This window comes from Medicago truncatula, chromosome 8 (assembly GCF_003473485.1).
Source record: "Medicago truncatula cultivar Jemalong A17 chromosome 8, MtrunA17r5.0-ANR, whole genome shotgun sequence".
NCBI classification, from domain to species: domain Eukaryota; kingdom Viridiplantae; phylum Streptophyta; class Magnoliopsida; order Fabales; family Fabaceae; genus Medicago; species Medicago truncatula.
The window spans coordinates 44450185-44522273 of record NC_053049.1 but is presented as its reverse complement, the minus strand read 5'-3'; the positions used below and the strand labels follow the sequence as shown (position 1 = coordinate 44522273).

The 72089-nt window shown below is 31.9% G+C and overlaps 7 protein-coding genes across 9 annotated transcripts; 3 read left to right on the top strand and 4 right to left on the bottom strand.

Moving 5' to 3' along the window:
- Positions 1 to 6613: 6613 nt before the first annotated feature.
- Positions 6614 to 9058, bottom strand: LOC25501984 (bidirectional sugar transporter N3-like). The gene is made up of 6 exons (XM_013591501.3): positions 8888 to 9058; positions 8505 to 8541; positions 8181 to 8391; positions 7936 to 8100; positions 7725 to 7844; positions 6614 to 7121 (listed from the first exon to the last, which is right to left on the bottom strand). Exons 1-6 carry the CDS (start codon positions 8931 to 8933, stop codon positions 6864 to 6866), a joined length of 837 nt encoding a protein of 278 aa, XP_013446955.1. The 5' UTR covers positions 8934 to 9058; the 3' UTR covers positions 6614 to 6863.
- Positions 9059 to 27198: 18140 nt separating this feature from the next.
- On the top strand, positions 27199 to 28644 carry LOC11435779 (NAC domain-containing protein 83). The gene is made up of 3 exons (XM_003630504.4): positions 27199 to 27504; positions 27802 to 28070; positions 28205 to 28644. Exons 1-3 carry the CDS (start codon positions 27324 to 27326, stop codon positions 28436 to 28438), a joined length of 684 nt encoding a protein of 227 aa, XP_003630552.1. The 5' UTR covers positions 27199 to 27323; the 3' UTR covers positions 28439 to 28644.
- A 2055-nt stretch (positions 28645 to 30699) lies between these two features.
- LOC11442682 (uncharacterized protein DDB_G0283697) lies at positions 30700 to 31776 on the top strand. The gene is made up of 2 exons (XM_003630505.4): positions 30700 to 31476; positions 31609 to 31776. Exons 1-2 carry the CDS (start codon positions 30700 to 30702, stop codon positions 31774 to 31776), a joined length of 945 nt encoding a protein of 314 aa, XP_003630553.1.
- Positions 31777 to 32709: 933 nt separating this feature from the next.
- On the top strand, positions 32710 to 36432 carry LOC11438621 (probable serine/threonine-protein kinase At1g54610). Its single transcript, XM_003630506.4, has 7 exons — positions 32710 to 33126; positions 33389 to 33673; positions 34334 to 34651; positions 35152 to 35379; positions 35457 to 35557; positions 35643 to 35763; positions 35906 to 36432. Exons 1-7 carry the CDS (start codon positions 32842 to 32844, stop codon positions 36230 to 36232), a joined length of 1665 nt encoding a protein of 554 aa, XP_003630554.1. The 5' UTR covers positions 32710 to 32841; the 3' UTR covers positions 36233 to 36432.
- Positions 36433 to 37578: 1146 nt separating this feature from the next.
- On the bottom strand, positions 37579 to 41778 carry LOC11439421 (protein BASIC PENTACYSTEINE4). Of its 2 annotated transcripts, none has more exons than XM_003630507.4 (3): positions 41640 to 41778; positions 38871 to 39034; positions 37579 to 38775 (listed from the first exon to the last, which is right to left on the bottom strand). In XM_003630507.4, exons 2-3 carry the CDS (start codon positions 38937 to 38939, stop codon positions 37906 to 37908), a joined length of 939 nt encoding a protein of 312 aa, XP_003630555.2. In that variant the 5' UTR covers positions 38940 to 39034; positions 41640 to 41778; the 3' UTR covers positions 37579 to 37905. The 2 variants fall into 2 exon arrangements, with proteins under 2 accessions (XP_003630555.2, XP_024627517.1); XM_024771749.2 differs by lacking the exon at positions 41640 to 41778 and adding an exon at positions 41520 to 41618.
- Positions 41779 to 50241: 8463 nt separating this feature from the next.
- LOC11435920 (protein bicaudal C homolog 1) lies at positions 50242 to 51904 on the bottom strand. The gene is made up of 2 exons (XM_024773896.2): positions 51731 to 51904; positions 50242 to 51646 (listed from the first exon to the last, which is right to left on the bottom strand). Exon 2 carries the CDS (start codon positions 51632 to 51634, stop codon positions 50783 to 50785), a length of 852 nt encoding a protein of 283 aa, XP_024629664.1. The 5' UTR covers positions 51635 to 51646; positions 51731 to 51904; the 3' UTR covers positions 50242 to 50782.
- Positions 51905 to 56606: 4702 nt separating this feature from the next.
- On the bottom strand, positions 56607 to 61381 carry LOC11435922 (sialyltransferase-like protein 2). 2 transcript variants are annotated; one of them, XM_039829410.1, is made up of 12 exons: positions 61062 to 61381; positions 60913 to 60986; positions 60636 to 60725; positions 60328 to 60405; positions 60089 to 60189; positions 59060 to 59252; positions 58879 to 58969; positions 58726 to 58790; positions 58469 to 58623; positions 58290 to 58371; positions 57823 to 57932; positions 56607 to 57197 (listed from the first exon to the last, which is right to left on the bottom strand). In XM_039829410.1, exons 1-12 carry the CDS (start codon positions 61069 to 61071, stop codon positions 56999 to 57001), a joined length of 1248 nt encoding a protein of 415 aa, XP_039685344.1. In that variant the 5' UTR covers positions 61072 to 61381; the 3' UTR covers positions 56607 to 56998. The 2 variants fall into 2 exon arrangements, with proteins under 2 accessions (XP_039685344.1, XP_003630561.2); XM_003630513.4 differs by having other exon boundaries at positions 61070 to 61381.
- Between the last annotated feature and the right edge of the window lie 10708 nt (positions 61382 to 72089).

Sequence of the window (72089 nt, the reverse complement as noted above, 5' to 3'; positions counted from 1 at the left end):
GTGCGAACGGGGTGATTAGTAAAATTGGGTTGAAATGAGGTGTAGTTAGTGAGATGAGTAATACTTTAATGATTTAAGTAGAGGGGAGTGTGAATAACAAGACGGTGTAGTTACAAAAATAATAGTAACAAATTCGAGAGGTGCAAATAGTAATTTAAAAAGATAAGTAACAAAACTAGAGGACATATAGTAATATAAAAAGATTGGTAACAAACTCAATTAGAGCTTATAAATAGATTAGAGAATTAGAGAAGAATGGTTACGAGAAAGAGAGAAACAAAGCGGCAAAAGAAAAATTAGGGTTATGGAGAGAAGAGACAAAGATGAATAGCGAGAAGAACCTAAAGAGAGATTTCAACTTAGAAAACCATCAATTTCGCAAAACTAGAGGTAAGGGGGAGTTTTATTCATCGTAAGGGTTATATAAACATATGAGTAGTGAAGGGTTTGTGTTTTTCTTCTTTGTTTTCTTAATCTTTTAATGAATTGAGATGTTAAATTTGTGCTCTACTTTGTTGGTGTGATTATTTCTTAATTGATGATGCTGATGTGTTAAATTTGTGGTTATGTTGTGTTCCTTGCGGCTGTTTGTGTTCTTGATAACTTTGATAAAATAAAATAAAAACTAATTATGTGCTCGTGTGAGCTTTATTAATGACACAATTTACTATTAGATGCATCGGCTTGACTTTTAGCAATTAATAATCTTGTTGTTTTTTTTTTTTTTTTTTTGGTACAAAAGAGGGCAAAGCCCAAACAATTAATAATCTTGTTAATGTTAAAAAAAGGCTCTCAATGTCAGTAGAAACTTAATTTGTATTTGATTTGAATAGGATTTGAATTGTAGAATTGGATTTGGTGATAAGAAGCTAAGTAGTGGCCGATTAATGGAAAACCAGGAAAGAGAAATTATGTTGAAGATGATCTACCTTTAAGTTATAATGAGAATTAGACAAATTAGTGTTAGTGAAATTGAAGAGAAGTAGTATAAATAGGATTTATAGAAACACAATTACAGCTAATAGAAATTTAGGTTAAATATGCAATTCGTCCCTGTAATTTTATTTTTTGTTTTAAAAAGGTCTCTGACCCCACTTTTTTGCTGACATGAGATGGTTCGTGCCACTTGGCACCGACGTGGTAGTCCACGTCATTTAAAAAATATTTTTTAAAATGAAAAAACTGAAAATAAAAATTAAAAAATCATGAACAAATTTTTTTTTTTAAGATGAAGAAAAACTGGAAATTAGTTTTTTAAAAGAAAAAAAAAAGGAATTTTAATATTTTTTTTAAAATCTGGAAATTAGTTTTTCAAAAATTTAATGTGAGAAAAAAGGGAATTTTCTGGAAATTAGTTTTTCAAAAAATTAATTTTCACTTTTTTTTTTTCCGAATTTTTTTATTATTTTCATATTTTTTTAATATAAATAGATATTAATTTATTAATACAAACTTTTTAAACATAAAATAATTGACATATCTCTCACTTAACACACTTCATACAATCCAAGACGCTCACAATAATTAGACATAAAATATTGACATGTCTTTCACTTAACCTATCAAACACGCTCACAATAAAATAGATATATAAATAAGACATAAAGATATTATAGTTTCATACCTTTATCTAAAACATTTCATTGTGATTCCAAATGCACAATTAATCTCTTTAGCGCTTTTCGTTTCAGAACCCTTAAATGAAGTTTGTTACATATATACTTCACCAAAGTTTATTTCAAATCATGTATACTTACCTCTTCAACTTTCTCCTAATCCTTGTGTTTCCTTTTCTCTATTTTATGCTTGTTCTCAAGTTCATACATCAGTGCACATAAAACAAAAGTTAACGGTGTTGAAGATTATTTTAGATCGTAGTAGGAAATAGAAAATGCTTTTGAGCACTTTCTTCTTGATTAAGAGAAATCAGTTATGTAGAGAAATAGATTTTGTGCATTATAATGGTAAAACTTTGATGCACTATGTTTTTCTTCGATCATGGTAGAACTGATTTAATATTTATGTCTTCTACTACTTCACAAACTTCCTCGACATGACTACAATTGATATGAAGGATGACCCAATAAAATATTTATTGCTCCATGTGATTCCAATATCTTGACCTCATCAAGAATGGTGTGTCTGCTACCATGGACATAATAGCCATATAAGAATAGATAAAAAAATGTAACCCGGACAAAAAGACTTATATCTTATTGAGAGAAGAGCAGTATCTACCTTTTCTGAAGAGAAGAAAGAACATGAAAGTTTTCTTAGTAACCGCATCTACCGTACCGCGCCATCAACATAGCATGACCACCGCCATCTTCTAGTTAAAAACTTAGCCCCACGCACCGACTGCTTTGTGATTTCTTCACTGCCACCAAAATGTCCCCATTTCCATATCGCAAAACTGGCAGTTGAAAAACATGGCATTGATACCCTACTCGTTTCCTATTTCTTTATATTTTCTTTGCCTCTTCAAGATCAAGTGTAATAACGATCACTTGCTAAGAATAGAATTGGAATGATAAAAATCCAGATTAAGGGTATGTTTGATTTGCTAGAAAATGAAGGACATGACAGAACAACTCCAGTTGTCCAGTGTTTGATTTGTAAAACTGTTTCAGGTACAGGACAAACTGGAGGCAAAGGACAGGACAAAAACTGATATTTTTATCTCTCACCAAACCACAGCACAACTTTTTGTCCCACATACAAGTTGTTTTAAATGCCAAAATAGCATTTCGTCCCCCAAAAATCGTATAAAATAAAAAATTATTCAATGCCATAAAATTTTTTCCTGTGTTGTTCTGCCTTGTGTTGTGCTGTTATGTCTTGTACTCTTATGTCCAGTACTTACCATTTTGCAAACCAAACGCACCCTAAAGGTCCCTGTCCTTTATATAGATGTTTTAGATTATAAAAAAAGATATAGATTATAGAAGACTAAATATGAAAAATTAATTCCTGTAAAACACACTTACGGTGAAGGGAACCATAAATATCCATCGAAAAATATGTTAACCATTCTCTAAAAAATTCAGAGACTAATAAGCAAAAATGCAAGATAGCAAACATAAATAAATACCAAGATAACAAAAATGGGATCAGAATAAAACGAAAGAAATGGAGTACTAACCGTTCCGTGTGGAAAAGAATGATCATGGTGAAGGGTTGTCATATTGTTGCGCTTTTAGGTTCCCCAATAGGAAACATAGTCTACACTTATGAAGCACATACATATACACAGATACGAGACACAATAATGACACAAATAAATTTATTGAACATAATCAAATGTGTAGGTGTCAGACATCAACATACATCCGATATGTTACACGCCATTCATTAAAAATATATTCTGTGCAATAAACATTATTCACAAATTTTAAACGATAATAAACTTTTCATACATACTTGACAATGTCTTCCTTTCCTCTTCTGCAAGTGATTTTGTCTTTTTCAATCAACCTTTGTTTCCATTAGATGACTTTTGTCGCTTTGTATTGCTATTAGTAATTGGCAAATATAAACTACCATCAATCATGAAAGTTCAAGTTCTTCAATAAAAAGTAGGGAAAAAAAGGGAAGTATGTTAGTGGTGTAGTTGGTTTTAAGGAGTTATTATGAATATCAGTAACTGTGAAAGGATGTCACTTAAATTCAAACTCAAACTGTCAAGGTATTTTAGGAAGTAAAAATAAGCTACACCTAAACTAAGTATTGCCTTTATTAATAGTTATAGATACAATATATATATATATATATTCCTTAATAGTCTATTGAAAAATAAAAAGTGTTTGGAATTGATTAGTATTAATATATGTATAAAATATTTGACGATGTGTATTTGATGAGTTATTTAATGAAGTGTAAATGATGTGTTAATTGACTGAGTGTAATCTGTGAATTATTATTTTTTTGATGTGTATATAAAGATGTGTTATTTGAAGATGTGTGATTTAAAGATGAGTTATATAAAGATGTGCTATTTGAAGATGTGTGATTTTAAAGATGTGTCATATAAAGATATGTAATTGTTGTTTCATATAAAGATGTGCATTGTCGAGTCATTACTTGGTGTGTTCATGCATTCATGGTAAGTCCGATTTAAAGATGTGATTTAAAGATGGGGATAAATCAGTAACATAACTCTAATATCCAAAACTGGTACCACATGCATATAGAGTCGAGTTAGAAACATTGCATACATAACTGTAGGTCTATTTGAAGATGTGTAATTAAAAGATCTGATAATTTAAGATGTGTAACTATTTAAAGATGTGATATTCAATGACGTGCATCTATATGATTATTTGGGAATGATTTGTATTTTATTAATATCTAATTGATATTCTTAAATGTTGTTGATGTTTATATGTTATTATAAGATGTTGATTGATGCCTATTTGATTTTTATTAAATAAAATTTTATATTTAAATGTGAATATTGTCTGACTGTGATACATATATGTATAAATGTAATTGTTGTGTTCTTTTATTTGAATTTATACATGTGTTTATGCATCTCTTATGTTGAATATATTCTCACCCTCTAGTGGTGGGTTGGGCGCCTGCGCACCCTTGTGGTGTAGATTTGCAGGAAGAAAATCTTTGTAGCAGTGGGTCTCGGAGGATGGCGTTGGGGCCTTCTCCTTTTTGTCTATCGCTTTTTGGGAGTTTTATTGAGTCGAAGCTCTGATCGGTAACACTAGGGACCGGGGATTCTTTTTATTTTAGACTCTATTTTAGAATTCTTTTGAATTTAGTTTTTGGTGTTGAAATTGTAATGCGACATGTACTTTAAAGTTTTTGAAAACTATTCCATTGCAATGTTTTTAATTTGAATGAAGTACTTTTGAATTTTTTAGAAGATGTGTGACACCCTTGTGTGTTTCTTTATTTTAAATGCATTTTTATTATAAAATGGACATTAGGGTATTACGGCCAACCACCACCAAAAAAACTCTCCTATTTTGTTTTTTTAACGAAATAACTCTTTTGAAAGTATACTTCCAAACGAGTTTTGTATGGAATTAAGTTGGTTAATTGAACGTTTGACCCTTTTAATTAATTTATGAGTTTTATGTTGATCCCTTAATTAATAAAAATTTTGTCTGTGTCCTTTGATTCCATATTTGTTTGTCAATTTGATCATATTCTATTATTTTAATCGCATGAGACCAAACTGTCAAACGAAGATAGATTTAAGGAACCAAAACGGTGTTTTTATTAATTAAGGGGACCAACTTAAAACACATAAATTAATTAGGGACTAAATATCCAACTTAATCAATTAAGTTATATCTCGGTACACCCAATTTAGTTTTTATTTTTTTGGTTTTCACACATTATTTTTTTAGCACAATCATTCATGTTGTAATTTATATTGTCCACTTATCCATTACATGATGTGAGTTTCATCTTTGGGTTTTGTTTCTCTCCTTGCTATCTTTTGGTATTTTTACTTTTTAATTTCTTGCTTTGTTTTTCTTGTTTTGATTTTTCTTTGCTTGAGAAGGTTTTGTTTTATGTCCTCCTTCTCCTTTTGTTCTTTATCTTTTTTGTTTAAAAATAAAATAAAATTCTATAACACAAAATAAACAATGGGAAAGAAATTAGACGGATCGTACCAACTAATGAAACATCACCATGAGTCTAAGTCTGTTTTCAACAGATCCATAACAACAAAACCTAAACATCCCAAATTTATAGCTTTTACTAGGAAAAATTGAAGATTGGATTTATTCTCGATTGAGAAAAAAATGATCCGATCTATTTCTTTCGGTTATCGGTTCATTCAATCATTTTTTTTTGGGTTATAAACGGGAGTGCGAAGCACATAAAAAAAAGAAAATTACGTCTCAATTAAATACGTCATTTTCAATGATACACTATATTAACTAACGTATCAACACATCTATTGGCTTCACGAAACGAGTGTTGAACCTCTACCTCCCACTTCATTGAAGGAGTTGCCGAATTCTTTGTACAAGGCTCCTCCTACCACTCACATCGCTCTACTGCCCCCTTGTCATAGTATTCACCACCACCAAAAAGTCACATGTAATTCCATTCAATCAATTTGGTTTTAACATCAAACTTGATCCCATTTTTATTAGTTTGTATTTGATTATTGTATACACTATTTTTTATTTTATATATTATCTTTTAGGAGAATATATATTATTCTTTATGACAATTTTTGACCAAAAATAAAGTTACGTATGACATATTCAAAATATCAAACCCTAAATAAAATTTAGAGATGTGTTATTTGAACATCAATTAGTTTGACAACCAAATAGACGAAAAATATGTACTAGCACGAAAACCAAAACAATAAAAAAAGAAAGTAAAAATATGATGTGAGTATGAGAGAAAGTTATCACAAATTTTTTTATAAAATTGTTGCACAAATATCATTCTCTAAAATTTAATAGAATCATCCAATATCAAATTTGATCTTTGTTTTTTTTAAGGTATCTCCTTCGCACACAATTGTAAAGATTAATTACTTACATAATTAGTGCACATATAAATATTGTCTCTCCTAAATGATGATTTTTCATACATGCATTTATGTAAGGGATACAAGCTCAATTATTGTAGCTACATTGTATAAACTTTTTGTATTTCGATGCTTAAATGACATAACAAAACAGAGATTACATATGAAAAAACATAAAACTAACTATGCTATAATACATAGATATATTTGTGTATCAAATTGGCATCTCTATCCCATATTTTACGATTTTTAATGAACTAAATAAACAACACACATGGGATCAGAGTGAGACATTTTAGAAAGAAAGACATCACACGTGCACAAGTATCCCTTCAATTCATCAAACTTCTCAACCTTCCTTTTGTTGTTGTACTTGATTTCCTTCACTTGGTTTTGTTTCTTCCTGTTTCTTCTCTTCTTTATTCTCCATTGTAGTTTCGATATCAACAACATTTTGAAGAGGGATCACTACTACTTGCAGCTGATTCTCATTCATATCATCTTTGTGTTCTGGTAGCTTTTGATCATTTACAGGTTTGTTTTTTCTGTATATTGCATACAACACCATCTGAATTGTTCCAAATGTGATACCCACAAAGTTCGGAAGCTGTCCCACAAAAAACATTAATAATGTGCATATTAGTTAATAGTATCAATCCATTAGGACATACATAATAAAAGCCAACCAAAATACCATATAAACTAAAAAAAAATGTTGAATTAATTACTAAGAGAATTGGAGATTGGTAAAATAAATTTGGTCATAAGCTTATAACTATTTTTGAGATGCTACTAGTATTTTTTTTGAAAACAAGATGCTATTAGTATCTGAACTTATAGTCTATAGTATATCATCTTTTCGCTCATTTTTAACCTTAATATATAAATTTAAAAAAATTAAATTTCTTTTTTGTCATTTCATATCTATCAGTTAGTTCAACCGCATGCTAATTTTATTAGCTACCTTATCATCTATAATTTCTATTTATCTATTATGTATTTGTTATAATTAATTCATATGTTATAAGCAATAAACTAGCTTTTTCATCATATACTTTTTGCCCATCTGAACCACAGTAACACTTGTAAAGATGAATTTTCTATTTTCAGTTTCTAATTATTCTATTGTTTTGCTAATTCAACAATTTATAGTAGCATAAATATCCCGGAATAAAATAATTGCTTGTCATGGATAAATTGGAGTACTTACCGTAACAAATATATCTTTGAGGAGAATACCATAGCACAGCCATATAATTGCACTTGTTGTGAGGAGGAGTGAAAGAGTGAAAGGCATAAACTCAACACTTTTGGTGCGAATAACCACTCTCTGAAATTGAACAAAGATTATTCATGCATAAGCACATGGTAGTTATAAAGAATAAAGAAGAATTAAGCAAATTTTGTTATATAATATGTACCATAACGCTTAAAGGTGCTGCAAAAACACTAGTTGAGAGGACAACACAAATCCATCCAAGAAGTTCGATACGTTCTGTTCGTTCTTTTGCTAGAACATGTGTTAGAATAATCACCAAGCAAATTCCTCCCAAATTAAACAACCCAATCAGCTTCAATGTGAAGATCTGCAAATCCAATAACATATTCAATACCATAATTTGTTTAGTAGTATGGTATATTATATACACACATATATATTACATACCCTAGCTTTCTTGGAGCAGTAAGTGGTATAGATGACTAGGTAAATTGTTTCTATCACACAACCAAATGCATTGATGGTGATGATAAGCATTTCACCCGTTTTTATGTAAGCATAAAATATCCAAAGCATTGCACTGAAGAGTGCAGCCACATATGGAGCAGATTGGAAACCTCCTGTTGTTTTCTTCTTACAAACTTGATAAAATATTGACCTGCAAAGCATACATATATGTGTTTATTTGAATATTAATCATTGTTATGTACAAAAAAACATATATAATATATGTTAATCAACGTATGGGTTTAAATATTTTAAAATACTTACACGGGGGCTATAAAGCAGAAGAAGGAGGCAATGTTACCTACAACATTAAACAACATAAAAGTTATTAGGATATGACATGCATACTACACAAAATAAGAGTTTACCATCAAGTTTAGAGAGGAAAAAAAAATAAAATTTCCAACTAGTTTTTTTAAATTGGATTATCTACCACTTATCGACTTATGATTTAGTCGACCATAATCGTTAGATCAAGAGTGATAAAAGTTGTTTCTCTTTATACGATGATCTACGACCAGTAGCACCATAAAGTCAGTTAGTAGCGACATTGAAGACGAAGTTTTTCTCTATTTGTTTCTAGCGCAATTTTTTTTTGTATCAAGAAGAAAAAAAGATGCAGAGTTGTGGTTTTTTTGTATAGATACCTAGAATACCAACTACAAAAATCGCAGTATTGTCTCTGTGAACCATGGTATCAGAATATATATTCCTTTTGTATGTTGAATATAGGAGAGAAGACAAGGAAGGTTTTGAAGGGAAGCTAACTAGCCTCTAGCTTAAATGTTCACCTCCGCCACAAAGAAAATATGATATGAAGGTCCCTTATATATAGGGTAGGGATTTTCACGGGACGTTATTGCATTAACATTATGGAACTACATAAGTCAAATATTATTAATGTCCAAAGCGTTGCAATCTTGGGTACACAAAATCTATTACTCAAATTATGAGTGTGCCAACTCAGGAAATTATTGTATCTATAGTTGGTTGATGTGGTTCTTCATTTATTACTTGGGCCGTCCCTTCACTTATTTTACATTATGAAAATGGCTAATCGGTTCTCTTCTCACGTGACTCTTCTCCATTATTTGCTACCTTTCAATTCATGGGATTGTTAGGCTGAACAAGTGTATTATGTGGTTTACGATTGATTGATTGATAACTTAAAAATCATTCAGAATGTCATTGCTAATATACCTTTTAAGTAAAATATTCAGGGCCTATATTCAAAAGATTAGGGTCGACATCTACATTGTTACCATTAAGACCGTGAACCAATAGAAAACAATAGACATTTTCTTTTCAATACTCCCTTCAAATGAAACACTTAAACTTATTTTTTTATTGGATAAAATTAATGTATAATACACTACTTTAAGTGAAATTCATTTTTAAAATGTTAGATCCACTGTGATTTAAACCAATAACAAAATGAATGTTTAAAAATTGAGGAAAAAGAGTGTTGTTAGCACTGTTCGTAGTAGAAAAGGGATATATATAAGTTAAGTTTTAAGTTGAATGTTCATATTTCTTTTTAATTAGTTGCTATTATCTCATCACCTCGATTAGATATTCTGGTTTATTATTTTCTTTTGTTTTTTTTTTTTATCGGTTCACATCCTTAATCAAGGACAAATGTATGTTGTTGGATGTGTAGGCACACAAAATTGTTAAAAACCTATTTTTTTTAGTAGTATAATGTACCAATAGTTGATATTTTGATCACATAGTCTACACTTCTAGCAAATTTTTGGCCCACACATATCATCATATATCTCAAATTATTTTTTGATAATATGAATATTATCAAGAATCGCATGTGAAATCGAATGAGAGATGATCGGTTAAATGATTGTTTAGTTATTTATATAGAGAAATATATTTTTATTGATATTGAAAATGAGAAAATCTTTCAAAGTTTCTATAATATAAAAAATCGTAGAAGACAATTATTAATGCTAATACTTAAAAAATCCTCGATCCGTCGGTGTCCTTAATCGTAAACCAATGTATTCTTCACATCCCTAATTATAAGCAAAAATGAATCTGCTTAAAAAAATGAATCAAACAAAGTGGATGTATAATTTAGCATAAAATTTAAACTAAATACATCAAGTATTTTGACAAAAAATGAGTACTACTTTATTTATCAATAATTTTTTCTTTCACCATTTAAAAAAAATACATTTCATGGTATATCCTCTTCTACGTGCAATCCGCCGCCAAATAACCCTGCTGTGTCTCCTCAATTATTGCCAAAATTGGCAACCAAATTTTCATGTGTTATAGTTGAAAACAAGACAGGTGTCAAAATGAGGTGAGACCTATCACTGTTTCATTATATTTTTCACAAGTTAGAGTGCACTGCTTTTTTCATTTCAAAAATATCTAAGATTTTCATAATTTTTTTGGTTGTGTTAATTTGAGCATCAAAGTTCAGATAGTGTATTTGATATTCGAGATGTAGTAATTGTAAGCATAAAACACATTCTAAATCCAAATTTATAAAGATTATTAATTAACCTCATTCAATTTACTAATTTAATTTTATAAACAGTTACATCGTCCAAATCATACATTCTCTAATTTAATTTTACATAAAACCTTGTTTCATTAAAACTCTAATTAATGGATATTTTGAAAATAATAAGATTAAATATATTGTGAGGTTAGTTAAATTTTTTTCTTCTCTATATTCAAATCTACAAAAATATGATTTTTTTTTTCTTTGTTTGAGTCAAAATATAACACTAATTTCAAAATTAAAAAGAGTAAATGAATAATGTCAAAATATATCACTTAATAGATAATCCAAAATAAATAAAAAATAAAGGAATAATCATTTCAAAACAATACGAGTAAGTGATGTTATTTTTCAAGAGCGAGTAAGTTATAATTATTCCATGACGTATTGACGGGTCATGGTGACGATACAACTACAATTAATACATGCAGATGGAACCATAATTTTAATCTCATGCAGCTTTTGACTGCCACACGTGAACCGATGAGAACTACTAATTGGGTGTCTATGGGATGGATTAAGTCTAAATTACACATCAAATTGGAAATTGTCATCTATCATTTAAATTTGAGTAATGATATTTGAACGACTATTTGATGACGACTTTTGTTACAATCTACTTTTTTTCTATTTTAATTGGTCAAAAATAATAGAGAGAGAAAAAGAAAGAAAGAGAATAAGAACATGTGAGTATGAGAGAGAAAGTTGTACAAAAGTTGTCATAAAATAGATGTACAAATATCATTTCTCTTTAAATTTGGTTCTTGTTAACGAGTGCCTCCGAGGTACTACATGATATTAAAAGAAGAAATTATTTCATAAAAAAAAATCAAATATTTCAATTTTCGATGCATTGATTGCATAATTTTTTTAAAAAAATTATTGTTTAAATGTGTTAAAGAGTGCCCAGGAGAGACTGATTAACATTTCTTTTTAAATTTACACATTTAAGTTTCTTATATTTTTTTTTTCTTTAAGCAATATAGTGATTAGAAGAAATTCATATTTTTAAGGTAAAAAAGTAAGTTATTTGGAGTTTTAATCTCAACCTCTTCATATATTATATATTGTCTCTATCAACTGAACTAAACGTATTATTATGTGAGATTGCATTTTACTCTCATGTGTAAATTAATATGAAAGCAAAGATGGATCAAGAAGATTTGACTAGTTGGGTTAAATATTATATGAAGTTAACATATCGATACATAAACAATAAAAGAATGACAACATTATAATTAAGAAGAAAAAAAATAGTTATACGATTGAATTTGAACATTTGATTCTTCTTCAAATTCGTCGACGAAAAACTACTTTCAATTGTTGTAGTAATCATACACAAAATCAAATTTAACTTCAAAACAAAATAAATACAAATAAATTATTTAGTTTCTATCTTTATTTAAAAAATGGTTAAATTAGTGGGGACAACAACATTTGATTTTTAATAGGAAGAAGGTAAAATAATACAACTTTAATTAAATTAAAAAGGCAAATGTTAAGTAAGTGGGGGCACTACTAACCCCCGATGCACATATTTGTCCCTGGATGAAAGGATCCATATTCAATGTCTACCGGTATCAACTTATGTCTCAGCTTATATCAAATGTTCATATATTTTATCCTTTTTTTAATTTAAATTTACTTACAAGAGAAAAATATTAATTTTATAGTGAAAAAGCTAATAACAAATGCATGTAATAATTTTAATTAAAGCCTAATTAATTAATTACAGTTATAGACTATTTTGTTTTAAATATGACTTCTATTTAGGAAGGGAAGTAGTAGTATATATCTTTAAATATGATGGTGAATGTTAAATGCAATTTTTGGAATTTGGCCGTCTTTGAGACAAAAAAGAACAAAAACGATTTTTCGCATATCACGATTTGGTGGTGAATGGTGATTAATGCTTTATCACTTTAGTGGCTGTGGTTGCATAACCTGTTGTTTCATACAGGAATTTTGTTTCTTTACGCCACCTAGTAGTACATAATATAAATATAGCTCTAAAGAAACCAAAAAGGAAAAGAAAATAATCCTAGGCTCTGAATTTTCCTAAGTGGTACATACCAGATTATTTATTTTTTAAAACAATTTCTCTTCAAAGGAATTTGTTTAAGGACTCATATATTTTAAAAATTATAAGTATATGGTCTTCTTAATATCTCTGAATTATATTAAGTTTTCCCCTCAACTTTTTATTATTATTAAGTGCTTTAAAAAATATAAGTAAATTTCGAGAATAAGATTATATAGCTATTCTTGTCCAAAAAAAAAAAGATTATATAGCTATTATGTAAGAAAAGAAGAAGATTATATAGCTATAAATTTTGAATTTATATAAAATTTTGTCGTATGCTTTAATCATTAATATGATGTTAATCAATTATTGGATTTTTTTTTGTGTGAAGGAATTATTGGATTTTTAAAACTTAAGTTTTTTAGGTTGAAAAAGTCTACTAGTGAAACATACACACTTAAAATATCTCCAATGATAAACTTTTAAGGATCTTAAACTTGGCTATATAACCACTATTAAGTGGCTTTCGCCATACCACATCCATTTATGCAACTCAAACATATTTTGCTCTAATGATAAAAAAAGTTAAACAACTTTATAAAACTCACATTTTTAATAATTTTTTATTTACAACTTTTAATTTGAAAAAATAAACAAACTTTTAATTTGATGATTAGGTAACTTATTTAAGCTACTTCAACCATTTGTTTGCTACCCACACCACCATGTAATGGTTCCTCCAATATGGATAAAACAAATAGTTCATTATTCTATAAAACTCACTTGAATACATTCATTGAAGATGCTCTATAGTGTCAAGAAGTAGGGACCACAATGGACAACAAATTACTCTTCAAGAGTTTGACCTATTTGTATTTGAATTGAAATCTAAACCTTTGGTTAAACCATGAAGAAAAAGATACAAACAATTTTTTCTTAATGAATTGCAACAGAGGGTCTATATATGTGGGGCTCAAAATGTCTAGGCAGGCCATCTGGAATCAGCTGGGATTCAAACTAAGAGTTATATAATACGACGAATTGTTATAAATTAAAATGGACAATGCAATGTTTGCTACTGCTAGCTAATACTCAATCTCTGAATATTCATTCACTTTTGTGCATTGAAAGAATGCGACCTCTCGGTTCATATACCAAATTATATTTTGGGATATCGGTGTACATACGCGGAGTATTGAAGACCATATACTTTTTTTTAAGGCAAATTTATTAATAAAGATCAAATTATCTTTCTGATCGACTAAAAACCCAATAAAGTAAGGTTAATTACGCCAAAATCCAAGACAAACAAGGCAAAACAAAATGAAGGAGCACCACACAAAAGTACATCCTGACTCCATCTCCACGTCCATGTCTGCCTCTTAATATCGTGTCACACTTCGCAAGGACCATTAGCGCTCTCAACGTCTGTATAAGGGTGATTCAACATCGCCCTCAAATTATACTTCACGTTTACCACTTTCTGCACATAACCACCTCTTTCAGTCACTAACTTAACGTTGGAGTGCCAATGTATCTTCCAACTCTTTTCACATAGCCTAAAAGACAAAACAGAAAGGTGCTTACATTTGCATTTGTTGTGTGACAGTAAATACTACAATAGACAGTGTTTCTTACCCTAAAATCAAGTCTCTTGAATTTAAATTACATGCAACCAAAATTGCATGCAATCTTGAAGTCAAGATAAATTTGACCGTTTGATTAAAATAAAAAGTCCAAATTTAGAAACAATGTTTAAATAAAAGAATAAATCGACTTTAAATCTAAATTGTCTGATAGACAATCAAATCTATCCTGACTTTAAAACTGAATGTAATTCTAACCGCATATACATCTCAAACTTTGAAGTGACGAAATATTTATTAGAATGACAAATATTAGTAGTAATATTTCACTCAAACAATAATACTACCTCATGTTAATGAGACATGATTCGTTAACACCAGGTGTAAGTCTAAAGAATTACACCAAATCGTAACCATTCAATTTATTTAATCTTACGGTTTAAATTATATGAACAAAAAATAATAATTGGAACACATCACACAATTTATTGAATCTCGTGAGAAAATTTCTTCTATCTGCTGTTAGACCAAAGGGCTCGTAGAAGTGGATTTCCTTTGCCACTAAACCACCTTGAAAATCAATAATTTAGTAATTCTATGTATGTTACGGTGTTGCATATAAAAAAGGTTCCAATGGAATGATTAATTGGAATATTATAGAAAAGCAAAACTGCTGACTGCTTCGTTAATGGTGTTTTTTTGAGAGAAGATTGGAGGTAAAATTAGAAGTAATATTTTTGGGAAGGATAAGATCTTCATTAAACAAACAAGTCATTGAACTCTATCTCTATCACCTCAGCTATTAAAAGTCACAAAACATTACTTTATAATTCAAAGCCCCGTACACATTTACATTTTTTATTAACATTTTTTCAAACCCGATTGAATTTTTTTAAATATAAATGAATATTCGTTATCATTATGATCTGCTAAAAAAAAAAATCAGTATTATTAGCATGGATTTGTTTGAGGTCTATCTATGTCTCCACAATGATGGGGGGATGGACCTGTCTAACCCACTAGACACGGCTCGCATGAAGCTCGTCTAAATAAATGTCAACCATAGAAATACCTTTCATTTCATCAAATGAAATTAATTAAATAAATGCATGGCTCGTCTAAGAAAAAAGCCCCTCCATTTCAATTCATTGCACCCTTAAAATCATTGTGTTTGTGAATAATTAATGTAAGCCAACTTGTCCACAGCGATTGTGCCACATGGTGAAACATGAACGTGCATTGGTGTCAATTGTTTTGGGAAGCATAGGTGTCTTTTAGCTCTTCCAAATTTGAATAGAACAAACATTAATTCTCATTACAAGTGTTTTGTTTGAAACATTTTATTTAAAATGATGAATTTACATTAAAAATCAATATAATAATAATTGTTTTTGTAATAATGTTTTCATTTATGAAATGGTATTATTAATCTATTAATGTGATATTGTACTTTTTTAAAAACTTATTTTAATCTAAACTTATTATTTTACTAAAGTTAATTAACACAACTAATTATTTTCTTACCAAATGAGTGTTACCTTACACATATTTATAATGAAATAGTTATATTTTTTTAGGTCAAGTAGTCTATAGTGTCTATAAATTCACCTCTTAAAATAAATAAGTGAGATGTCAGAGGTTCAAATTCAAACCTTTACATATATATATAATGCAATGTTGTTACCAATTGATCCATGTTTTCCGGAACTAATGAAAAAGTTATTAACTCCATTCATCCCACAATATAAGTCATTCTAGTTAAAAAGTTATGTCACCTTTTACATATTTTCCAATATAAAAAAATATTAATTTTATTTTCCCTATTAGTCTGACTGTTTTTTACTTTCTCTTATTCTCGAACTCTCATAATTTATCTTTTCACACCTTTAAAGGTGACAATGTTGCAAATAATGAACATTTTTTATTTCTTGTATAATATTAACTATAGTTTGTATATTCTGTGCTGAAATGATTTATATTTTGAGATAGAAGAAATAATAAGAATTTTTCTTGTACATCTAAAACTCCAAGGGCCTCTGAAGAAAAAATCTAAAACTCCAATGAATTAGGTAGGAGTTTGCGTAACAATTCCAATGCCAATCATTGATTACTCTAGTTAGGGTGCATTTAGCCTGGGAATGGATACTTCTTTCCCACCATGGGAAAGTGCCATTTCCCAGGACAGGTGGCGGTGGCAATCTGTTTAGGAAAAAAAAACAAATAAAAATGAAAATAGTTTTTTATTGCTGTTTGGATTTTTCCTAGTTTACCTCCCATTTACTAATGTACGATCCAAATTACTTCCAGAATACATTATTTCTTTCCACCTTCATTCCAACTGCTGAAAGTATTCTCTCATGCTTCTAACCTTCTTCCTCACTTTCTTTCTCCTCCTCTCTCTCCATCGCGTAAACCATCAACCCCCCACCCCATCTCATAATGTTTCTTCACAATAATCTTGTGTTTATTCTCTTAACCCTTTTTTTTACTTATTTGTTTCCTTCAAATCTGCTATGGGTCTTGTTGTGCTACTGCAAGGGGTTATTTATGGATTGTCGCTGACTAAGCAATGAGAGAAATCTAGGAATTAACCATTTGGATCTAGATCTAGAAATTGTGGGATGAAGAAGGAATTTAAGGTTGAGTAATAACTGAGTTTTTGAGGAGCTGAAGTATTTCATCTTCTTCATCTTTGAGAGATAACTTTTAATGCTATTAATTGTGTTGTGATTCCTAAATGGTAACATTTGATTTAGGGGCATCTGATATTTTTTTTTGGGTTAAATATATTTTTGATCCCTATAAATATATCAACTTTTCGTTTTAGTCCCTTTAAAATTTTCCTTCGATTTTTAGTCCCAATAAAATTTTCAATCTTCACTTTTGGTTCCTCTTTTAAAGTAAACTCATATGTAGAATTCATATTATTTAATAAAATTTTCTAGAAAAATTCAAAATATTATAAGAATCACTCCAAAAAAAAATTCAGAATTTTTTAACAAAACATGAATTTAATATGAATTTTTATATTTTTTGTGGTTAAAAATTCATATTTAATTTGTGTTTTGTTTAAAAATTCTAATTTTTTAAAGGAATTTTTTTTACAATATTTTACACATTTCTGCATAATTTCATTAAAAAATACAAAAATTAAATTAAAAATAGGGACCAAAAATAGTAATTGAAAATTTTAAAGGGACTAAATGTTGAAGGAAAATTTTAGAGGGACTAAAACGAAAAGTTATGTCATTCTAGTTAAGTCATTCTAGTTAAAAAGTTATGTCACCTTTTACATATTTTCCAATATAAGAAAATATTAATTTTATTTTCCCTATTAGTCTGACTGTTTTTTACTTTCTCTTATTCTCGAACTCTCATAATTTATCTTTTCACACCTTTAAAGGTGACAATGTTGCAAATAATGAACATTTTTTATTTTTTGTATAATATTAACTATAGTTTGTATATTCTGTGCTGAAATGATTTATATTTTGAGATAGAAGAAATAATAAGAATTTTCCTTATACATCTAAAACTCCAAGGGCCTCTGAAGAAAAAAATCTAAAACTCCAATAAATTAGGTAAGAGTTTGCGTAACAATTCCAATGCCAATCATTGATTACTCTAGTTATCCTCTACATGAGTACTTTACTATATGCAAAACTAAAAAGAGCTAGGTGGTGGATAGCCACCAAATTAAAACAACGAATGATTTGAGGAATGGATCCTCTTGTATATGATATATGTTCATCATTAAAATCTTCACCATCCATTAAAAAATAAAATGAGTTTTAATGAGGGAGAAACACAAGGGGAAGCAGAGAGAATCTATTATCTAGGTTTTACCGTTGCAAAACGAGTTAATCCACCTGGGATGACCTAGTGGTATTGGTTTGGGACTTGGGAATGTACTCCTCTTTAAGCTGATTCAATTCTCTCTGATACCATTTTAGGTAGACTAAATTAACTTCTAAAAAAAACTAGCTTAACAGTTTTTTTAGGTAGTTAATAAACTTGAAGTTTCCTTCAAAAAGTAAACTTGAAGTTGTTAGAGCTTGTTTATTGGATTAATGATACATGTGAAACAATTAAGCTATTTTGACGGATACGATTGAAACCGTGAAACAAACGGTTTTCACCGGTTCCACCGATTTCAAGTCGGTTATGTTGGTTCGTATCTAATTTTCAAAATTTTGGTTAGTGCAATTATCTATTTGTGTTAATTTTTCTAATACGAGGTAATTAAAACATGACGATTAAGCTCATCATTTTAAGCGATTAAGTGGTTTCTATATATACATATATTTTATAAAATTTTAATGTTAACACCTAATAAGGATTCAACCTCTCTAACCCAACAATTTGAAAAAATAAATAAATAAGCCCAACCAATAACTCTATCATATTGAAGAGGTTTTGGGGAATTGATTCTCTCATGTCATATGTTGAACTATTGAAATCTCCACCATCCATTCAAGAAATTGAAAAAGCATATGGGAAAAATGAAAAAATCCATTCTCTAGGTTTTGCCATGGCCATTATAATTCATCAAACTTATTTATTTTAATACAATTTATTAAGTTGGATATGAAAAAAGTGAAGAGAGGAAGTGCTTCTATAGCCACCTATCTTTATCCTAATCCAATTTGTCATACTACAATGAAAAATACAAATTTAATTTGATACTAAATAGGAGAACTATCCACATCATAGATGTTAATGTTACACTAATAGGAGAAATATCTACATCATAGGGAAGAATAGCAATGCTAAATAGACTCTAAAGAAAACAAAATCTAATAGAGGAATTTGCTTACACGGCATACGAAAAGAAGATAAATCCTACGAAGGTTTGGAAATAGTGCATATGGTATATTTATAGTGAACAATTTAAAAATTGTTCAAATCTTCGACGACTTTTTGAAGCATTACTATCTTTTTCTTGATCATCTATGTCCTTATGACAAGGACAGCGACTTCATCATCATCAACAATGATTCAACAAATAAAGTTTTGAAGCACTACTATATACTTCCATCGGTCTCAAATGTAAGAAATTTTTCACTTTTTAGGTTCATTCAATAAATTATGTATGTGGTTTATAATATAGACTATATGCATCATTTATTAAATGAACCTAAAAAGTGAAAAGTTGCTTACATTTGAGACGGAAAGATTATTTTTCTTGATTTTTACCACCAATATCGATTGAGTCACTATTTCATTTGTGAATGATGAGTAATACCATAAACTTCTACTTACAAGAAGCGACACAAATTGTTCTTGGAGTTTTAAACAATTTTTAAGCATAAATCCAACGTAAATTATAACACAACTCTTCACCCTAAAAGCCATCACTAGACGATAAAGAAAACTAAAATTTGTAAAAAATGACTATATATTCCAATTCTCACATAGTGCTTTTTTTATTTTATTTTGAATTTCTTCTGTTATATTGTTTGAGAAATTTCGTAGCTGTGAACCCTTTTTGGTCTGTTTATTTTATTTTAGAAATATCTATGAAGTACTTATATATAAACTATAATAACTAATAAGTATTCCTTAGGAACTAGATATTTTGCAATTGTAAATAAGTTCATGTCTTTGAACTTCAGTTTAGATTTTGATCATAGCAGATGGTGAAATACTCATTAATAAGTTTCAGAGTTTTGATTTGATTAAAAAATGTAACTCGATGGTTGAGCAATTGAAGTAAATGTGCTCACTATCAATAATCTTAGTTCTTTCAAAAAACAAAAAATTAATAATCTTACTTGGATACAATATTTCTTTATGTTTAGACCTGCAGACCTAACAAAAACCTCATTTTACGTTTAGCTTCTTATAAATATTTTGATTTAGTTCTCTTCTGATGTTTCATTCTCATCTCGTTTTTTTATTTTTGGAACATCATTTAAGTTTTGTGAGTTGTCTAAAATATTTAAAGAAAAAATTTAAATGATTGGATTGAAGTGGTTAATAAGCTTTACCATAAGACTAATCGTTTGAAAGAACCCGGCTTCAATTATTGGATAGAACAATTTTTTAGCAGACTATACTTTCCTGCAGAAAAAAATTGCGAAGATGGTAAAACCATGTGTGAATAACTTGAGATCTTGAAGTGTGTTTCTCCTCAAAGTCTAAGGTTTGATTATCTCCAATGTTAATTTTAATAATTTAGCTTCTTCATAAAAGAAATATACTAAACTTACCTCCAAGTTGATGAGAAAACAAGTTTTATTTTTAAGTGTTAAACATGTTATATGGCTAAATTGGGCTTTTTAATTCCATAGAAAAATATACTAAACTTGTCGAAAGTTTCTCTTTAAACTCTCCAATATCTGTAAGGTCCCTAAAATACACAACCGGATGTATGTTTGAAAAAACAGTAGATAACTATCATATGTGTATTGATGACATAAAGAGAAACACCCAAACTTGCCTCCAAGTTGATGAGAAGCTTAAACAATGAGCCTCAATAACTCTAAAAACTTAACACACGCCTCATTTATGAAGAATCTTATTTTGAAATTTTTAGCTTAAATTATTACAAATGTTAGGTAATTTATTTGAGACCTTCAATATTCAGATAAAATTAGATTCCAAATAAAATTTATTTTAGGATCAAATAAAAAATTGATTATAACACGGAAAAATCATGTAATTTTAGTTTTAAAACTATGCATTAAATATGAAAATAAGAAATCATTCTTAAGAAGTTCACAAAATTATTAAATCTCGGTTTTATTAAAATAAGAACTCATTCTTAAGATAAAATATGAAAATAAGAACACGTACATAACCTTCACAATTTCAGAGATGTCAAATAGAAAATTAAGTATTTGCGATGATTAAAAATGAACTCTAAAAAATATAGTATAATAACTCTTCTGAATTAATTCTAATTTTTCATTTAAATTTCCTAATAACTGCCAATACATAATTCTGGAAACTTAACTGAAATAAAAATTAATTCTAACTTAACTGTCAGTTATTCAACAGTTAAGTTGGAAAATAACTTATGCAGTATAAATATTCAGTATTTTGGAAGAGAATAGTTTCTACTCTCTAAGACATCAAGTGTGTGGGGTTGTTATTTTGGTCGTAGGCAAAATCCAGGGAATGATGTGTTTTGTATGATTTGGTGTGATAATCCTAAATTTCTTTTGTTCAAATTAGTGTTCTATCAGATATTATTCAGTCTTATTTCCTTATATTTAAATTGCCATTATGTCATATACATAGAAAGAAATTAGTGTCTACTCATAAGTAGTACAACGCATCAACTTAAGCCTCCAAGCACTAATAATTGAGTTTGGCATAACAATCAAATGATGGAACCTAGCCATCAACTCATCGTTCCATCACACTATGCTCAAAAATAGTATAAGAAAAAGCTATAATGGATGTTACAAACTTAAACCATCTGATTAACGCCCTAAAATAATTTTCTTTGCCATTTGGTCTAATCTATTGAGATATAACTCAAATTAGAGGTTAAAAATGTTGGTTAGAAGCTGAATTAGTTATAAACTCGGATTGTTAGTTAGGTTTGGTTAAATTACTTGTAATGCAAGTAACTAATCAACTAAGTTAGTTAAGATGCTCGGAGCACAAGCAACTTGACTAATTAATGTAGTTAGATAGTATTGGACCTAGTGAGATGATTGTAAGCCCATTTACAAAGTTGTATAAGTATGCATGCATTGAAGGTATGAATGAAAATAAGTTGTTGCATAATCAATTTCATACTTTCCCTCTCCCTTCTCTCTTCGTATGCAAATCCCAACATAATCACCCATTCCATTAATATTACATGGGTGGGGACTCGTTTGATGAAAGTTTTTATTTCAGGGACCAACATATATATTGATATCTTTGTAAGGACAAATTTGAGTTTCACTACGTCTATAGAGGAGCATGTGATACACTTTCACTACATAGTTTATAGCAACAACAAAATCCACCCTCACTGTCCTAAACACTTACTCAATAAAGTTTGAACACTCAGATATAAAGCTAAAATAAGTGTTTGAACTGAGTTTGATAATCCAGAAATGGTTCAGAATTTCACAAAAAGAGAACTGCATTCCATATAGCTACCATTTACCATCCTAAAATACTATTCAAACAAAACAAACTTGTTCTACATTACCCATGTACTATTCTAGTTTAAAGTTTACTAAATTTAAGAATTTTGTACTAAGCATTTGGCAGAAGCTACATACATTGTGAAAACAGCAAAAAAAAAAAAAACATAGCTCAACCAAAGTCAAGATATGTATGTTATGTGTTTGCTACAACGTAATCAAATTATGACCTTTCATTCTTAAAGATAGAGAATCCTTCTATTCTATGTCAAGAACACATTTGAATGTTGATTCTCCCAAGAGATAAATTTTATGAGATTCGGACGCTTGATTGATCACATGTTTAGATAACTCATAACACCAATTTGATAAATTAAGAGGAAAATCATATGGTCTAGTTTTTAAATTTCTTATCTATTTAAAGTTTTGAAAAATTTACAATAATATTTGTAAGTTTAGTGGATCTAATTTTGTTTGGACTGGATTGATTTTTTGTGTTGGTATTACACATTTTTTTTATTTTTATTTTTAAATATAATTTTAGCCCTTGTAATCCGGCCTATGTTTAGCTTTGTGCAATAAACATAAAATTTCGTCCAATCTCTATGACATGAATCGAACACACAATAGTGTGAAGGCCAGGTCGCTGCCTCGAAGTAACATGATGGTGTAGTGTCAAATGAGCAAGAGTCGTTGCATTGCCGTCTGAATGCAGTGAAAAATAAGCACGGGTTCCCACATTTTCGTGAACGTATTTGGATAAAGAAATAAGTTCATGAGTGTTTACTTGAATTTAAAAGAGTTTAACATATAGAGAGTTTATAGACGGATAAGTCGTTTTTGTGATCTAGAATCATAAACTCTTTAATTGTTGGTGTATTTAAAAGTTAAATTCAGAGTTTCAGCTAAGAGATCAATTCCACCAAACCTCGTTAAAAATTATATTCCAACCACCTAATTAGTACTCATTGATACATAAATATAGTTGCAATTAAGTAAATTATAAAAAATTAAACTATTATGTACCCTAGGGCTAGGGATATGAATTAACTTCAAGTGACCCCCCGTTTAATTAAAAAAAACTACAAGTGAAAAAAAAAAAAAAAACCAGTGACAAGTTTCTTATGCGTTAAGTATAGCAAGCCCTTTTCTGCTGCTTTTGTTGGTAAACAAAAAGCACAACCCACTTTGGCATAGAATTTATGAACATCAAAATAACTAATCCAAGAAAAAAAATAAGGATTGTTTATAGTAGAGGATCAAAGGCTCCACAAAAGAGGAGGGAAAACACTACATTATAAAAAAAAAAAAAAAACAATAGAAAGAGAGGTGAGACCCATGTGTAGTACTACGAATTAGACAAAAGATATAAAGGAACCTTTTGTTACTGTAGTGTTAAGCAAAGGGATTGAAACAATAAATTCTTCCTTTTAGTTTGCTAGGACCATTCAAAATCTAATTTACTTTGACAAATTAAAGTAAGCTCTTTAAATCAACATCTTCTTCATGAAGGAAAGTACCAAAACTTTTTTAATAATGGGGTACAAGAAAATGCATGCTGCAGTAGTATATCTTAGCTGACTATATGTCCATGTTAGATTGTGATTTTGCTTTCATGTAAACTTTACAAAACAATATCACCATAAAAAAACCCAAAATTAAAAGTAGCATAGCCGAACTAAGTGCATTTTTTATTTTGCAGTAATGAAAATAAATACTTTTGAAAAAAAAATAGTTTTGGAAAAAAAATGATTAAAAATAAAATTATTTAGGTTTGAATACATTAATAAATTTAATAATTGATTTTATGTCACCGTAAAAACTAGAATTCTAAGATTTTGAATAAAATTGGATTTAGAGGTGAAATCAATTTTAGGACCTAAAACCAAACATAAACATAGGCTGATCGTGGTAGATAATTAACCGATTAAAGATATAAGAGAATTAAGCTTCTGCTTTAGAAAGATTTGCAGCATGACATAAAGTGAGTCTGAGTCATCTATCCATTGATAATTCAAATTCATAATAATGAAAGGGAGGAGGACAAAAACATATATCATATTATATGATAGTCAAATTATATGGAAAAGAAAACTTTAAATACAGCAAATTAAGCAAAAGAAAATTTAAAAAGGAAAATCAAGATTTTTTTTTTTTTTTTTTAAGGTTAAACAACTTTATATTAAGAAATCAAAGCAGAATAGAACAATGGCCAGATCATAAGGTTTGAGACATTTTTATTTTTAAGGTTAGTTAGACATTAATTTAGAAACTTAATTTGCATACCCACGCAGAAAATAAAGCTCGAGTCTAAGAATCGATACAAAAGTCTCAATATCACATGAGAGACTTTTTCCAATAAAAAGTAACAAATTAATTGGGTGAAATTCTTAGTCAGAAAACTATAATTAGTTTTAAATATAACGAATTAATCAAGAATACTGATTAGTTTGATGAGTAATGTTTGTGTTCACAAATACAAATCTAGACTATTTAGGAGCATACACATAAATAGAAAGAAAAGGTAAAATTAAGAATCGAGTTTTTTTTTTTTTGTATTAATGAAATAATTATTTAATACCTCTCAGGAAAAGTATTTAATATGTATTTTTTACATGCATGTTTAAATAATTTAGATTTATGATTGTGATCATATAAAATTTCTCTAGATTTTACTATGATAATACAGTTAACAATCTTCTCCCAAGATAATACAATTATCAAACACTTGATAAGAAATCAAAGAAGCAATTTAAGGTGTTTTTCTTTGACAAAAAATAAAATTTAAGGTGTTGAGTACATGATTTTTAAAATATCTTCTTCTTTTTTTCCTTTAATTTACAAGTGTCTTGAATACACTTGTTAACATTTTCTCTGTTGATTCTATTTTATGTGGGTTTTTTTTTTTTTTTTGTGGGGGTGAGGACAGTTGAAAATATCTTGGGTTGACTGGGATAATATATGTTGCTGGAAGGAGGAGATAGGTTTGGGGGTTAGGCGGTTGAGGGAGTTTAATGTGGTTCTGTTTGGTAAATGGTGTTGGAGGATGTTGGTGGATCGAAGAAGATTGTGGTTTCAGGTGTTGGGTGTGCGCTATGGTGTGGAGGGATGCGTGTTTTGGAGGGTGGTGGGGGGAGGTCGAGTTGTTGGAAGGATATAGTGAGAATCAGTGATGGTGATGGTTTACAGGGGGAGTTGGTTTGATAGTAATGTGCACCGTAAAATATGTAATGATGTATACACTTTCTTTTGGACGGGTAGATGGATTGGGGAGATACCTCTTTGTGAGAGGTTTAGGCGGTTGTTTGATTTGTCGGAAAGGAGGGGGCATCAGTGGCTGACCGCGGTTTGATTCGGGTTGGACCCAAACATAAACAGTTCAGGTTAAATACATTTTAGATTGGTTTTTAGTCACCGAGACTCATGAACAATTCTAACCACCAAGAATACAATTCAGAAGATAAATTCAAATGCTTAGCTTTCAATCACCATTTTTTTTTTAATAATAGCAAGCAAAGGGTACCAATAACAAGTTCAAACCGAATCAAATGACTTTTTTACCTCAAAACTAATTCAAATCGAATCGCAAGTGAATATACCAATGAGTGCAAGATATTGGATGCGAGACCTGAAGAGCATTTGTGATGAATCTGCAAGCTCTTGTTGGGAATTGAACGCAACAGTACGATTGAGGTTCATGAAGCTACATGTTCTCATATCATATATTAGACTAAGGAAAACACACAAATAACTACATACATATTCATTTAAAACTTGAAGACATTTGATATAAATGTTTTCTCACTTATATCTTATTCAATATTTATTGTTCCTTCTAATGTGAGACTTCTAACTCAGTTGACACACCAAGAGCTTCCCCTGCAAGGTGGTCCCCTCTAGGCAAACGATCAAATATGATACCACACTATTAAATTATGAGAAGAGTTCGAGTATGATCACATTAAACTAAGAGAAAGCACAAAAGTAACACCACATCTTCATCCAAAATCTTAAGTTATATTGTGTAAATGGGTTCTTTAACTTTATGTTTCTCAACATCCACTTTTTCATCTAATCTAATGTGAGACTAGTAATTCACAATTAACACACCAAGAAAAATGACAGTTCATACAAACATGCTTGGATTGCTGCTGTATCATGCATACAATTGTGAGCAAGTTTGAAGTCTGATTAATTATCTATCACAAAGATTAGAACCATCGTTGAAGGGATTCCGAAAGTTCAAAGCATGCAACTTAATAAAGATTATAGAAACCTTTGTTAATGAGTGATTTGGCAACTGTTGGTTAAGAAATCAATATTGAAAAAGTTGTTTTTAATTTCAAATTTACAACATTCAACACAATGATAATTTTGAAGTTGTATATAGATAATTTCTGCTAAAGAATGAAAAGATTTTATTTTTTTGACAATTGTTTCGAAGAAGAAATTAAACCTGGCCTCTTTACCATTTTATCATATCATCATATAAAGATAAAGCTATCATTGCAAAAGGAAAATTAAAAAGACCTTTATTGATAAGTAAAGAAAAATTGTTTGTCAAACATGAAGCTTAGTATGTTAAGTATTGTCCCCTTTCCATAAAGACATTGTTAGCTTTTATTTCTCTCTCTCTCTCTCTCTCTCTCTCTCTCTCTCTCTCTCTCTCTCATTATCATCCCATATTTATAAATACCATGCAAAATTAATGCATTGTTGTGCCTATCTGTCCTCAGTCTCGCATAATTTCACTTGGTCAAGCACCAAAGTCTGGTCATTTTCTCGTATTTTTTTTTGCTTCCTTTGGTTGTTCCAATTCTGAGAAGGAGTAATTAATTAATTTCAGTGTTTAAACAAATGGATAAGCTGAATTTTATTAAAAATGGAGTGAGTAGATTGCCTCCTGGTTTTCGTTTCCAACCAACAGATGAAGAGCTTGTGTTTAATTATTTGAAATGTAAAATCTTCTCATGCCCCTTGCCTGCTTCCATCATTCCTGAGGTCAATGTTTGCAAGTATGATCCTTGGGATTTGCCAGGTCAGTAACTAACAACAAATAATTAATATTACACCCGAGTCTAACTTATTTTCACAAAACTGATTTGTAAGGTAAAAGGTGCTACTATATAAATGTGGGAGTTGAACTTTTTCTAATATATACACATTAAATAATGATATAAATAAAATAAATCATGCATTTATTTTTAATGTAAAAATTTACTAACTTAAATCTTATTAACTATAGTTTTGGTTGCTATATATGATAGGCATTAACTAATAATAATAAAAGAGAAAAATATTAAGTGATTAACATTGTTTTGTTTGATTGGTATAGGAGGTTGTGATGAACAAGAGAGGCACTTTTTTAGCTCCAAGGAAGCAAAGTATAGAAATAGTAATCGGATGAGTAGAACAACAAAATGTGGATATTGGAAGGCAACAGGGTCAGACAAAAAAATTTCATCTTCAACTTGTAATGGCATTGCAGGGCTAAGAAAAACTCTAGTTTTCTATGAAGGGAAATCCCCAAATGGGTCTAGAACTGATTGGATCTTGCATGAATATCGCCTCATCAATGTAGAAACTACTAACAACTCAGCTCAGGTAATTACTTACGCGTTGTAAGAGTTTGAAATTATAACTTTAAGCAACGGAGTTCAAATTATTTCAGAGATGATTGCAAAATAGTCGTGTAAATATATTTATTTAATATAATATAATTTTTTTTGGGTTGGCAGAACTATGGAAATGAGATAGGAGAATGGGTTCTGTGTCGGTTATCTGTAAGGAAAAGAAGTGGATTAGAATATGGAAGCACTAGTACTCCTAATTCAAGATTAATGTTTGATTTTATGATGGTAAACAACAAGACATGTTCTTCTACATCCTCTTCATGCTCAAGTTCCAGTAATAACATTGAGGTCTCTTCAAATGTACAAGATCATGAACAAGACTATGCTGATCATTTTTAACTAAGTAGTGAATATTCTTAATCAGTTAATTTCCATTTCTTTGCTACATCCATTGAACGCCAGAGGATTATCCAGTGATGTATTAGATGCTTGCATATTTCCTAGCTATGATTAAAATATTGTACTAATATGCTTATCTCGTTCGCGTTTTTAATTTAATACTAGTGATTTCATTGAGCTCGATGTGTTATAAGCTCTGGATTAAATCACAACCAAAGTGTTTTTTTTTTTTTTGTCAAGTAGTCTCGTAGTTAAATTCACACACTTGATCCCGACAAACTCTAACCCGAAAAATAATGGAAAAGTGAAAAATTTGAAGTTTAAACCTTGATCCATGCAAATAATGTCCCTGGTAGCTATCAAATAAACTGCACTTGCATGATAGAAACAAGTATTTAACTTATCTTCAAAAATATTTAACATTTAATTAAGTTTGGTCATGAAAAGATTTTGATTTTCTCTACAAACCGCAAAGCATAGTGTCTTATTCATGCTTTACTTTGTTGAGAGCAAAAGAAGATGTAAAAGGGTTGTATATACCTTATATAGTGCGCTCCATTAGTGCGCAGTATGCATGCTAAAGCAGCAACTGTTTTACGTTACAAAATTTCACTACCAAGAACCATTATATTCATTCATTCTCGAGTCTGTGTAGTATACATTATGTATATTTCGCTAATCAAGTTTAAGTAATTCTTCCTCCTTTCAAAATGAATGTCGTTTTAGGTATTTACACATATATTAAGAAATGCAATGCTTAGAAAAAAGAGAATGCTTATTTTACCAAATTATCTTTATTAACTATTGGTTAGTTTTAAAAGTAATATTTTGGACGTAGTGTGCAGAGTATTAATTGGAGGGTAAAATTGAAAAGAAAAAGTTATTATTGCATTGAAAACTGAAAGTGACATTCATTTTAAAACAATTTTTTTTTTCTAAAGCGACACTCATTTTGAAACGGATGGACTAACATTTTTTTTGAGAGAAAGTTTAAATAATGACATAAACATTTGGTCAAATAATTATTTTATATTTGAAGCATAATATATCAATAATTACTAGCTTATACTTTCTTCTATTAAGAATGACTTTCTTAGGAAGAGAGATTTGTATTTATCCCTCTTCTATTAAAAATGATTTTCTTTAAAAGCTAATTAGAATTTTTTAAAGATAAAAAACTTACACACAAACACTACCAAAACATCAAAATGTTTTTTTTTTTTTTTTGGAGAAGTGGAGTGTCCGAGGTTCGAACCCCGACCCCTGCATATAATATGCAATATCCCTACTAACTGAGCTAAGCTCACGGGAATTCAAAATGTTTTTTATAATTAATAATATTAAACAAATGGGCTCAATATCTACTTTGAACCTATTATACTTTACTCCATTAATATTCAAAAGATAGTATATAGTAGGTCAATGGAATATTTTTATGATCATGTTGATTAAAAAATATATTATCAAACTTCTTTTTTATTTTGATTTTTGACTTTCTTTGACCAAATTCAATTTTAGCAAACGCCTTATATATGAGAACAAAGTGGTACAAAATAATTATCATGATAACAATTATTATGATGAATTTGATGTCAAATTTGGAAGTTTGAGTCTCATAGCTGATTTTAATGTGACTTTTTCTTCTTACATGGAAGGTTGAGTCTCATCCAATTGGCCAAAACTAGCATAAGAGAATTTGTTAAAACTCTCTACCAACCAATAAAAGATTAAAATCCACAAACACACTATTTTAATTTTGTGCTAAAGAAGTGAATACATACATAGCCTCATTTTGAAAACACAAGTAGCTGGCACAACGTAGTTTAAGGCTAGTCTTCATGCTACCAACATAGCCATATATGAGTATTTCCTAAATTAACATTTTCCAAATTTCCAACATAGAAAAAGTAGTTACAACAAAAACCCTTAAGAGCATGTTAGTTAAATTAGTTTTTTAAATAGCAAATCCAAACCTCCCACTTTCTTTGTGAATTCCAATTCAATTCAATATTTTCTATTCTTAACAAACTAATGCCTGTAAAAACAATATGTACAGATGCTGTCATGTTTTTTCAACTGCCAAATTAAATCCCTTAATAAGAACAACTCCTTCATCACATTATCCTCATTTCAATCTTCTTCTTTTTCTTCTTCTTCTTCTTCTTCTGCTTTAATTTCCACATGGTCTCGTTGCAGACAAATAATTAAATAATTATTTAATTGTCAAATAATTAAATAATTATTTAATTTAATTGTCTGCAATGGGAAGTGGAAATTCAAGGTTAAATTCGGCCGAAGGAGAATCTGTATCAAACAAAATCCGATCTACACTTATCAGCCGATTTGAAGAATTTAGAAAACGTAGGAATGCCGGAGCTACCCTCTCAAAGAAAGAACTATTGAAAGATTCAGAACAAGGGGATGGTGGTAGTATTATTTCTCAAACTTCTTTTCGTGAAATTAATGAAACCGAAGTTCGTAAGAATTCGGTTTCAACGAAGGAAGAACCAACGGTGCCACTAGCAACCAAAGAAAAAATTTCTAGAGTTGTTCCGATGGAAAACTCCGAATGCAAAACTACGGAGGAGGAGGAGAAGAAGAAGGAGAAGATGAACATTAACAAAGACATTGATCTAAGAGAAGAGAAAGTGGTTGATTCAAATGAGAAAGTTGAGGCAGAGACCAAAACAGAGGAGGGAAATATTGAAGGGACAGTGGAAGAGGTAAAGGAAGAAAAAATGGTAGAGGTAAAGGAAGAAAAAAATGAACAAGAAGTAAGTGAAAAAACTGGAGAGAATGATGATAATGATAATGATGATGATGATGATGACGACGACGACGACGACGATGAAGTTGGAAGATTTTTATACCAAGGATCTCCGAGTTTCAGAATTTATTGCACCGAAGCTGATACAAGGAAGGAAGAGGAAGAAGAAGAATGTAAGAGTTCAAACATTGTTGTCATGCACCAAAAATCACGTAGTGCTGACAGTGTTGTTCAAAGTGTTGCAGCAAGGAAAACAAAAATCTCAAACGAGGTAATCAATTAACTTTCTCTTAAAATATTGTTTTAAATTGCAATCCACAACCGCAATTATTGCAGTCACAATAAATATTCGATAAAACCAAACTCCCATCTAAAGACTAACATTGTTCCTTGTTTCAAATAGGTACCTGAGATTGTTGAAAGTGAAACAATTACAAAGAGAAAAGGGAATAAGAACAAGAAATTTGGGAAAGTGAGAACTCTACTAAAGGTTAAGTCATGCTACCACCCAATATCTTCCTGTACAGGTGAACACAGAAGCCGTCTTGTTGCTGCAAAAGCAGCAAATTGATCATACTATATGATATTATTACTTGCTACGTACTAGGTATTAGAAGAATGAAGCAGCTTGTAATAATTTCATTTTTCTCCCTCTTTTTTTTTTTTCTATTACTTTTTAGCCATTTTTGGCTTGTTTAATCGATTCAATTCCTTATGAATCAGAAGAATCAGACCACAACACATGGTTGTCTTTGTTCATTATGTGAAATGCCTAGTACTACATTTTTCTCTGGTTCTAGCTAGCTATGATGTACATATCTTCATGTAAACTAGTTGTTGAGCCATTTACTACATATAGGGCATGATCCAAATCATAACAAATGTTTGTTGTCTGTTAATTAATTGTAATGTATATAGTTTGTCAGAATGAAAATCATACCACATTTCATGGTTTGTGGTTCTAGCTTTGATCCTTCAAACAACTAAATTACAGAACAGACGAACTCATTATCCTCACAGAAAATCTCTAAATCATTCATTATCCTTATCAAACTTCAGCAGCAAACCCAGAGATTAGTTAGACAACTTTATCACCAGTTGCTTTGCTTGTTGATTGCTTTCTATCTTTGGAGTTCAACTACGTGCATGTTTGTTTGGCTCATTATATGTCGACATTAACAAAATAGTAAACGACGTCAATCAATGTAGCTTCTCTTCCCACTTAATTTAAATGAATAATTAATTTGATTCAAATTTGGTTAATTTCCAACCAAAGTAAATGAGAATTCAAAAACGGCAATAATTAATTGGTTTGGTCCCAACCATGAACAGCGGATATGTCTGTCTATGACTTTGTTACAAAAAGACAGACACTTGGCTTTTATGCCAATATTGACTTTTTTATTACAAAATCTCAGTTAATTTCGGTGGCAATTTCGATATTATAATACAAAACCATGTCTTGTTTCTTGAAAGTGCACTTTGTTGCAGCTAGTAGTACTAGTAGTAGAGTGACAACCTCAAACTCCTCCCTCACCTTAAAAATAAATATAAAATCTTTGCTTATTTTCCGGCACCTCTTACTAACGGCGGCTCCATGCGTTGTCCAAACTCTTCCACCGCCAACCGTTGACGGATGGGTTGCGCGCTCGGAAAACCTGCCGGTGCCGGAGCTCGGCATCGTCGCCGTGATAACACTGCAACTGCTAACGGAGGTAATAATGCTGTTGAAGTTCAGGAGAAGCAGGAGGCTGAGGCTCCTACCGCCTGTGAACTTCCGGCACCGGTGAGCCTGCTACCTCGACTTAATTCATTGGCAGCAACTCAACAGAGTTGGCCGCCGTGGTTGATGGAAGTTGCTGGTGATGCAATCCGAGACTGGACTCCTCGGCGCGCCAACACGTTCGAGAAGCTTGCTAAGGTAAGGTTCTTTGAACATCTGTAGCATTTGAACAATCCGATACCTTCACATGCTTTCAATTTTGTCGTCATATTATTAGGTGTCAATGTGTGAGTATCGTGTTCAGTGTCATTGTTTCGTAGATTTGAACTTCAAAGTTTCTCAAAGAAATCATTAATGCATTTCAAACACATCTACTAGAAATAAATCTAAGGGATTCTATATTTAGGATAGGATGTAGTTAGTATTTTTGTTTTGAATAAGGGTGTTTTTGTTTTTACAGATTGGGAAAGGGACTTATAGCAATGTGTACAAAGCTAAAGACCTTGTTACTGGAAAGATAGTGGCATTGAAGAAAGTTAGAATTGATAATTTGGACGCTGAGAGTGTGAAGTTTATGGCAAGAGAGATTCTTGTTTTGAGGAAGCTTGATCACCCCAATGTTATAAAGCTTGAGGGTTTGGTTACTTCAAGAATATCATCAAGTCTTTACTTGGTATTTGAGTACATGGAACATGATCTTGCTGGTCTTATAGCTGGCCTTGGTGTCAAATTCTCTCTACCTCAGGTTGTTCCACTATTTTGTTAAGATGTTATTTGCACAATCTATTGTTCTGATTTAGATGTGTTTCACCCCATCATTTTGTTGCCTTAGGTATGTTTGGATTAGTTTACTTGAGCTTATTTATTGACATTAGCATTTGTGAGATGGTTATGAAAACAACTTATGACATGTCTATAACATGTTTTTAGCTTGTTTCTAAAAACTTTCCATGAAAGCATATGAAAACAGCATTTATGAAAATAATTTTACTTTATTTTATCTTTTGTTATATCAAGAGCTTATACATAAATACTTATATGATAAGCATTTATTATGCTCTAAGGGCTTAATTAAGCTGTTTATCCAAACAAGGTCTTTACTATTTTACATTGGTTTTGAGTTGATTTGAGGTTCCTGGGCCTCGTTGGATCACATTCATGCTAGATTCTATTCATATCTAGTTTTGATTTTGTATGATGATTTCATATTGTATTTTTACCTCATGCACTTACTCTTTTCCTTTGTTATATTATATCTCTTCAGAAAATAAGTTTAGTACTTAATTGTATTCCAACTAATCTATGGGTGCATTGCAAATTATTAAGGGTAAAAATTTGTCAAATTTGACACTTGGAGATTTTTACATTTGGAGTTATATGTGTCTCAGTATATTGTTTATGACAGGTCAAATGTTATATGAAACAATTATTGTCTGGCCTTGAGCATTGCCATAGCCGAGGTGTATTGCACCGTGACATCAAGGGCTCCAATTTGCTTATTGACGACGAAGGAATACTTAAAATTGCAGATTTTGGACTCGCGACTTTCTACGATTCTAAGCAAAAGCATCCGATGACTAGTAGAGTCGTGACCCTTTGGTATCGTCCCCCCGAGCTTCTTCTTGGAGCTACATTCTATAGTGTTGGGGTTGATCTTTGGAGCGCTGGCTGCATTTTGGCAGAGCTTCTTGCCGGAAGACCAATCATGCCTGGAAGAACCGAGGTATTGATCTCTGTCTTGTTCCTTGAGTGAAAGTCTTGACAATGCATCAGCTTGCTTTTGGGGTCTGTTTGGATTGATTTATTTGAGTTTATCTACAGGTATAAGCACTTCAGAGATTGTTTATGAGGGCTTATTGAAATAGCTTATGACACCATGTCCATAAGCTGTTTTCAACATATTTCCATAAACTCGACTGGATAGCTTTTGAAAACATCCTAGAGTTTATATCAAGATGATATAAAACTATATGATAGCACTCCATTTTTCTAATTCGGTAGTTTGGTTTTAGCTTTGACTTTATTTTATCTTTTATTATATAAATAGCTTATAGATAAGCACTTATATGACAAGTGTTTAATTAAGTTGTTTATTCAAACAATGTCTAGTTCATTAGTTTATATTCCTGCTCTAAAGTGTGTGTGTGTGTGTGTACACGTGTGCATGCTAATTTTCTGGATGATATGTAAGTATGTAACTAATTTTTGGAATTTTGGACCTAGGTTGAGCAACTTCACAAAATATTTAAGTTATGTGGCTCTCCATCTGAGGAATATTGGAAGAAATATAGATTGCCAAACGCTACTCTTTTTAAGCCACAGCAACCTTATAAAAGGCGCATTTCAGAAGCATTTGCTGTTTTTCCACCTTCTTCATTACCTTTAATTGGAACTCTTCTTGCAATAGATCCTGATGACCGCGGAACTACCTCTTCTGCTCTGATTAGTGAGGTGAGTGATCGCTCTATGTTCGCCACCATGCATTTGAGATGTAACATATTTACATCACAGCTGTTTTCTATGTGCAGTTCTTTACCACTGAACCCTATGCTTGTGAACCATCAAGTTTACCAAAGTATCCTCCCAGTAAAGAATTGGATGTGAAGCTGAGAGACGAAGAAGCAAGAAGGTTCTCTTATTCTGTTGTTGTTCATATTAAATTCTAGACCGTTTTTATCTTCGTCCACATTAAAGCTTTTTTTTATCATTCTCAGGCAAAGAGCTCTAAGTGGAAAATCTAATGCAGTTGATGGTGCCAGACAAAGTAGAGCACGTGAGCGCAGTTATGCCATTCCAGCCCCAGAAGCCAATGCAGAGATCCAAACAAACTTAGATGTATGTAAAAGATGTTTATCTTATGTTTGTTTACTCCCCTATACCTGCCCCGCAGTTCCTTATGTTGAGTCTATAGAAACAAATAAAATAAAAAATTAACCCTAGCAACATTACATTGATGTGTTTTCTTGCTGATTTTCAGAGGTTGAGAGTTGTGACAAATGGAAATGGAAAAAGTAAAAGTGAGAAATTTCCACCTCCTCATGAAGATGGAGCTGTAGGATATCCAGGGGATGGATCAAATAAAGGAGCTGTTTCATTTGGAACAACTGAAAAAACTTCATTTAGTTCAATATTATCTAATTCAATACATTCTAAATCTGTTGGAAGTTATGCAGGCAGCTCTTATAAAAGGAGGAAAAGTAATGAAGCAGATTCCAGGATATCATCATGGAAATTTATGCGTTCTTCTTTCAAGCCCTCAACTGTGGGTCTTTCATTTAATTTATTATTTAGAAGCAGAAGATAATCTTTCTTTTTGGATTATAGCATCCTAGAATGTGGAAAGCAATGAATGACACCTCCATAAATCATTTTTGCCGCTGTAATGAGGATTTTATTTATTCAATTTTTTTTCTTAATGTTGGTCCCATTGTTGTGTATTTCACTCTGCATAAAAGTGTTTGATGTGCATAATGTACAATGAGAATGATTACCTTTGTACATTTAGATGTTGAAGTTTGCTTGAAAAATAATAGTACATAGTAATGAATAAAAAAAGTTGTTCTCATATTTAATACGCCCTCCGATTCTATTTATAAGAGATATTTTGGTCAACAAAAGTCGACGTGTCTAGTTCAAATTTTGAACCATGTACATCAACTTTTGTTCACTTAAATGTCTCTTATAAATAGTAGGATAAGAGGGAGTATTTTTTATTTTATTTTTTGTTATAATTTTTTATAAAATTGTCCATATCTGAATTCTATTTGGACATTTTTTAGTTGATGGGTTTAATTTGGATCCTATTGTAAGATTTGAGCTTTTTCATCTTAACCCTAAGATTCTCAGACAACATGTATTAATAATTCAATCACAAGTAAAGTCTGATCAAAAATTATTTTAATTGTTTGTTTGAAGTAGAAGAAGGTAAATAGTCTAACAACATAGTCGTGGTTTTGTCAAATAAACCTTAAAGTCTAAACAGGGCTAAAATTCCCTAGTAGTAAAATTGTTAAGATGATGTAGGATGTATATTTTCTCTAGCTCCAATTAGATTAATATTTACTCATTTAAACCTAAGGCCTCCAACTCCTTAACTCTTAGCTCAAACTAGTTGAGCTACCGAAACCCCGGTGGGAATTGGTAGTTAATGCTAAGTTCATAATTCGGTTGAAATATTACTCCAGTGATCATTCAGATTTGAGTTGCTAATATATAAGGTATTATATTTCACGTATAATAAGATGACTTATTCAAAGTAAGATATATTAAGAACATGTTTAGATTAGCCGTGAATTTAGCATAATCACATTGTTCAGTTGTGATTTGGCAAAATCTACATTTTAGAATTTCAATAAAATCAGTGTCACCGTGATTTCGTCAAACTCACCATAATTCTAAATATGTAATAAAATGATTTTACTCACTTAAAACATTATACTACAAACATAAATCATTAGTCACATGACTTAGATACTTGAGTTTCGTTATGGTGTCTCTAAAGCTAGAAAGAAGTCCAAACTGAATGAAGAGCTCTAGCTCAAACGACACAAAGTTTCGCTGGATACTTTTGATCCCAAAGGGCAGTAGAAAATTTCCCCATTGAATTTTATAAATGTAGAAAAAAAAAAAAAAAAAAAAAAAAAAGGGATCTCAGAGGGGGAGAAAAGTTTTCTATGCAACGGATTAGTAATGTACAGAAAAAGAAAAGAACATGCAGGAACCAAATAAAAACCACCTAGAAAATCACATGTGCATAAATACACATACTTTACAGCCATCGCATTTAAAAGGATAAAAATGGAATCTAGTCATACCAGTAACTAGAAATAAAAAACTGGGGACAGCCTTCTACTGAAAAATCACCTGCATGCGCTAAATTCAAGCATATCGTGCTGACCAAGGCATGGTTTTGATTACAGCTGGTGATAGGCGGTCTAAAAAGGAACACGTAACTCGAAACAAATGTATGTCAGGAATCTACTTGATAGTAATGTAACGATTCGTTCCATGTCTGGCCCAGTAATCCTTAAGATCCAATGGTATAGATAAATCATGGCCTTCTGATGCAAACCTACTGAGAAGTCGTCTAAAAACATTGCCGCTCATTTTCCGCCCTCCAATGCGAGCATGGCGCTTGTTCGGAAGCTGTGGTAGTGGATGCATTGACAATGTAGTGGTACAACAAGATGATTGCCATCCACCATTCCCCCATTTGTAGCACTGTCGTGGTACTCCAGTACACGTGCAAACTGGGACAGGCATCACAGTTTCATCGAAAGCAATCGAATTCAAGCCAACATCCTGCCTATCCCATTCAGATTTGATCTTTGTCCCTTCAGAATAAGCCTTCCTATTTAAATCCTCACCCATTTTCTTTATTTTGGTAGGTGTCTGTGATGCTTTGTTCTCCTTTGTTCTCTTAGTTAAATGAGATTTGACATCTTCAGAAGTTATAACAGTAACTGGGGAGGCATCTCTTATAATTATATCCGTCGTGCTATATGCTGCTTCTGTCATGTTGGATATATGGTTTGAAGAATGGTGCATCCGCTTGGATCCACGTTGAATTCCACCATTGAATGGAAAGTTGGCAGTACTATTCCGACTTTGAAGGGCTGCAAGAGCGTTGTCCCGTTCCAGTAGAGCATTATCCCTCTGAGCAAGTGCTTCATCCCTCTGCCGAAGGGCTACGTCTCGAGCAGCCAGGGCTTCATTCTTTTCAGATATAGCAGCCTCTAGTTCAAGTTCAAGAAGAGCTGCCTGCCTTTCAGCCATAATGGACCTAATTTTTTTATTCATAACTAGGGCATTTTGTTCCTTTATTTGATGCTGGGGATCCACATTCCACTGCACATTTAAAATCCAATCCAATAAATCAACCCAATAGTGTAACTACAAGTTAAAATAACATAAATCATACTAATAATGTGCATTCTACTTACCAGGGAATGTGCTCCTCTGTAGTAGTCCATCTTATGCCTACCGTTTTCATATTGGCGGTCATCGTCCATCTTGCATCCAGAGGATTTTGCAACAGATGCGGTAAATTGGTCTCAAGAAGTCTTGAGGTTTAAAAAATCAATAATCTCTGGCTGAAAGACAAATCCTGTTAACAAATGAGAAAAGCAACAGCTTGGCATCAAGTCAATAAACCAGGGAGAGAAAAGCATGCAGAGAGAAAAAAAATTAGAAGGAACAACAGGAAACCTTGTAGAAAATCCTTTTACAACTAATAAATTAAATTTGGGTAGAACCAATCAGAATGAACAGCTTGTATCAAAAGAAGGATATCACAAATCTAAAATTTCTTATATCAAAAGAAAGACCGGTTAAGCTTGTATAGAACTGAATAAGTCAAATCCAAGCTTGAATAATTACCCTCCATTCTGGCCCAAACAAACCTTGCCACCATATTAATGACTGGTATCCAGTTGGAGTGGCCCCTTAATGCAAACATGTATGCATCCATTTTTTCATTCAACTGTAGTTTCTGTAAACAAAAAGGCTGATTTCTTTGTTATTGTAGTTTGGAAAATTTAAGAGTTCCACATTCATTGGAGATATGGCCTAAGTAGTGCTTATATGGCTTGGACAATTCTTACTTTACCAGTAGTTTTTGTGGGACTGAGTTAGACCCTAAGCTCAAATTCTAATATGGTATCATAGTCTATCTCAGACCTGTTGTTTGGCCACAATCTCTGTTATTCCACTCGCATTTTTCCACACTTCACATATATGGTCCTGCGGTGGGGGGCTTGTGTTGAGAGTCCCACTTCGACTAGAGATATATATGACCTAAGTAGAGCTTATAAGGCTTGGGTTCACAAATTGATTTTGTGGGGTTGAAATAAGTCTTGGGCCAAAATTGTGAGAGGAACATGTTGGACAAATGAAAGGTTTAGCAAAAACTGCTTAATGTTATAGACACATATATATACGGATATATCCCTGGTACTTGACACTCTTGACACTCTAGAGAAAGTCCTTCCTACATTAGTAGGCTATATAAGACAGACTGCATACAGTTTGTGAAAAAGAAAGAGGGGAGTGTGATTTAAATATTTAATATATAGCAGTCCATTGTACACATATCTTATATTTTCCAAATCTTCTAAATCATGTATACATAACATACTGGGTATGACATCCCTAGCTGTAATTGTGTCAAGTTCTAGGTTACCACTATGTTTGGATTCAATCAATATAGCATTAAAAAACATGTGTGTTCTGTAAAATTACATGCAATTCAGCCCCCCTTTTCAAATATCAGCTAGACACTAGAGGATTCTTTAATTGCTAATCTTTATAGAGAAAAAAAATTTCATTTTCTAAAAATTAAACAAATAAACAATAAATAATGCAGTCACACAGATTTAACAGACATTAGTTATCAGCGAAAAGAAGAGATATTAATATCTGTTGACTGAGTTGTATGCATATCAACTGATAGTCTTTTTGTAACAAAAAAATATACTATTTAAGGAAAGGGAAACTTGCAGTCTCTTCGCATCCTTGAAGATTGAAGATCGCAAGTTCAAAATTTTACATCAAATAACACCACAAGGGGAAAAACATTTATAGTGTGAATAACTTCTTTAGTATAGCTACATTAAGTAAGAAGTCACCTTCCTCTTTACACTACAATCAAGAAGAGAGACACAACTTATAAAGTGCAACACACACACAATAAGATAAAACAGCAATACATCTAATGAATGACCCTGTCCATCACACATAAGCAATACATCTAAGAACATTGCTATCATCATATGTCTCAATCTCTCATCAAATATGGAATTGCAAGTAGATATTGATGAAATAGGATTCCTAGAGACAACATGTTAGATGGGTGAAATATGTAATGAACACGGACTATTATTTTAAACATATACCAAAAGAATATGACTATCAATCATCTATAGATAAATAGCATGCCATAAATTTAATCCTTCAGATTTACCAATCGAAAGATATTTCAGTGTCACCAACGAATCCTTCCCAGTTCCCAGTATATCCTTAACATGAATAACTAGTATTGGAAAAAAAGCAGAGTGGCAAGCCAAAAAACTTTCAATTCAACATGGTGAAACCTTAGCTAATGGCCTATTGTAAATTCTCATAATTATGTTATACCTACGAAATATTCACTGTAATTTAACAGTCACTAATTTATCCGACAAAAGATGGATTCTCTTTGCTTAGGGTGCTCAAGAGCAGTACCAAATAAGAGGAAAAAAAATGAAATCTAATAAATAGATTTCCAATTTTTGATCACATCATTCTACTTGCCATACACTATTACACATAAAGCTCTAACAGGACAAGAAATTTCAAAAGAAGATTAATTATTTCATTCCATTTGATCAGTACATACAAATAATAAGTAAAAAATATAAAATTTCAATTTGTAAATTAAAGAACATGTACCTTCACATTTGGTGAAACAAAATAGAAAGAGAAAGCATTAAAGGGGAAAAAAGGAAAGAAAAAAAAAATTAAGTGAATATTACAGTGAAGAATGAAGAACAAAAAATGAAGTGAAGCGAGAGAATGAATAGAGTGAAAAGTTGCAGAGTAAAAGATTACATTACCTAGAAACAAAGGTTTAGAGAATAATAAAAATTGTAATTGGGAAAATACAGAGAGAGATATATATAAATGCACAATGAGAGAGAGAGAGAGAGAGAGAGAGAGAGAGAGAGAGAGCTTACAGCTACAGAAACGGAATCGAAGAGAAAAACCAGAGAGAGAGAGAGAGAGAGAGAGTTTCACTCACACGCACCTTCCTTCCTCACCCGTGTCATGTTTTCCCTTCCCATTAATCGACTGCCAAAAACTACGCCGTTTTCATTTTTCCTTTTTCCTTTTTTTTTTCTTCTTTTAAAGTAATTTTGTTTATTTTTAAATTGTTTCTCATCATATCATATTAGGTTAAGAGATTAGAGGTTCTAATACAGATTTTAAATTTCATAAATCAGTTTATTAAGATTAATCACTAAAGTGTTGTAAGAGATAGAGGACTATTATGAGTTGTCAACATAGTAAGGGTTAGAGATGTAAGAGTCAAATCAATGATTCAAAGAATCGAAGATCAGAACAAAATCAATTAAATTGTTTCGTTTTTTTTTCCTTCATGTTTGGGTCTTTGTTCATGTAAGAACAAGTGTGGTGTACCTCCTAACCATAAGGTAAGTCTTCACATTGATGATATAATTTGTCACGATTGGTCGTACGCTCTTTCTCTGAATGGGGGGTGCCATGCAAAAGATACACTGACATCCAACTAAGTATGGGTGTTAGCATGTTTCAAGGTGAGTAAAAGAAAAGTGAGGGTGAGGCCCCTATTTATTGTGAAATACTCCGGTGATATGCTACATGATGTCGTTATTTTTGCTCCTACAATTTGGTGTAGTATGTTACGAATATAATCTTGTTTGTTTAAGGTAACCAATTCCGGTTGGTAGGAAAAACTCAATAGTTGCGGGATATTTTGTTGGTGCTTTAAACGGTGGAGTAGGTTGGTACTTTATGCATTCTCGACGTGAAAAAACGAAGTGGTTCTTGAGGCAACACAAGAGACATTATCTTGTGTAGCACGTTGGACCCAAGATGTGATGTCTCCTGAGAAGATGCATGAGGTGATATCATATGTTAGAGCTAGACCATGCTTTATGACAAGGTGGTCGCCTCAGGTCGTCTTCAATTTATTCTCAACATTGGGCTTATGTACCATTATACTATTTCCATAGTTCCTTAGTTATTGTGATGAATAATGCCTTTAAAAGTATATAAGTGTAAAGATTTTGAAATTTTCGCACGTGAAAGAAATTTGAAAAAAAATATGTATGTGAAATTCCTGAGATGTGATGTTGCTTGTATCGCATACTAGGACCCAAATCGAAGGTTTAAAACTCTGAGTTAAGGCTTTAGAGTCTAAGGTGGAGAAGTTGAAGAAAGATAAAGGCTACTTAGAGGAAGAAGCCGAATCCACGAAAAGTATCGACACCAATATGGAGAAATTCGTCAATGATGTTGATGTCAAAGTTGTTGTTAAGTTTGTTTTAGGTTTTTTTGAAGCTATCAAGCAAGCTAAGGTGATAGCCCATGAAGTCCACTTTAATGAAGCGTGCCGCACCAAAGTAGTTTGTAATGAAAATATCCTCAGCAATGTAGATAAGGATGATGAGAAAGATGATGATGATGATTAAGACAAGTTGTTTGTGAGAAGGCTAATGTGGTTTATCTTCATGACATGAAGACTCTAAAAACTCTTCCCGCCTAGAGGGTGTATCCAACCATAATGTATTTCACGTCAAGTTGGAGAAAGTTAAGGAGAATCTTGAGTTCAACGTTGATAATTCCCCAAGGAAGAAACATTGTTATTGTATAAATTCATGACATATAAATCTTAATCTGTAAAGTAACGAAAAAACACATAACGATATGAATCCATGTTAGACAAAAATTTCTCCAATTGACAAAGACAAATAAGGATCCTTGCATCCTTAAAATTTCACTCGTAATATGAATAAAGGGGTATAGAGATATTGTAATCCTTGTATATTAATTTTTTTACTTGAAATAAGAATGAAGGAAAAAAAACACGACGTAATTGTTATTAATGAGATGCGCTAAGACCGATTTAGGGGAATATTGGGTTGGGCCTCCATCTTAGAATTTGTTTTCTTTCTTTTAATTTAGCTAGGGTACTCATATAAATCGTGTGTATAATAAAATATTAAATCAAATCAAAGACAAAAAGGGATAATACATGTCGTCGTCGTGTATGAAGGAAGGGTCGTCCTTGAGATTTTGAGTGTCTTATATGAAGTATGAATCAAATGCCATATTTTTTTTTAAGTCATGCACGCACGCATAAGTGTGTATGTGTGTGTTGGGGGGGAGGGAATAGTAGGGCTCAACAACTTAGCGACCTCAGAAATATGGAGCCATGTGGAATCACACACTCTAAACATACTTTGGACTGTCATTGTTCTCATCGTGTTATTTACTAAAACACTAAAAATAACGGACATAACACTTCCCTTCAAAAAAATAAAAACGAACATAACACTTATACAAAAATACCTGAAAAAATAATACAATCCTCCATTATCAACCCTCTGAATCACATCAATGATTAGAAAAACCATTCTTCTTCCAACTCTTCCACATTCTCAAACTCAAATAACCACCAAGGTTCAATTTGGTGTTCTCGGAGAGGCATCACTTGTCACCTATAAACAGCCCAAATCACTTCTCTAAACCCCTCTAGCCTCAACCTTACATGCATAATCTCACCCCCAGACACCAACTTTCCAACTCACCCAGCTCTGAATACTAGATTTAAGTCATAACTTCTTCAAACTCCTTTTCTTTTGATTCAAACTCCTTTTGTCGGCTCTCGAAATTCAATTTTTCTGATTCAAAGTCCTTCATCAGCCATTCAAATTCACCCTTTTTAGATTCAAACTCATTTACTCGACCATCAAGTATATTCTTTTCAGATTCAAGTTTCTTAACTTGGGTCTCCATATTTTCTAGCTCTTTGCAACACTTCTCAACAGCTTTCTTAATGGACCGCAATCGCCTCACTTTTACTTGTTGTCTATTGCATTCAAATTTCCTCTTAATTGGCAGTGCAAAAAAATCCATCTTCATCAAAATCCATCATTCAACTATAGAATATGAAAGAAAAAATAAAATATTTGTGTTACACTTTTGCTAATAATAAAGTAATTAATAAATTCGCAAAAGGACCAAAAAATACATTTTGGTTCAAAATATTGGTTTTGGTTCGGTTCGGTTCATAGGTAAGCAAACGGTTAATCAAATCATAACTCTGGTTCAGTTCGGTTAGTTTCAAACCTTAAACGGTTTGGTTCGGTTTTCCCTAACCATTTCAACAATTCGATTCGGTTTTCTTGAAAGACCAAACCATGCCCACCCCTAATTACATGTCATGGTAGGTGGAAGAGACGTCCTTGAAAATTTGAATGTCATTTGCGAAGTATGAATTCAATGTCCTATATTTTTTTTATAAGTTACGCTTACACGCACGCTCACACATATAAATGTATGTGGGTGTGCAAGTCTTAATCAATAGAGCTCAACAAATTGGTGCCCTTCAAAATATGGGCCGATGTGCAATCGCACACCCTATACATACTTAAGACCTCCACTTTTCTCATCATATCTATATCTATCTATCTATATATATTTTAAAGGAAAATATATGTATGCGCCCATGCTATTGCAGTCCCAAAACCCTAATCACAATTAATCCCTAATTCTCGCCCAAACTTCTTATAGTATAATTAAATCATGTGCTGAAATTAGTAACCCTAACCCCTTATTTGGAGCTGTGTTGAAAATTTGAAAAAAAAATTCCATCATTATTAATGTTTAGAAGCATGCCGCATCTTTCATTTGCTGCGCATGTGATAAACTACAACATGATTAATGTTCTTTTTATCATGTATCCAATATCCATTACATTGTTGACTTTTTTCAGGTAATGCATTTAAATGTATGCATTAAAGCTATACTTATTTTTATGGTTGATGAGAAGGTACATGTATATGGTTATATTGTTCTGATATTATACTTCACTATTGTTTATGCTTAAAGCGTTGGTTGATTTGTTTCTTAATGTTAAATATATCGTTGATTTTTTTAGCGTGGAAAAATTCATGCATACGTTAGAATGTCATCGATCTAGAAAAAGTTTGAAGAAGGCTTAACTTTTGAGGTTGAAAAATTCATGGTTGCTTTCAATGATGTCAAGTACATGCTCAAACCTCATTGATATAAGTGAACATGGTGGAATCTGCAAGCTTTATGTCATTGGAAGGTATTTTGGTTTTAGCTTCTTTTGGTATATATGTTTTATATGCTCCGATGGTACATTAACATGAAGATTCACCCATCTACAAATTTACATAGTTTTGTAGATGTCATTGGACATATAATTGAAAAGGATAACGTCAAAGACACTAAAATGGAAAAATGAGTAAACTCATGGACTTAACTTAGGAGGATCTAGAGCACCGACGGATCCATGAATTTTGACTTGTGGTGGTATGATTTTATATGATAAATATTTATACAAAATTTTGAACAATGAACAAGTGATAAAATAAGAACATTGTTATCATTGAATCCTTGAGATAAATACTTGAGATTATAAACATTATATTATTCCCCTAAAAAACTATACTATTATATATATTAAAAGAAATTAAATATTCTTTAACACATGTATGTTAAAATTGTTTTTTGCGTGTCTTTATCTTTATTTTTTTTAAAATTTATGAGAAAAACTCTTTTTATGATATATATTTTCATTTAGTAGATGCAATCTACTAAATAATTAAAATATTAGCGGGGCGTCGTCCCATGTCTACAACCTCTATCTAGAGTAAGATTATTTTAAATATTATTATTTGTTAAATTTTAATCGCTACCTATGTGTATTATAGAAACTAATCCGAGTTTTGTTTGGCTGCATTGTAGGGGAACAGGGAACTAGTAGTTCACTGCACCTTGTGAACCAATAATATGTTGGAAGAATGAAAACCTTTATTTTTCACATATAATGCATTTGAACCATTCATCGTATCTTAATACTTTAGCTATGTAAAATGAAGAAGTTTTTTGGTGAATGGATTTGCACGTGAAGATTGAAGACACATTGATAGTTGGTAATTAGTTAGAGCTCTATGCTTGCAATTTCGTAAAGTTGAAAATCTATGTGTGACCACAATTTTTAAGTCAACTGGAGTAATTGATTCTTTTTATTTATTTATGGACATTTTGTACCTCAAACTCGAAGGAATAAAGATAATTATTAACTAAAGAATAAAGATAAGGTTTAGAACCCAAACAAAATAGTGAAGTCAACTATGAAAATTGTGACTATCAATTTGAACTCAATTTAAAAAATATATATATTATTTGATAAATGATTATATTATTTTGACCGACTACTATTTGTGTTATTATGGACTTCTTAAGCATTGACACGTTATTTAGCTTCAAAACAAGGGATCACTTTTAGTTGTTAAATTTTTTTGGAATAGCATATATGAGCTCATAAAGGAAAAATGAGTGCAGAGATCACAATCACTCTCAATACGTAAGAGTCCAAATTGTTTGCCCTTGAACCAATCCATAGATGATCAACCACTCTTAAACTATCCTTACAAATGAACTTATAGTGTAAGAAGTGTCTTTTTTATTTTTATTTTTTATAAATAGACGAAATGGCAAAGTCATTATAAACTCACACACATAAGTGGAGGTACCAGGGTTCGAACCCCGTTCATGACATCCGGCTAACAATTTCGGCATTTTGACAGTTGAACTAGGACTTCTGGATAGTGTAAGAAGTGTCTTCTATCAACGTGAAAACATGTCCTCGCCACTTTTATTAAAATAAATCCCCTAATAAATGTAAATTATAGACTTTGCGTCACACACAAAATATACATATACATATATTCACTAAAAATAAAAAATGCTAATATATGCTCTTAAGACACATGTTAATGTACTAAAAAAATAAATTTACATTGAAAGTTATGTCAATTTATTTATCAAAATATTAAATAGTGGAATTGTTAACATATGTCCTTAGAATAATTAAAAAGTAAGTAAGTGATCAAATTGGTCGCTGAATTGTTTGTTTGTTGTTTATTTTTATGAATGTCTTGTTTGTTTGGTCGTAATTCGGTCGATGGATTCAATTAATAAATTATATTACACATAAAGAATACCTCCTTTTTAAATGAAGAAAGCATAAAAAATAAAATAAAAAATGAGTCAACCAAATGGAATCGGCTGGGGAAAAAGAGTGAATGTCAAAATGAAGAGAATCAAATTAACAAGTTGGTATTCTTCTGATACTAACATGTGCAAAACTCTGTAATACCTGGAGATGATTTTTCCCATTATAAATAATTGGAACATAGTTCATTAATTATGTTTTATGTTGGCGGGTCTCTTTGTATGTGTATGTCAATAAGTCAAAATAAATATGTTAATATGTCACATTATGACTTTGTTTATGATAATTGAAGTGGCTAGCTATAACTATATAAATAGGGGGTTGAACTTGAGATGAGTTGAGACAACATAACTCAACTCATACATAAATATTAATCAACTGGTCTGGTCTGGTCTGGTTGAGAGAAAGGGTCTTGTACGTGGACAAAGATTCATGTCTGGTAGCCAAGGATGACTTGCCTAGCTATCCCAACCATATTCATGGATGATTAAGGAACTAACCTTGTTTGGTTAATTTGGCGAGCTTCCCTGGCTATTTGATTGTTTCTTGTCTTACCTACTATACCTTGTCAATATGCTTATCTACTCCTTCTAAGACATGTAGCAACTCCAGGTAATGCATTCAATTCATACATAATTTGGGCATATTCATTTTGATTTTAAGAAAATCTAAAGAAAGCTGCTAGTTTATCCTTATCAATGATAAAAATTTAACGCCTTTATGTATCGAGGAAAAACAAAATGGTGATGATACTTATTATATTCTCAATTTTGTGGTCTCCATGACATGGTTAATTATACAAGAGAAGAGGGTTCTGTAACATATCCACAAATGCTGCAATATGATGTTGAGGGTGATCGATCCTTCTCTTGGACTGACATTTCATTCTTCTCTCCAACTTAATATTATTTTATTACTCATTATGTCTTTCTCTCCCCCTACTAAAGTTTTCCAATGACCAGAGCAGATCCCAACTCTAGTCACCATTAACTTATTTGAGAATAAACAAAAACTAATCGTGACATTAGTGACTTGAACTGTGATAGTGGCTGGTATATTCACCCAATCAAACACCCGCTCTAGTTGCTAAAGAATGAATATAAAATTCTAAGCGAAAATGGTATTTGAAAACTCTTGCATACAGAGAAAATCCAGTTTGGAAGAGTACTCATACTGTGTCCAATAGACTCTCCAACAACAACGTATAAACTGGAGTAGATTCTTCGAGCCTATAACATGATTATGTTTTTTCTTTTTTGCAATTTAATGCACACTACCGCTCTGAACACCTAACTACTGCTAGGACGTAATTTCCCAACCACCTATCAGGTATTTACCCTCCATTAATGCAATCATTATAAAATTCTTCATCTTCCCAAATATTCCCTACCTCTCAATTGAACAGTTATGGTCTCCTGACAATAGAAGATGATCAAAATGGTTTGGTGGTCCCATTACCAGGAGTCCCACACAACATGGGACGAAAGGAAAAGAAAAACATAAGGGGTAGGTTTTGTCTATATAGGCATAGGCATTACAAGCCCGGATTGTTCTTTAAGCTTAACCTTACGGCAACTGGAAAGCACCCTATTCTGTCAGTGGAGCCTCCTTATACTAATCATCTTTTATCAAATTCACCACCATGTGAAGACAATTTCAGAATGTGTTGATCCAAGACTCAACAGAAATGCACAATCATATTTCAATAAATAAGTTAATATACTACTCACCGTTACCAAAAAAAATAACAAGATCCTAACTCTCATCCAGTAAGCACCCCTAAATGTTCCCTTTTAGTGCATGTTTGATGAACAGTGCTATTGAAAAAAATCATAGTGCGGCACCGTAATTTTGTGGAGCTACAAAATGTAGCTTTTGTCAAAATCATGATGGCTCACCGTGGTTGTCTCCCACATCTCATCCAAACATGCACTTAGGTGGTGGCTTCATCACTAGATAAAAGAAATCAAAAAGAATCCAGTTGCCAATTGCAATGTATCTCTGCCTAGCAAGAATTCCGGCAACGAACCACCATCAAATCTACACTTCCTCAAAAGGGTTCCGATACCATAGCATATGAACCCAAGAACAAAAACCAGCTCAAAGAATTACATTAATCCCGGTTATTATTATAAACAATAGATAATACCATTAAGTCACTAAGTGGATTTACAAAGTCGTAAAATTCAAATCAAACTAGTACCCAGTGTTGAGTTTTGACGGTTGCTGCAGAGACAGACATTGCCAATGGCATTATTCTAAACAATGTAACTAAGAAGAATCAGAGCATTCCATTAAATCCACGATAATCACATCAAAGATACCGAAATGCAATCATATCTACAAAATAGTTGTGGTAATTAATTTACATAAAGGACAGCCCCTAAAATGACTAGTTAGTTAAGTTTCGAAAAACTGTTACTATTGGTTGAATTACCCCCACATCATAGCATCCACATAAAAAATGAAACAGACTTGAGCAGACAAAGTTTACATAAGTAATAAGTTGTGTAAAAAGCAATTCAAAATCGACAATATATATCACTTTAAATGTAAATTAATTACATGGCACAAGGATGTTTGTATATGAATATGACCTGGTGATGCATCAAATATTGAATGATTTAGCCAACACAACTTTTGTTGTAAACAAGGTCTACATAACAAAAATGCAAGACTGACAATTGTATCCTTGGTATTCCGATGGATAGCACAATGCGGCATAAATTCCCTTTCCTTCTAAGAAAGAGTGCTACAATGTGCTTATTTTTTAACCTCGTATTAATCTTTCTGAGTTATCAAATGACAACAACAATACAACTAGAATTACTTCATGAAATGAAAAAACAACAAATTGCTCGAACAAAACTTGCAGTTATATGTACTTGCATTGGGTTTTAAAAAGGACATTTCTCAAATGAGAACCTAACGATTCCAAGTCTAAAAAAAAGTCATGGGAGAACATATTAAAACTCAGTTCAGACATGCATCTGAATTTTGCTATGGCCGAGAATCCTTTCCTTCCCTGCTAGTACTAAAAAACAAAAAACAAGTAAATCTAAGTACTCAAGAGAAGCCCTTACCAAGCTTCTGAATAGCGCAGTACAGTTTTCTTCTCGATCCAACAGCATTAATTCCCATATCTTTGAGATCCTCTAGCGTCAACATCGGCAAAACTTCATCATCAACTTCATGCACTTCAAACACGGGCGCATAACGACCTAATCCCAACCCATTAAGCCAAATCCTAATCCCATCTTCACCAAACCTAATCCTCCCAACATTGTCATTCCTATCACCATTTTCAGATGGCCCAGATAACTCAATCCCATCATTATGATCCCTACTCTTAAAACTCCTTCTATGCCCATCAATCCCTAAGTTCTCCATTGAATGAATAGGACTTTGTTCTTTCAAAGGACTTTCCGAATTTTCCACATCAAATTCTCTATACCCATCATCCACATCTTCAGCACCACTATATTTTTCCTCAACAACACCACCACCGGTTTCATCAATTCTAGAAACCCAATTCGATCTAACTCTCTTAGTAGCAACAGAACCTCTCTTCTTTGATTCTTTAACCTTCCAGCCACCAATTGCAACAGTACTATCAATATTCCCTTCACCGTCTAGGGTTTCATTGAATTCACCGACCGAACTCAAATTAGTTAAAGGTCGAATCTTTGAAGGTTTACCTGAAGCAATTGAATCTTTTTCCTTGCGTTGATGATCGAAGGAGAGTTTCCAGCTCTTATTGTTGCGTCGGGCGTGAGAATCGTAAGGTGGGTCGACGCCAATATCACCTAATCGGACACTTGGTCTTCTCTGTCGCTTCGTTCCGATTGGTTCAGTTGAGTTCAAAATTAGGGTTCCGCCGCCATTTATCTGCCCCTCCGCCGGTTGAATTTCCGCCATTTTCGAATCTCTCTGTAAGAAATGCAGAATTAGGGTTCTGAATAAATGAAATTGTGGAATGTGAAGGGTTGAAAGTGAGTGAGAAAGAATGTGTACTTAGTTGTGTTGTGGCGTTTTGAAGTTGTGGGTGTTTGTTTGATTTATTAACTTTTAGTTGTTCTATAACAAAGTGAAGTGAAGTACATTAACATTAGCTATAGCTATTTCATCCTCTGACTCTTTCTTTCCTCAAAGATTGCAATTGTGGTGGATCTGGTGGCTTCTAACAGGATCTACACTAGATACGTGTTATTAAATGTACTTTTTTTTTTTTTTAGTATTTATTTTTAGTATTTTATTTTGTGATTAATACCACCACATACTTGAATTTTCAAAATCGGCTAAATTTTTTCTGAATTATGTGAAATATCTATTTAGTCCATGAATTTTACAGATGTCCATCAAAATGGTCCCTTCATCCAAAAGCTCCGTTAGTAGTGATGATGTATCCTTTTGCATGTTGTGTTGTCATGTACACCTGTCAACAAGGCAGCCACGTGTACAAGGACTAAATGGATGGAAATGGTAAAAATTCGAGATTTAACTTTTCAGTGTAATTTTCCCTGTGTTTTCAATTATACCCCTCTAATACATGTGTTGTCCTGGATCGATTTGAGACTTACTGTCATAATTTGATGACTAATTTGATGGATTTTGTTATAATTTAAGGGCTGATATGATTGATTTTATTTGCAGATAATAAGTACAAGGAGATATGGCATGAGAGGACCAGTGATTTCAAATGACATGCATAAACAAACACCACTGAGGGATCTTGCTCCACAAAATCCAACTGGTCCTGGAGTTATTAGAGTTTCAAATCCAAATTACGGGTCATCCGCTTCAACTCAACCCCAATACATGGAGTTTATCCCAACTCCAGGATTTCCAAAGCATTGATGCATGTTTAAATTATGTTTTTGAACTAGTTTAATTAATACGTTTTGAACCTGTTTATTTTATGCTTTTTTGGATATGTGATCACTTAAGAACATCAAATGATTTGATGACTTGATGGTTATATAATGTTATTTTTTTGGCTATGTAATTAATTATGAACATCAAATATATGAGTTATGATGGTATGCAAATGTATGTCTTTTTATAATCAAAGTGTCTGTCTTTTACTTTTTACTTTGTTCAGCAAATGTATGCAACAAGGATCACAGTGATATCTGTTGTGAAAATTCAAGGACCTATTTGATTGTATTTTCACTAATTTGAGGATCGATACGATGAATATGTATATAATTCAAGGACCAATTTGATTGAAATTTTTTGACAGAAAGGTTTGATTCATTCATTGACAACCTCTTTTCATTACAACATTACAGGACTTGGCACAATACAATAGCATTTTAAACAACTCAATCAAACAAAATACTCCTATCAATATCTTAATCAGCCTAAGCTCACTTCCTAACTTCCTACACAATCAACTTTATCCATCAACCTTGCCCTCCAAACCTCTTCTCTCCCCGTATCCTCTGGCTTCTCCATCAACCTTGCATTTCTTCCATGACCAACACCATTGTTTTTAAAATAGTCTAGTTCTTCAGCTTCATCAACTCACACAAAAAAATTACAATTTTTACCATCATCCTATACAATCAAAAGACAAAATCAGTACTATTTAAACAAATCATTCACGCATCACATAATCATTGTTGACAGTGTTGACTTTTCTTACAACACAAATTCTAGGACACCAACATTGAAGCTCTCTCAGCTCATCATTGTACATAGAGCTTGAAGATGAAGACTGACTGTTGTAGTTGTCCATACGCCCACCACCCATCATTCTGAACACCAAATCTTCAACAATGACTTTTTGAATTTCGAATTAAATCAAAAAAATTAGGGTTTTAAATTTTTTGAATTGGGGAAGAACATTGACATCAATTCATGGAAGAAATTTGGGGAATTTTGATCTCTAGGTGACAAATGAGTTGTTAATTAGCAAGAGGAGAAAATAGCCCTTGCCATGGATTGAACCGGAGACATGCATATGTCAAGGGCTTCTCATCACCACTGCAGCATTCACTTATTTGTGATAGTTTTTGGATGTTATTAGCTATATATATTTAAAATACCAAATACTGCGATTATTATGCTTCTTTTTTTTTTTTTTTGACATTATGATTATACATGCTTTAATTCAAATTTTAACATGTATATTTTCTCACTTTTTTTATTTCAATTTATTTTTATCTTGATAATATATAGTATAAATAAGTGTTTCAAATTTATTATTCTCATAACTATATTATAATTAATTTATGTGTTTGATAAGATAATTATGTTATAGTCGTTAGACTTAAATTTGAAGAACAAATTTAAGAAATTATCTTAATTTATTTGATGATTTCTTTAATATTTATTAGTGTTATTTTTATTTGTTAAACCGAGTCAACTTGTTTAATACAAAGATCAGGCTGAGTGAAATGACAGAGTCATCCGAACCTTTCATGCGGTTCGACCAATGACTTAGTGGTTCGACCAATGACCCAGTGATCCACTATCCTCACCGAGTCGATGGCCGGTTCGAGTTTTAAAACTATGCTTGTTTTGAAACTTGATTTTCCACCATATTTATTGTTGATGATTTTTTGTCAATGTTAATCGGCGCATCATTAATGACGATGTAACATTAGCAAAAATAAAATGAAAATTTGGTGGGATGAAAAATCTTGGAAATTGTAAAATAGAGATAAAAAAAAAGGTATAAGAAGCTTGAGGTATTGGGTTCAAACCCAATCAAAGAAGAAAAACTAACATTAATAGCTACTCCCTCCGTCCCTTAATGTAGGCATCCATTGTCTTTTTCACATTTCTTATGAAAAGTTATCAGTATAATTAATGTGTATGTTTTGTATGTTAATATTACAAAATTGTCCTTTGTTTGTATGTGTATTTAAATTGACTTTTCATATTTCAAGACAAGATAATAGTATTAATTAAGGGTATGTTTAGGAAAAAAATAATAAATGCATATAGTAATTTGAAAATAGGTTTACATTTAAGGATAAAAATAAAATTAAATGAGTGTTTACATATGCGGACGAAGAGAATAATTAATAACATTTACTTTAAAAGTCAGATATGTGATGATTCACACACACAAAAGAAAGTGAGATGGGTGTTGTACTATGCATAAGTTGCTTTCGATCGTTGGATCAAGATGTATTGCTTTAAATCGAGTGAGACATGGTGGGGTTTATTAATGGTAGAAACAGAAACCACTTGTGTATGGTATAACACTGTCTTATTTGTGCATTATAAAATTAGCCTATATTTATAGTATTGTTTTTGTTGAATCAATATCGTTCAAGTTGATATATAAGTCAAGATTATACATAAAGGTAATGGCGTCATTGTCGTATATATTTGAGCAATTTCCAAACATTGGTGGTAGAGAAATTGTGACTATGCCTTACCAATGTTTTCTTACAAAGTGCTTTTTAGATGTCTACAAGGTTTAGCTCAACTGTTAAGATATTGCTAGGTTGAACACTTTCATTCAGATTTAAATTTAGGATCTCGCAGTCGTGTGTGAGTTTTATGTGGTGTTTGCCACTTCGTCTATTAATCCCAAATTTATTTATTTTTTTGAATTAAAAATGGGGATTTACTATTGTTCTAATAACTATTGGCATTTATGCGTTAAGAGCTCTAAATAACTTGATTAAATTGAACACCTCTTTACATTGTTTCGAGTGAAGCTAAATTTAGATCTCTTAAGTAAAAATTTGAGTTTGAGTCCTATGAATGGAAAAAATGTGATTGGAAAGAGAAACCTCACTAACCGTGATAAAATATGTTCTTTGACGAAGATTAGTTAACAAAAAGTTGATAAATACTGAATGCAAATAACATGGTTAGCAAAAAAAAAAAATTAGAACAACTCATGTTTCAAATTTTATTTCAAAGTTGCCTCATAATCTTAAAATTAGAGTCGCCTAACCTTAGTCTATTGAATCTTGGCTACTCTGCTCAAACTGTGAAGTCTGTGATAGTCACGTTTAAAGTAGATTGTTAAACTTTTGACATCGCATAATACTAGTTTAGCTTATAAACTTCTTACATCTGCCCCTACCTCGAACTATAATACTATTTTTTATCTATTTTCTTTGGATTTAGATCCTCTGTAACCTTTTCATCCCCTCAAGCCTGATCCCAATTGTTGGAATTCTTCCATCTCTATCGTGGTTACTATTCTAGTTTTTCATCTAATCTTTTCGTATCGAATCTTGCATTATGCAACTATTCTTTCATTGCAAGACGGAATTTACTTTCTTTTTGGACTTTTACCACTGAAAATCTTCATCTTGAAGTTGTTCACTTAAATAGTAAGCTTGAGAAGCATTTTTACATCGCAAATCACACGCTAATCATTTCTCCATTTCTTCCATCCTAATCTGTTAACGTGGTTAACATTTTCCTCTATCTCCTCACTTTTCATGATAGATTCTATCTAAGTGCTTGAAGCGTGATGGCATGTTCCTTTATGTCCTCCAATTGTCAAATCTATTTTAATCCTATCTAGAAAGAAATAATGTCTTTTCAAGGCTTACCGACTTATCTCCAATTTATTATTTAGGTCTTTTCTTGAGTTTCCAATTAAAAAATTATGCCGTGTCACACCATTTCTAGACATATTTATTGAGCATAAAAAAGCAACACAAATAGTATCAACATGTTTGAAGAGGTATTATTGTATGCAACCAAAAAAGAAGAGATTTTATTGCAACAGTGTAAATAGTTTGATCCTGCTTAGGAAGATCAAGGCTTACCGATATATTTAGCTCTTTTCTTAGACTCCAACAAAACAAAAAAATGCAGTCTGAGTGACACCATTTACTAGATATGCTCCTCTAGAGCATCGAAAACCAACAATAATACTGTAACTACATTTGAAGAAATAATATTATGATTATATGCCTAAATGTAAGTAAACGTGTTTATAGTATGGGTGTACAGTTATTATTCCAATTATATTATATTTATGAAGGAAAAAAAAAACGTTACAGCTCAACTTGTTATGGTTCAACTAAGCAGCACATAAAAATTGTATCCTAGTTGTTCTATCATCTTGTCCTCAACCAAAACTCAGTATTTGTAATTTTCAAACAAAAAAAGAATGAGAAAGATTTTTAAAAAATTGCAGATTTGCCTCCAAACCCCAAGTATGAAGCTCCATTGCCATTTTATCAAGCTGATGACATCTGTTTTGCAAGAAAATTAACAGAAGATTTTGAATGGTAGGCCCGGCCAGATGTTTCCCGACAGAAGAAATTGATCACATAAGATTTCAGTACGGTTCAATCATTTGGCACTTGGCACAGTGCAAAGCAACCCATGTCCGGGACTATGCTCCAGAGGATACATGGTTGTGCTCTTCACATACCTCATATGATCAAGTGCTGCCTTTCGGAGTTTTGAAACTGCATTTATATTTCTTTTAGCTTGCTTCTTAACTACGGAACATGCACGCAATGGATCTTCAGATCCTGCTCCAACTCTCCTGTAAAAATCATAAATTGAGAAAGTGCAACTAGTTTTCGATTCAACTAATACACTCTTAAAATCAAGCTCAGCTAACAATTGATAATGTGCGATTTGTGATCAGACAATTGCAGGATAGCATGAGGCATGCAAGGTCAATATTATACATCAAACCACTTGCTATCTTTAATTTTTACAGTTAGAGAGATAATCTGAAGGCACGTATAACAGTAAACTGGCATGGCCAAAAGTCTGAGGCCAAATGAAGCCATACAAAAGGGCTGTGATCAGCATTTTCAAGTTTTTAAATATTGCAGGTCAAAGACCAACAGCCTTCACTCATGAACATGATTTACAAACTGTTAAATATTCTATTTGTCAAAATTTCAGTTGTCTTAATAGGATCACAAGCCAAGAAATTAAGAAATTTCATACTATAATTTATTGAGTTACAACATAAAACCATTCATGAGCTTTCATCTAACAGCTTAAACTTTTGAATAGTTGGTCCATGACAATTATACATTTATTCTCATATGGTCCCTGTTAAAATCTATAGAACACTCTTTCAAAAAAAAAAAATCTATAGAACACAGTTTGAAGAGGAAATAAAGAACAAAATGGGGGATGCAGGAATCATTTACCTCAGTAATTTCTCTGATGCAATCCTAGCCGCCCTTATAATATGGGGGCTTGGAACCCATTTTACCACACGGTTTGGATCAGCTCTCATGGGAGAATGGATTTTGATCAGCTTAACAATGAAGAAGGTGGATGAGAAGGTCAGTGATTAGAAAACAAGACACATGACTATACTCAAACTGCTAGGCACCAATTCAATACAAAATAAACACCACTTGCTTATGATTTATACAACCTTAGTTGAAGACTTCAATAATTGACGTGATTATAGCTAATAAAAAAGTATATGTACATAATTATCAGCCAACATCAAGGAAAATCTTTATTTTCCTTACGCACCGAATGAAAGTCATTAGTATCACTTTAACTTTCGCCCTCCGGAACTTAAAATCAGCTTCATGATGCTAAATTTAACTGTTTTTAAATGTTTTCCAATAGCAGTAATAACTAATAAGTATATTTTACTTACTCCCAAGCACTCCATCATCTGGTAATAAGCTCTGCCATGCAACGGCGTATGGCCTTGACGAGATTCAGAGAAATATCTTGTCCTGAAATAAATTTACAAGGCCTACTGATCAAGTAATCACATTTCAAAGAAAGAATTAATGAACCAGAAATACCAATTCCCAGCAAATCATTTAATACCATTCTTTATAGCCAGGATCCACAGTGAAGCCATACATATCCACTGAATCACACATGGAGAGGGCAAATTCAAGAGCCTTAAGCCCGGTTCCTTTTGCAGCTGAACCAAAGGAAGCACCTAGCATGAGATATACAGGGTTTCTTATAGGTAGTTCCTGCAGAAGACAAAAGTCGATTGCTTTGCAAATGGGTATATAGAATGTGTGGCAGCAATTAAAGGATCTTTGAAGGTGGATTCCATTGATAAGGAAACATACCTTGATCATTTTGTTCATGATGTCATGAATGGTTGTTTTTACTATCAAGACTTCTTTTCTTTGCTCTGCAGAAACAACATTTATAGTAAGGCTCTAGTAATTCATAATGGCATTGTAACAAGTGGAACTCATTACAACAATTAGCAATAATACCATCTAATTCAACAACTTTATCCAGGGCTTTGGCAGATCCTCGATTTAGAAGACGAAATGTGCTTTTCCTACCCACGTATTCAGTGTAGTTCTGCAGACGTGAATAGAACTTAGTGGGCAAGGTCTTAGGTTTTGGGACAGAATAGAAAGAAAATTACAAAAACATGGTTGATCAACTAACCTGTGTTGGAGCACCATTTTCTCTTAAGACCACATCATAACCATCTATCTCCTTTCCAAATCTTGTTTTCAAGAGGTCTCCCGAATTACCAATAACAGCACAGCGCCCATACTGTCTAGGGAAGTATGGTGATGTTTCGGGGAGCACCAGTGAAAGTTTCTCCATGCACAAGGTCCTGTTCTCGCAGCGGTTGCTGCAACAGAGAAGAATCCTATTTGTGAGACTTTATAACAACTTCAATTTCTTTCTTAAGAACTCCTGAATTTAACTATAAGTAGTTATAAAAGGATAAACATGGAATGTGGTAATTATGCTATATAATGAGATTGAGAAGCATATGTTGCGTGTTTAGCAATCAAGGCAGAGAGGAGAAGATGGCATAAGAAAAGGTTTTATCACTTCTATAAGAGCAAACAAATGCTAGACCTGTGAAACACGGACACTCCTCGGATTAGGCGCGTCCCGGTGTGGGACACGTGTCGTGTCCCACACCGACACTTGTAATTACACTGAATTATGTGATTTTCTCAAATTATTTGCAGTGTCCGTGTCGTGTCCGGTGTCCGTATCCGTGCTTCATAGTGCTAGACTATAGGCTTAACCTTGTAATACTGTGCGACATAAGTCTACTTATTTTCAAATGTTGAAATAAAACACAGCTAATTCTAGTGATGGTTTGCTTCTCAACATCAAATTAAAAGAAATCTTAGAATAGACAAATTTACAGATTGTCCTAGTTCACATGATATACCACACGCCTTCTTCAGGATGAAGAGCTCAATGCCAACTTATACTCTGCCTTTTAGGATAAAGAAAGCTTCAGATCATTTGAGGTTTTGAAATTCGCATAACCTCTATGGCAGTTTATAATCAACTTATATAGAGTATACTAATACTATGCTCAGTATACTTCATTTCTAATAAATGAATGAATTAAAATGCAATTGAATTTGGCTTTCTTCCTTATAGGCTACCACTATTCAATGATGATATAATTGTTTAGTAAAACCCAGATGCACGTTCACTTACAGCTGTATTCCTTTATTGATCCTACGCCAAGCATACTCCTCCCACCCATTTGGTAAAGAATCAATGAATTCCTTGGTGAGTATAGTGGTGCTGTTCCGCACCTGGGCAGTCATTACACGGCAATAGAAATTAAGGCATACATCATAAATAGAATATCATAAACATATATTTAAACCACAATGGAGAGTATAAATCTATGGGTATTCACAATCACAAGTAACAAAGACACATTTGCTTACCTGTTCCCATGTGGCCACAGCTTCACATAGATTAAAATCAAAAGATAGAGCTTCAAGTTCACCGGTTTTGGGATCTTTCTGTCAATACAGAAACCTCCATCAGTCAAGAATTGAAACAACTGTTTTAACTACTTTTACACCACATGTGACTAAGTATATGTATATCACTAATCATAACTTATGAATGTGAGGAAACTAATTCCCCTGGGTTCAGGTTGTCATGGTGAACATATTTTTTCGGACCATATATGAAATATTTAATTTTTTACTTAATAGTATAAGGGCAGTGAATGATTAGGAATGTTTACCCATTTGGGGATGGTGTCACTGGGAAAACTTATTGTGGTTTGACAGTAATCACTGCTACTAGCTGCTTTCAGACCAAGTCCATTTGCACTCTGCAGAAAACACCAAATCAGCTACTCGGTCAAATCGTTCAAATAATTCATACTCAGTACAAGATTGGAAAATTGGGAGTATAAATAAGAAAACAAATCAGAACCAAAATACTACTACAATATAAACTCCAAATAAATACCACACAGCAATCAATTTTCACAAACAGTTACAAAAGAGAAACCTTACCACACATTTCTGGAAAGAATTGTGAAGCGAAAGCAACGATTCGGCTTCTTCATCAGTGAGGTGATAACTGAGATCTGCATCAATGATTAGATTGAACGTAATTGAAAAAAATGTGATAGAATTTGGATAAGAAAATATACATTGTATACATACATACATACAGAAGGTTCGGAGAGTCCAGTGATGTAAATGCAAATGGCTGCAAATCCAGATGCTAAAGCAAGCAACAATCCCAATCGTAGAATCCTCATTGAACTTAGTTGCCAATTGAAGCTACTTGCGATGTATGAATTAGGGTTTATCGAAATTTCGAGATTGAATCTAATGTAGAAAGCACTTGTTACTCTTATCACTATGAGTGCAAAATCAATCTACGCTGAATTTTTTATGTCTCGTTGAACAAATATAGTAATTTGAGTTTGTAAAAAATAAAATACGAATATTGTTGGAGTTGGAGAAAAGAAAAACACGATAAATAAATGCAAGAACGTGGATTTCCCTTTTATACTTTCAGCGGTAGTTGTTTTGTTGGTGGCTCGAACCCAGGCCTTGTTCACCAGGACATTTTTACGGTTAGTTAAATATAATAATGGATCTTGTTAACTTGTGCCCTGGTCACAAAATAAAAAACTAAATAAATAAATTCAACTTTAAAAATTGTGCATTCATAATCTTAAAAATTTAAAAACTTATATTTTCAATACAATATTTATTATTTATTTTTATTTTAATATCATTATCTTGTGCCCTAATATCACAAGTTAGCATTTCCCTATAATAAATAGTCTCTATGAGAAAAAAAAATTAATTTTGTTTTTAATTCTAAAAAATACCCCACTTTTTTTCTTCATCAACATTTTTTTATCTAATCTTTATAAATTTTTCCCTTAGCATTTTTACTTTGTATAAAACTTTCCATCAACATTTATAATTATTGTAAAATTTTACGTTTGCATTTTTTACCCATAAAAATGTTACAGAAAGTAAAAAGTAAAATTTGTTGTAGGGATTAAAACGAAATTTTAAATATCTATAAGAAATATTTACTTATCATAAAAATAATAGTAAAATAAATTTTTCATGTAATATTAAAAACAATTTCGACCCTTAAATAAACAATTTTGACGTAATTCATGGTCACATAATATCTTTTTGCCATTATAAAATTACAGTGCTTTGTCTTGTGTGCATAACTCAGTTGGTAGGATAATGCATTATTATATGCATGGGTCGGAGGTTCGAATCTCGGACACCCTACTTATTCACTTTATAAGATGAATTCTAGCTACCATGCTACCTGGAAAAGAAAAAAAATTACACTACCTTGAAGAACCATCAAACTTAAGGGGTATACAAACTCATAAAAGTACATCCATTCTTTTGGACTCGCTCGAACGGTCATAGAAATCATTCATTGTTTATGGCTCCTATATCACGCTAAACAATCTGTAGTGGATTCAATAATCTATTAAAGAGAAATAAGAAACATAAAGTGGAGTATGTAATTTTTTAATAAATCGATGGTATCGAAGAATCCAAAATAAAGAAAACCATCCTTAAGTATATGATATAATAAGTGTCCCGTGAGCATAGCTCGGTTGGTAGAACAATGCATTATTATATATAGCGGTTGGAGTTTGAACTTCGGACATCCCACTTATTCATCTTATAAAATGAATTATAGTTCCTAGACTACCTGACCAAAAAAAAAGTGAATTGAAAGTTTGTTGTGAATTCGGTCTCAAATTTTAAACCTCACATCAATGAAATTTAGATTCGTAGAGCAAGTATCAATGACAACCAACAACCAAATGTAAATAACCACAAGCAATAACAACAGTCTAGATCTAATCTAGAAAACAAGTGCATAGCAAAACCACAATCTAACCAAAGGATAAACAAGAAAAGGAGAGTAGAGAAAAGATAACAACACCAAGAAATGTTCACTCAGTTCCGTCCAAACCTACTCTGGAGGAGAGATTGATCTCTCCAATCCACTATCAATGAGTTCTTACAAAGAGATACAAAATGAGTTACAAGAAATTAGTTTAAACAAGCTCACAAAGAACAAACCTAATTTCTACCCATTTTCCCAATCTCACAAATGAACAAGACATTCATGATTTTCACTCTCCCAAGATGTTTACAATTGTTTCCCAACTCTAGAATCTAACCCCCAAAAGAGAACCAACTCATAGCCTTTGATTTCACTAAAGATCTTCTCTTTTGGTTTCACAAGACTCACCCAAGTTGCTCACAAAAGACTCTACACTCATGTGTTTCCCATCCCCATGAATCTTCCCTAAAAGGCACCAACCCTTTTCCCAAGAACCCCCTCTTTTGGTTCTCCAAGATTCACATCATGAAGCTTTGAACCTCACCCAAAGACCCTAAATCTTTAGTATCTACAGACTCTCTCACATTTCAGCAGTTTTAAGTTTTGCTTTTAAAAACAACAAAAAAACTAAATAAAAAAATGCTAAAAACATGTCAAATAAAATCATAAAAATAAAACAATACCACCAAAAAATTATAAAAATCGAATAAAACTAATGCAAATTTTTTCGGATTTTTTTGAGAATATGAAAAATAAAATAAAAACTGAAAAATGGGACTTAACGATGGAATTTGGATTTTGAGGGGCGGAGTCCCGTAAGAAGTTTCTTTTACGGGAGTCATGATCCTTGAATTTTTTTCTGATTTTCTAGGGAAGTTTTGGAGCAATCCGATCAAGTAGTCCGAAAACCCGATTTTTGACTAAGAACAGGTAACAATAACCCAAAACAGAAAGATGAGAGTTAGGAAGATTAATATTATCCATAAAATGACAATCCATGTTACAAACATGTTTAGTATTTATGCTGATACAATTCAAATTATTTTTAAGGGAAAACTAGTTCGGATTATATAATCCGAATTTGTGAAAAACTCAAATTTTCACCCTATAACAAAGAAAAGACTGAATTCGGATTACGAAATCCGGATTGCACGAGGGCATTTTTGAAAAATTTACAGTGCATGCTAGTAAGAGATAGAGTGGGAAAAGTAATACTCCAATTTTTAAGATTCAAGGTCCTGCAGTCTAAAGAAGTTGAATATGGCCCATTGATAGCCCAACCAAGAAAGCTCTTAATTTTTTTTATAGATATTACCAACACCTACAAAATATTTATCCACACCCCCAATGATGCAGTTCACATTTATTTTAAAATGAATTCCGTAAACTTCAGGTTTATAATATACATTTTTGTTTTGTCTCGTGAGTTTAGCTCAATTGGTAAGGACAGTGCATACGGTAATACGTCATACAATTATTATTTTTTTTTAACAAATTTGTGTATCAAAAACTAAATCTCAAAAAGGAAAAAGTGGGGTGTAAAGAAAATAGTAGAATAAAATGGGGAGATAAATTATACTTCTTCAAACTTTACTTATATTTTAAAAATTAATAAGATGTTAATTTAGATGATTTTCTTTGACATATCAAATTATTTCTGATTAACACATTTCTTCACCACAACATCTATAGTATCTTGGTTGTACTTGAGACTTGAGTTAGAAAGTCCATCCACCACACCACACACACATATTAGGAAATAAGAAAGAAAACAAAAAACAAATTTACTTGTCATAACGAAGGATTGTGTAGCCCAAGTGGGTTGAGCTTAGAGTTTAAGAGTTGGAAGTCGAGGACAAGGAAACAAAAAACCAACGTAACATTTATATAATAACATTTGTCATTAGAAAGAAAAAAATTACTTATATACTCATCTAACAGTATTATAATAGCCCAAGAGAAATGAGTGTCTCCAAAGATTAATGCTTTTTATAAGCACTCTTTTTTCTACTATTTGCAAGTCCAAAATGGACTAATTTTATAAAGATAATTTTCTCTTCAATTATTTTAATTCTATTACTAAAAATAAAAGAGTTGTTTCTTGACCAAAAATAAATAATACAAATGTTTGTTTAATTATGGGCCGGATTTATTTTTCTTAATCTACGTTGTTATTTCATTTTAAAGCAAGTATAACCATTTTTATTTAAGCAAGTAATTTAAATAATTTATAGTTCTTAATTTGACAAAAAAATTTCCAGTTTTAATTAATTTTTTGAATTATTAAATTTTTTTAAAAATACCATTATTTATAATTTAATATTTTAAAAATTAGATAAAAAATTTTACTAAGATAATATTGTTGGAAGATATACAATTATTGCTCAGTTTTAGTCGGAGAGATTAGTGATTTTTAAGTATTAATTATAAAATGAGTCCCATAAGTCCTAGTTGAATTGGTAAAAATGTGAAAATTGTTAGGCCGGACGTCATGATCGGGGTTTGAACCCTAGTATTTCTACTTTGTGTGTGTGAGTTTATGATAGCTTTGTCATCTCGTCTGTCTACCAAACAAAAAAATGAGTGATGTGTATACTTGAAACACGTTTAAGCACCAAATCAAAAAGCTCTATGCTGGATGCTCTAAGTTATTATTTTTTTTTCCTTTTATATATATATATAGCATTGGAAAGTAATTAATATATAGTTGGCACAACTAAGGAGAGTCCGAGTGAAACAAGTAATTGAAGTAAGGAAGAGATACTAATATATAAAGCAAGTGGAGCATAAATTAAGTACAAGGAGCATTGTTGGGACAGCCCATGCCTTAGAACTATAAGGTGTTATAAATCAATGTCAAGTTCTATATTATCTTCTCTTGTTCCTCTGGACAAAAGGGACATGGCAATTCAATGGCTTAAGGATTGTGTGTGGGACCACCACATATATACACCAATGGGAATTGGGTCCTAGTGTTGTGTGCCATGACCATCCCCAACCATGTTGCCTCCAAAGATGGGCCCTCCCTTCCTTTCCTTACTAGTAATAAGACTTTTTGCATGGAACATTAGAACTCTTCCAACAAAGAGGAATGTAGGAATATCATAATCTTCTGTGCTTATCCTCCCAGCAACAAAGATATTAAGGAGACACCTCACTTAAAACTGTATTGGTTGTTTGCTAACTATTTGGTAAATTTTCTCAAAAGCACTAGAGAATTAGCTCTTGTCATGTTAAAGTCAAAAATAAATTAATTTTTTTTATGTCATCCTTGTCTTGTTTTTTGGCATTGTATATTTGAACCGGTGGTAAGTTTGAAAGAACCACGACAAATTATTATTATTTTCACAAAAGCTACGTTTAGAGTTTCAACTAACACCACCCACAATCCAAACATGCAAGTATACACATGATTTATTTAGTTACACTCTAACCTTACCCCTTACTCCTCCGTCCCAAATTGTATGTCGCTTTGAAAAAAAAATTTGTTCCAAATTATATGTCGCTTTACAATACCAATGAAATATTAATGTTACTTTTCCTATTATATCCTTAACTATTAATTACTCTCTCTTCTTTCAATTATTTCATTTATCTTTTCCATATCATTTATTAGGGATAATTTTGTAAAACAACTCGTAATTTCTCTTCCCCACACAATATTAATTACATTTCTTAATACGTGTGAAATGGTCAAAACATCATACAATTTAGGACGGAAGGAGTATTAACTAGTGTGTTTTTCAAAAACATTAAAATCATGGTGGAAAATCACGATGATTAGAAGCCATACATCTGAAACTTCTAATAATCATCGTGGGAGAGCTCCAAACTCACAATGTTGGTCGTTTCCTACTCAACCAAACACAATACCTCTCTTTAAATAAAAATGAATAAATAGTTCTAGCAATACTCACAATATTATTCTTTTTTCAACGTTGATTTTTTTGTTGGATAAAAAAATATGTGGGCATCACACTTTAGGTGAAACCTATATACAAAATGGTAGAACATAAATATATTTTATCTATAGTAAAAGAATAAATGTAAAAAAAAAGAGTGTTAAAGTGAAAATTGTTAGCACCCAATCCATCAAAGCGAATTATAATCACTCACTCGTATGCATTCTCTCACTTATTTATTTTTTTAGCAAAATCATAGAATCTCTTAATTTCTATCTCTATATTTCTTTTCGTTTCCTTTTCATCGCAACATCCATCACATTTTGATTATAAGTGGTCGGTAAAGTCTAGCACAACTGTTAGAATAACAACCAATATAAAAGTATAAAAGAAAAAAAAATCACAAAACAACGAGACATAATCTTTGTTCATGCAGTTCAGTCAAACTACGACTATAGAACAACTATCTTTCCGTTTTATTTTTGTGATGAATTAAAGTTTACAATGTTACAACCAAGTGCCAACATATATAATATTTCAATTCAGTTTACAATAATACCCATAAATCATATATATGAGTCATACTCAACATCAACTCACGATGATCTTTATATATATAGGAAATTTGATCTTAACATCATTTCATATAGCTTTTTTTTTTTTTTTTTTGAAGGAGTTTCATATAGGTTTTGTTAAAAATAGGGTTTTGAGAATCCAAAATGCAACATTAAAATATGCACCCAATTGTCTGACAAATCCTAAGATAAATAAAAGAAAATACAATTTTTTGTTTACATTGTGTGTCATTATCATACCTTAATTTACTAATTACTTTCAACTTGTGCATACTGATCATGGCCTTGATTGGATGCAAAGTGTACCCGACAAATTGTCTATGCCGACTATTAGATCCTTTCAATATTACCCAAGAAATTATACAGGAATTCAGAAGGAGTGGCGATCCCTTTTACATATGATTTGGCTTTTGTTTCTTTGGACCATATGAAACGAACGTAATTGTAGGTTGTTAAAAAATAAGGAATGTTCTATTATTCAGTTGTTAGATAAAATTAAGTCACAATCATTGTGGTGGCCGAAGGCTTGTAAAGTTAATTTTGTTTTCGGGACTCAGTTCTGGTGGTCAGGCCCTTTTCAGTGTTTGGACATTGGTTAACCATTTGTTTCTTTTTGACAGACTCTTGTATTTTCCGTGTTTTCTTTGGCACGCCTTGTGCTGAAGTGATCATGGTGTCACTGTTAATATAATTCATTTTGGCTTGTTAAAAAAAAATATTACCCAAAAAATGTACTAGTCTATATGATGTTACATGCTGATACGAAGTATGCTATAATTAAGTGGCTATTTACGCCAAATGATCCTTTTAATATTTGACAAACCCATGAAAATACTTCATTTTCACACTCTATTCAATTTGAAACTTCTTAATCATGTTTACAAAGACTTGGGTTGATAGCAAAGATACCGGCGTATCCATGCATCAATGTGAATGTCGGCTAGCAACATGACAAATGAACTAATTTAACTTCCGTTAAAATAAAATAAAAACTAATTCAACTTTTAGAAATTGTTTTGTAGTGAGAAAAATAGGAAAATAAAATAAAATTTTCGCTCACTTATATCATGAGTGTTTTATTTAACCAATTGATAAAGTTCTAGCGGTTAAATTATGGTGAACTTACCTCAATTGTTAGAGACAATTCAATGTAATATGTAGGAAGTTGAAGTTTGAACTTCGGACACCTCATCTATTCATCTTTAAGAGGTGAATTTTTAATCACTAGATTACTTGACCAAAAAAGTTAATGTGATTAACGAGCTTAAAATGATAAAAGTGATAAATTGCTCAAGAGAACCCGAGTTTAATTTATAAGCGGAATAATTCTTCATTATACTTTACTTAACTTTTGATCAAACTACAAATTACTAATGTCAATTTTCTTCAGAAAGGAGGGTTAAACAAAAAAAAAAAGTTTGTTTAAACTCATATAAATTAGGTAAATCATAGGTACCTTAATGTTTGGTTGGATATCAATATACACCGAGAAGGCAAAATTCATTCAAAATATAAATATATTTTAAATAAATTAATATAAAAAATTACATGTCATCGGATGCGTTCATATCCAACCAAACTCCATGATAACAAAATGATAATTTATATATGAAGAATAAAAAGAAAAGAGAATATCCCCGTGAGCTTGGCTCAGTTGGTAGAAATATTGCATTTTATATGTAAGGGCCGGAGTTCGAACCCCGAACACTCCACTTCTCCACAATTAAATTGTGTGAGCCTCTAGCCACTAGGCTACTTGGCAAAAAAAAAAAAGAGAATTTATAAACGAAAGAAATGTCATAATAATTTTAAGCAATTAACCTCATTAAAGATTATGTCTTTTACCATTATCATAAAAATAAATCTAAGTTGAGGCTAATGACTTGAGTGATATATAGGATCTGGATCCTCTCCAGTTTACTCTCTCATGCCATCTCTCCTGCGCTGTTTTCCATCGTTCGATCAATCCAATGGTTAAAAAGAGAACAATAAAAAACAATACAGAAACAGAACTGCCAATGATCAAGCACAAAACTTTCATCATCGGCGAAAAGCAGCGACGAGTTGGTCTTCGAATGAACACAACGTTTTCACGGCGGCGGAGGGTTGGTTTACTCGGCGACGGCGACGAGTTGTTCTTCGAATATGCACCATGTTAGCACGGCGGCTGAGGGTTACTTTGCACAAAAACGCAACAAAAACAAGAGCAGTTCGTGATTTAGGAAAATAAAAACCCAACAAAATCGTTGAGACGACTCGTCGATTAAGCCATTTACTCTTTCAATACACTCTCAACTACTCTTTCTTTGTTCACTCTTTCTGACTTAAATAACAGTGGCTTTCGTTTTCCTTTTCCCCTCTATTCAATTCAATTTCTCAATGTTTCTGCCATTTTTTAGGTTTTTTTTATTTAATTTTTAATTTTGTACATAATCAAATGAATGAACGAGATGTGTTTATGAAAGGAGATTTTAAAGTATGCTACATGGATGATTGATGAGAACATTGAGAAGTTATGGAAAATGGAGAGCAGCGTGTAGAAATAATGAAGTTCATTTCTCCCTCATTCTTTTTTATTTTATTTATTTACTTTATTTGGCAGCCATTGGATTAGGGGTAAGATGATGACAGAACAAATATGACGTAGGATATGATCCGGATCCGTGATATATGAGCTTAGTTAAAAAAAAAATGTAGTTCTGTTAATTTCGGCATCCCTTATATCTCAATTAGTTTTCTGTTTTTAATAAATTTGACTCTTTAAAAAGAAAGTGTGAAAAAAAAATGAGTTATTCTTATATACATGAAAAGCAAAGGAAAAAAAAAACTAGAAATAGTGAAAATGGTGAAAGTAAAAGTAAAAACCAAAATAGTTGTTGCACCCTTGACCAAATTATCCTTCTATAGCCCAACTTCTTGTCATGGATGGTTGGGTCTTTTATGACATAAAATATCATATTTCCCATTATCGCATAAGAGCACATAAGACACATGAATTGGGGAAACTACCAAACGAAATTGCTTTGCCCATACGTACGAGATCAATGGCCAGGACTATTACCAAACAAAACAAGGACCAAGAAGGATGGCCCTGAGCCCCATTTTGCACTCCATATTATTTCTTTATGTTGTGAATTCCGACTCAAAATCACACAATACAAACTATGATATGTGGAGCAAAGGAAAGTAGCAATCAATATCAAAGTAAACACAAGCAACAACAATAATAACAACACCTAGATCTAATCTAGTAATCAAAGTGAAAAGCTCAAAACCACAAGCAAAAGATAAAGAGAGAAGAGAAACAAACACATCAAAGATTGTTGACCCAGTTCGGTCCAACTTGACCTAATCTGGGGGAGAGATTGATCTCTCCAATCCACTATCAAAGAGTTTTTACAAAGAGATACTAATGGGTTACAAGAAATTAACTTCAACAAGCTCACAATGAACAACCCTAATTTCTACCCATTTTCCCAATCTCACCTATGAACAAGACACTCAATGATTTTCAGTCACTCAAGGTGTTTACAATGTTTCCCAACTCAAGAGAACCCCTCAAGAGAACCCTAATCAAAGACCCTCAACCCGAAAGTTACCTCCTTTGATTTCCCTAGTTTCTCTCTCTTGAAACTCTTACAAAAAAAAAATGAAGAATGAAGCCTTAGATAGTGTTCAGGAATACGCACTATCGTGCCACGATGGAGTTGGTAGCAGTACAATACTTGCTCTTATCTCCTGCATCGTGCCACGTTCCTCCTACATTGTGCCACGATTTTTCCAGTGGCAACCCAAAAACTGAACCATTCAATCGTGCCACGTTGCCCTGCAAACATGCCACGATTTTTCCAAACTTCAACTTCAATTTTAAGACACATTTCAATTTTCGATTTTAGTTTGGGACAAGACACACCATATGAAATGGGAAGAGAAGTCCCACGGAATATGTACGTCGCAAACTACAAATTTGGTTTGAAGGACCCCCACCCCCCATTTTGTACCAAAATAAAAAATAACAAATTTAAAATAATTCTATATCTATACATGATTTACCAATTTCCTAACGCTAATATTGTTAACGATTATTAACATTATGTTAGTTAGGAGTAGGGAACAAATTGCCAATCTCTTTATCTCTCACACTCCAACGACCAGGCCAACTTTAGATTCTCATGATTATCAAATATTTATATACTTATATATAAAGTTAGTCTTGTATTGAACTATTTGTGATTAAATTGATAGCACTTCTTATCTTCTAGATTGATAGTAAGTTTGAGAGTTTTTTTTTTTAATTTTTAATTTTTTTTTTTAAATTGGGTATCCTCCGCGTACAACTACAGAGACTAATCTCTCGAGCATCGTGGGATCCAAATAGACGGCAAACTCTCTGCTGCATGCTCAATGTTGAATTCAAACTCAGGACATTGGTTAAGATAGAAAAGACATGTGTCATCTCATTTAAACGCTCTTGAGTTAAGTTTGAGAGATTTACAAAAATATAAAAAATTTGAAATATCGATAAACATTTAATTAGGAAAAATGTAAAAATTGTTATTACTTCGACAAAAATAATTTGAATGAAATGAAAGTGGTACCGTTAATTAAAACATGAAAAACCAATCCTAAATAGTTTCACACTTGAGGGGTATGGTTATGGTAGACTTAGACATGTGTCAAGCTATGAATGTTAATTGATTTACATATAAGTCCGATAGAATTTGGATGGATGCTGACTGGTAATAGCTTGTACGCACACACTATTAATAGATGATCTACAGACATTGTTAGTGACCTTTGTCTGATTCGAAGACATTTCCTGTGTTTGTTTGGCAGCAAAATTGTTTTTTTGTTTCTGTCAAC

Bases quoted from the DNA above. Each gene is read 5' to 3' on its own strand.
- LOC11435920 (XM_024773896.2), bottom strand. From the start codon at position 51,634: ATGGCGGAAATTCAACCGGCGGAGGGGCAGATAAATGGCGGCGGAACC.
- LOC11442682 (XM_003630505.4), top strand. From the start codon at position 30,700: ATGGGAAGTGGAAATTCAAGGTTAAATTCGGCCGAAGGAGAATCTGTA. The intron at 31,477-31,608 runs GTAATCAATTAA...TGTTTCAAATAG, and splicing joins AAACAAAAATCTCAAACGAG to GTACCTGAGATTGTTGAAAG.
- LOC11438621 (XM_003630506.4), top strand. From the start codon at position 32,842: ATGGGTTGCGCGCTCGGAAAACCTGCCGGTGCCGGAGCTCGGCATCGT. The intron at 34,652-35,151 runs GTATTGATCTCT...TTTTGGACCTAG, and splicing joins TCATGCCTGGAAGAACCGAG to GTTGAGCAACTTCACAAAAT. The intron at 35,764-35,905 runs GTATGTAAAAGA...GCTGATTTTCAG, and splicing joins AGATCCAAACAAACTTAGAT to AGGTTGAGAGTTGTGACAAA.
- LOC11435922 (XM_003630513.4), bottom strand. From the start codon at position 61,163: ATGAGGATTCTACGATTGGGATTGTTGCTTGCTTTAGCATCTGGATTT. The intron at 58,791-58,878 runs GTATTATTGCTA...TTGTTTCTGCAG, and splicing joins TAAAGTTGTTGAATTAGATG to AGCAAAGAAAAGAAGTCTTG. The intron at 57,198-57,822 runs GTAAATGATTCC...TGATTTTTACAG, and splicing joins GCATCAGAGAAATTACTGAG to GAGAGTTGGAGCAGGATCTG.
- LOC25501984 (XM_013591501.3), bottom strand. From the start codon at position 8,933: ATGGTTCACAGAGACAATACTGCGATTTTTGTAGTTGGTATTCTAG. The intron at 7,845-7,935 runs GTACATATTATA...GTTCAATTTCAG, and splicing joins CAGCACCTTTAAGCGTTATG to AGAGTGGTTATTCGCACCAA. The intron at 7,122-7,724 runs GTAAGTACTCCA...TTTGTGGGACAG, and splicing joins TCAAAGATATATTTGTTACG to CTTCCGAACTTTGTGGGTAT.
- LOC11439421 (XM_003630507.4), bottom strand. From the start codon at position 38,939: ATGGACGATGACCGCCAATATGAAAACGGTAGGCATAAGATGGACTAC. The intron at 38,776-38,870 runs GTAAGTAGAATG...TTAAATGTGCAG, and splicing joins ACAGAGGAGCACATTCCCTG to TGGAATGTGGATCCCCAGCA.
- LOC11435779 (XM_003630504.4), top strand. From the start codon at position 27,324: ATGGATAAGCTGAATTTTATTAAAAATGGAGTGAGTAGATTGCCTCCT. The intron at 27,505-27,801 runs GTCAGTAACTAA...TGATTGGTATAG, and splicing joins TGATCCTTGGGATTTGCCAG to GAGGTTGTGATGAACAAGAG. The intron at 28,071-28,204 runs GTAATTACTTAC...TTGGGTTGGCAG, and splicing joins CTACTAACAACTCAGCTCAG to AACTATGGAAATGAGATAGG.